This window comes from Lepidothrix coronata, unplaced genomic scaffold, assembly GCF_001604755.1.
Source record: "Lepidothrix coronata isolate B3197 unplaced genomic scaffold, Lepidothrix_coronata-1.0 Scaffold89, whole genome shotgun sequence".
NCBI lineage: Eukaryota > Metazoa > Chordata > Aves > Passeriformes > Pipridae > Lepidothrix > Lepidothrix coronata.
In genome coordinates this window covers 1184178-1255539 of record NW_016690269.1, presented here as the reverse complement: position 1 = coordinate 1255539, position 71362 = coordinate 1184178, and the positions used below count along the sequence as shown (strand labels likewise).

The window sequence follows — 71362 nt, the reverse complement described above, 5'->3', positions numbered from 1 at the left end:
AAAATTTCAGGGACAAAAAGCACAGTGAATCAGTGGGTTTAGATCTGTTCAGGTGTATTACTCCTGCTTAGTTCACAGATCCACAGATCTGTGTCTAGTCAGCTGCTACCTTGGCTCACTATAGTCCAGAGTTTTTAAGGCTCTTTTTTCTGCTGTGGGCCAGACACCAAACCAGAGAGTGGACTGTTGCCAGGCCAAAGTCTGGTCAGAGGAGAAATAGGAGTATCAGTTATGTTCAAACTATAACTTTGCATTGAAAAACTTAGTGATATTCAGTATGTTTTTTAACCACTTTAAGTGCCACCAAAAGTGTGAAAAATAGTATCTACCTACTTAGACTTTCAGAGCTATAAAGACTACAACCTTTCCCAAAAAGGCATGTTTCTTCTGTGAAAAGCTCTGTTTATACTGATTGCTACAGAGGGCAAAAACTGTTCCAGTGGTGCTGCTGAGTGAACAGTGAGAATCCCCGTTGCTTCCTAGGGGTTTTAAAAGGATGGTAGGATAGGACTGCATGCCCTGTTAACTTGTTTAGAATGCAATATAATTACCTTTGGGCAAAAACAATCACAAGCAGAATTGGCTACATTTTTTGAAATTATTACAGTCTCTACCTTTTTAAACAGCTTTTATCAGTGCACATCTTTCCTTCACCTTGAGGCTTTTTCCAGTAAGAAACACCCTTTTCTAGTGCAAAGTTGCCAACTTCCAGTGCTTCCATTACTCAACTATTAGTGAGGTACTTGCTTCTCCTCTTTGACTGATCCTGAACTCAGTGTTGTACCCTTTCCCACATAGTTATATACTTTCCTTCCTGTGATGTCTAGTTCCACACGTGCTGTTTTTATTAGACTGCAAGTTTCCAGTCTGAGAAATACTCATAAGAAGTCACAGTTCTGACACAATGTAGCATAAGGAGCTCAAAAATAGTTATGGTGCAGCCCAGGCAGCTTATTTTCTCTCTCCTCTCTGCTAATACATCCACTCTCATTTATTTTGTTGCTTCCACAATTTGGCTATTCATCACACTTCCTGCTAAGTTTTCCAGATTAAAGGTAAACCCACATTAAACATTATTTGCTGCAAATACTAACAGCTTGAAATACACCACCGATGTACACAGCTTGCTCCATCATTCTGAGTGTGCCATCCATCAAGCTATCTACCTGCAATGGTGAGTATATTAAATCACTTGAAGCTCCATTTGCATAATCATCTTTCCAAACACTCTTGCTGTGGTGCTGACTCAGGCTCTTTAAAAGACTCTCTCGAAATTACTGTTCAAAAAAAAAAAAAAAAAAAGCTAGCATTGTCTCACCGAGTGTGCAGGAAATTAAACGTGTTAGCACTTACCCATTTCAAATTAGATTCAGCACATAACTGTCTAACGTGAGAACACCTAGCTGCAGTTTACATTTGTCTCTTCAGTAAGCTCTTTAATCAAAAGTAATTTAGAGCTCAGCATATCGAAAAGCCTTTCATTAGCCATCGATGCAGCTCGATTTATTCATACGCTGTGCAACATATGTTGCTGATGCTGTCACCTACCTCATCTCCAGCTTTAAATAAATTCAGTTTGGGGTTGATACTTATACAAAGACCTCATCTGCAGTTTTGCATCATGCAAGGCAGGAATGTTTGGCATACTCAAGGTGTTTCGTTCGCATCAGTGGCTGAATTGCAGAACTAGTCACAGGATATCAGGGGGCAGTTTGGAGGGTTTTTTTCTGTTTTCATAGGTCATATTGGGTTTTGTTCTTCTGAAAGCAGTTTCAGGGCACAATTTTCACCTGCACAATTTTCACCTCCCTTCAGAACTCAGATGTAGCTCATAACTTTTCAAGCACGCAACAACCAAGGTCGTAAGGCCTTTATTTTGAATGAAGCATCTATCCTGATAACACATTTCATTGCACAATCCTGACCTACCCTAAGTGAAAGCAAAGCTCCGCTACTTTGCAGACATGACTGCAGAAAGTGATTCAATGCCTGCATCCACCAGTGTGTCATCAAATCACATCACATCAGAGATGTATACAAAGCACAGGGGGACCGCCAAGAATTCTGTTTAGTTTGGCATTATAAAATCACAGAATGGTTTGGATTGGAAGAGACCTTAGAGATCATCTAGTTCCAAGCCCCCTGCCACAGGCGGGGACACCTTCCACTAGACCAGGTTGTTCAAAGCCATGTTTCAACCTGGCCTTACACACTTCGGGAACGGAGCAGCCACGACTGCTCTGGGCAGCCTCTTCCAGCGCCTCACCACCTGCACAGTAAAAATTTCATCCTAATATCTAATTCAAACCTGCCCTTTTTTAGTTTAAAGCTGTTAAGGAAACATCTGACCATTCAGGAGGCAATCTGAAGTCACACTCCCACCACCAGAGACTTTAACTTGTAGGACTAAAGCCCCTTTGCCACAGGGGGCTCCCGTGACCCAAGGGGTGCCCAGTTGGACTCCCTGCACACCCCACTCTCGCACAGTCAGACCAGATTTCCTGGCCAGTCTGACTCCAGCCTTCCCATAGCAAGGTCTCAGGTGTCTCGTTCCATAAAGTCATTTGTTCAGGGCACAGCAGCACAGAAACAGCCCGAGCTGGTGCCTCCCAGGAGGGACCCTGAACAAAGGAACCCTGAGCTGTTATAACCTCACAGTCTGAGAGTGCGAAAGTCTCAGCTCTTTCTCTTGAGTTCAGGGCTCCAGCTGCGTCCATGAGTGTTGAGTCATCTGGCTGGGCCACAGGTCCCCCCTGCCCTTTGTTATACAAAGGGGCTGCATTTCATAGAATCACAGAATCAGCTGGGTTGGAAAGGACCTCCGAGATCAAGTCCAACCCTTGATCCAACCCCACTGTGGTTCCCAGCCCATGGCACTGATGCCACATCCAGTCTCACCTTAAAAACCTCCAGGGATGGAGAATCCACCACTTCCCTGGGCAGCCCATTCCAATGGCTGATTACCCTCTCTGGAAAGAATTTCTTCCTAATATCCAACCTAAACCTCCCCTGGCCCAGCTGAAGACCCAGCCCTCTTGTCTTGCTGAGAGTTGCCTGGGAAAAGAGACCAATCCCCCCCCCGGCTCCCCCCTCCTGTCAGGGAGTTGCAGAGAGTGAGGAGGTCTCCCCTGAGCCTCCTCTCTCCAGGCTGAACACCCTCAGCTCCCTCAGCCTCTCCTCAGAGGACTTGTGTTTGAGTCCCTTCCCCAGCCTTGTTGCTCTCCTCTGGACCTGCTCCAGGACCTCAATATCCTTCCTGAAGGATATTTCACACCCTTTACCTCAGCATCCACCCCCAGAGCTCAGCCTGTGACCTGCACTGCGGTGCACACCAGCTCCCTGTGCAGGTATGTACATCTGACTCCCAGGGAGTCATCCTCCCTTGTCCTGTCACTACATAGCCTTGGAGGAAGTCCCTCTCCAGCTTTCTTGCAGCCCTTATGTAGGTACAGGAAGGATGCTGGAAGGTCTCCTTGGAGCCTTCCCTTCTGCAGGCTGAACAACTCAGGCGCTCTCAGCCTGTCTACACAGTAGAGGTGCTTCAGTGCTCAAGTCATCTTTGTGAGCCTCCTCTGAATCCACTCCAGCAGGCTGATGTCCTTCCTGTGCTGGGGAACCCAGAACTGAACACAGCACTCCCAGTGGGGTCTCAGCAGAGAGGATCAGAGGGGTGGAATCACCTCCCTGGACCTGCTGGCCGTGCACATTCAGCCCAGGATCCAAGGGGCTTTCTGGGCTGCAAGAGCACATTGCTGGTTGTGTCCTGCCCCTCATCAACCAGCACTCCCAAGTCCTTCTCAGCAGGGCTTTCACAACACTTGGCCTTGCTGAACTTCATAAAGTTTGCACAGACCCACTCCCAAGCCTGTCAAGGTCCCTCTGGATGGCATCCCTTCCCTCCAGCAAGAGGAGACTGTACCACACAGCTTGGTGTTGTCAGCAAACCTGCTGAGGTTACACTCCACCCACTGTCCATGTGACTGGCAAAGGTGTTAAACAGGTGTTATACACAGGCATTTCTGACAGCTCCCAGGTAGCACTCCACGTCAGCTGTGTGCTTTTCAAAAGTCCCGCTTAGCTTCCTTGTATCTCAGTCACCCACCCTCAGATTTAAAAATACAAACAAAATATCCCAAACAAATGAAAGAAACCAAAAAAGCTGCAAACGAACAAACAGAAACAGCCCAGGCTTTCTCTCATGCCTCCTTTTGCACAATTAGGTTTAAGCCCTTCAGAACAAGTTTCTCATATATTGTGTCTGAAATCCTGGCCACTATTGAGGTAGGTAAGAATATTGTTGTAACTTCACTGAAATCAAAATTTCACTTCTGTTTATACAGCAAGAATCAAGAAGGGTCACTTCAGGCTTGCATGAGCTAAATCATGTAAGAAAATGAGAATCATATTGCCAGTCTCATATCAATACGCAAAACAGAAGCATTTTCCACTGGTGGCTCAGACAACTCAACAAGTCTACATGTTACCTTATACATTTATGTTACCAAAAGATATGTTTTTGAAACACTGCTGTGAAAGTGTTGAGTGTTTTAAGCAAACTGAAAATTGAGGTGTTCCAATACATTGTGAAATTCCTAGGTATTTCTAAAGACAGACTACAACAGTGTTGTGTGAGGAGATTCTTACCTCAGCAAATTAATTAAAAAAAAAAATCCAACAACATGCTAGAATGAAATCTTTAAAGATGCATGTTTACAGCTCACAGAAGCAAATATTTTGAATTTCGTCAGTAATGTGTATTTTTACAGAGTTGCCCTTACTATAGGAAAACAGGTCACCATGCCCGGTAAGAACTGTTCAGATGCTCCAGTGGTGAAAATTAGCAGGCTCTTGTCAATTCAGGAGAGCAGGAGGGTAAAAAGAGAGACAACCAGCCCACCAGCATACAACAGATAAACATCCATCTCCCCAAATGTTTACATCATTGCTAAAATACACATAATTTCATGCATGGTAGAAGATAGTTTGGCCTCATTTCCACAGTACTGAGTTTGTGTGTCCTCAAAAGTTTAGGGTGAGGAACAGAAACTGAATTTTTTTTACTCTACCACGAAGGTTGAAAACTGCTTTTACATATTTTTGCCGTGTGCCCATATCTCAGTCTGTTTCTGCCAGTCTCTTTCCCTTTGACAATATTTGAACTTTATGTTCCATTTCAGCCAAATGAGACAAAGGGTTCTCAAAGGAAGTTTCTTGGAAATAGGCAGGCAACAGAAGGAGAGAGACAGTATTAGTGGCCCAAAGATGGAGAGGGTAAAGCATGCTTTCTGTCATTATTAATCACCTAAGACACTCCCAGAAAGAGAAACTTGGCGTTTCTCAGCAGTCTTTGAATATTCCAGTTGCCAGCCAAGATTAGATTGGAGCTAATTATACCTGTTAGACCCCATAAGGCACAGTCATCCACTGGGAATCAGGTCTTAATAACGTTGTAGTTCCTGGAGGAACTGTTTTTCTCTCCCTCTTCCTTCACTGTTTCACGAATGAGCTTCATTTTTGTGTGTCTGCGATGAACTGTTAAAAATCTGCTAAAACAGCCTCTCCCTCAGCACCAGGGCTGGTTCCACTTTGCTGCAGCCTCTGAGCCCTCCTGCTCCCCCCTGCCACTGCACCAGCCCCTGGGACCAACATCCTCCACTTATCCACTGCTTCACCTAAAGAAGGAAGGCACCAGGGCCCAACAGTAACAAAGGAGCAAGGATGACCTTCTGTGCAGGCTGAAAAGGGAGCTAGTCCTGCCTTTCATCACCAGGAAAGTGTTCTCTGCCTATTTTTTGGGGCAGGAGAACTTCCTTTTGTGCTCACCCCTCTGCCCCACAGACATTCCTAATCTGTAGGGGACTGATTGGTGGTTTACAATTTATGTGTGGGAGTCAGGATGCTTTTAAAGGAATCTTCAACTAAGTGACAGCCAAGCAGAGAAAATGATACAAAGACAGGCACAATTAACTTGCAATCATTCCATCTCTGAAAAAGGGCACTATTTGAATTACGAATGGACATAATTACTTGCATTTGCTATATAGAGTCATCTTTCTCAATAAAATAATACTGTGTAAGCAAAGATAAATTTTATGGTATGGAATGGGTCAGGGAAAGAAAATATACATTTTACCAAAAAAAAAAAAATCCTATTTTTGCAGATTAATCTAGCAATACTAAAACAACGCACGGTGGTTTTTAATTTAAGCAAAATAATCAAGAGTATTTAATTAAATGGAGGTTTTGTCATACAGAACATTTGAATATTTTATTCCACCAGCAAAATCTGCTGATGCATTTGGGAGGTCTCCGTCTCTAAAGCAGACAGACACAGAGCCTGGGTACACATTGCCATCCTGTGGAGCCTCCCCGACAGCGCATGCTGCAGAGACCTGAAGGCTTGCTTTACTCTGGAACCCCTCTGCTTGGAGCTGCTATTGATGTTTAATATAAAAAAACTTTTCTAAGTCCCACAAGCAGCAGAGAGCCTCACACACAGGCTGTGCTGCTGACAGATATAATTTTACAGTCCAGGGCTGCCGAATCTCCTTTGGGATATCTTAGTAGCAAAGACAAAAAAACCTTTCACCCTTAAAGCGCTGCTTCAAATCAGAAGTAAAGCAAATAAATACACTTGTCTGTTCCATTTTACGAGAAGTACATAACTGCTAAAGTGCTCTATTTCACATTTAAGACCACGCTGGACAGGCAAGGTGACTGAACATTTATCGTGTATTTTTTAGGGTAGATTTGAAGAAAAGTGGGCCAATGGGGAAAAGTCTGAAGCTCTCCTGCTTAAGAATTGGCAATTTTTTACACACAGACATTGTGCAGTTTTGTCAGCTTGGCGAGCTTCCAAACGTGAAATTTCTTTCAGAAACTGAGATATTTATCAACAAGCTCAGATGAGTCACAGAGTTCTTTGTGGAGTGATTAATGAATACCAAATAAAGCAAGCCACAGAAGGATGAGTCATATCACCATAATACTGAGGAAATAAAAAATCTGGCCCTTCTGGTTTTCACTCCTTTTGTGGTCTTTTCTTTGCTTGGTCCCTGTTTATTCTCATCATTCAGAGAAATTTCCAGCCAGTGCACTTCAACTTTAGTTTCTTTAATTGATTGAAGATGAAGGAATTTTTGTCCACCTGATATGGGTATTAAACAACGTCCAAGCTGCAAACTCAGTATTTTTTTTTCTCCTGAGTCAACTAGTGTTAAAGGCTAAAGAGTTTTGCTATGAAGCAACAAAGTCCAGTACCCTTTCCAGCAATGTTACTACTCAAGAAGAATCAGAATCATAAACAGAGATGCCAGAAGTACATGCTAGTAAGTTACATGTACTTGATACATCAAATATATTTAAATTTCATCAAACTTCTAGACAAAACTACACCTACTGATTGCAATTCCATACAGAGCAACTACATCTTGCATCTCATACTTTTATCAATTTAATGACTTTCATTCAACTTTTTATTACAGTGTTTTTTCCTTAACCTTTGCCCCAAGGAGGGAGTCATATAATTTTTTTTCCTCGTGTACCTTCTTAAAGATAATCATTGCTACCAAGAAGGATGAGCCCAGTGAAATTAGGAAAAAAATGTTCAGAATTCCAGTCACAGGTTGAGTTAGCAGAGAGGGGAAAACAAACAATCAACAACCTATACCATGAACTGAGCGATTTTGTTACCAGCATCACTGAAAGAATAAATACACTGTCACATAATGTCAGTGATTCAGAATGAAGTGTTATAAATGTCAGTTCTTATAAACTGTGGTGGTAGAGGTTAGAAAAATATCTTGGGGTTTTTTTCTGATCACTGTATAAAGATGATTCAATATATTCCCCTAATTGCAAAAGTTGTATTTAAAAATAAAAAAATCTTTGTCATATTCCCAAAGCACCTCTTGCAAACACCATACATTATACTTACACAGTGAACTAGTTACTGGTGACAGCTGGCAGAGAAGTTTTCTCCATATATAAAGTCAGTTCAGAAATGTTCCTGTATGTCCAACATATGGGAACAAACAAAAATCATTTGTCCCAGTAACATTCTTGTGCATCTCAGTTCCCTTTGAATACAGTTCAACATAAAGTTAACCCCGAGACTTCCACATCTGCAGGAACAATCATATCGATGCTGTGTGACATAAACTAAGCAAATTAGAAAAGAGCAACCAGAACCACGTAAATTGGGATAAATAAAAGCCAAAATCAGTGTATCAGGCTGCCTGTCACATGCCTGTCTGCAGTGATGTGTTCTGCCACCTGAGAGCTGGGTTTGGTTTTAGCACTCACCAAGAAGCACAGCAGAACATGCACAGTGAGACATGATTTTGCAATTTCTAAGATGAAGTACATCGATACAAAACCATGCAAAATCTTTACCCAGACACTCATCACCACAGCCAAGAGAATCCAAGAGGATCTAAGGCTTGGACACAGAGAGTAAGAGAAGCTCTTGAAGGGAATAGGTGCACATAGAAGATAGGGACCAGGAGGCTCTGCAGAAAGATCCTGTTTGAAAGCAGAGCAGGCTGGCATTCACTTCCTTTATTCTTTTATTTCCTCCCAAAGACAGTCTCAGGTGTGTCTGTTTAAAAACAGCAAATTGAATTGAGACTGTGAGCCTGTAATATCATCAGGCACAGACCATCAACCGACCACAGAGGCCAAAAACAGTGGGCCCCTCATCTGCCTTCCACAACAGTGGTGTAAAGAGAGTACCTCTGTTTTTAAAAGAATGCAATTTACCCAGGTTTTGAACAGTGTAACCGAGGGCAGATTCAGCCCAGCTTGCTCAGTGGCCACCAGGGCTCACAATACACATGCAACAATGCCCAGATGTGCAGTGAAGTTTGAAAAAACCTGCTCTGCCTTTTTTACAAAGTGTGTACAGTGAATATTAAACAACCTCCTGAAGTTCACTCGCCCAGAATCAGCACTGAATCCCTATTATACACTGCACTATGTGGAATGCTAATGACTATTTAAACTAATTCAGAGTGGATGTGTAAAGAGCTAGGGCAGTGACAGGGATGCAGTGTATTATAAGTGCAAATTGTAATGTACCTTTATATATATTCCTTTTCTTTCCTCTTTATTTCAAGCAGATTTTTTTGTAAAAAAATTGGCTGTTTGTGACAGCCTTGGAGGACAGAAAATGAGGTTTTCTCATCAAAATAGTTAATATACCCGCAGCCTAATTTTGATTCAGGGAAAAGGAAAAGCTGCCATGTACTAGAGCTATGTCAAAGGCTGGGGAGATGGACTGAATCGTAAAGAAAATGGATAGGAAGTTTCATTAAAAGTGTGTTATATGGAAATTCCCTGTAAGCCACAATGCTTTGTAAACTCATACCTGCGTTCTAAATATATTTGCATCAGATTTCAAAGAACTACAGCACCAAAGTATTAGGAAGCCTTAGCCAGGCAACAGCAAGCAAGTGATGTGACAGCCAGTTATTTATGTAACTAGAAAGATTGTATACACAAAGACATACAATCCACATTAGCATATCTCACTTTTTCCTTCTATATTCTGAAAAATACCACAGCTAATACATCAATCAGCAGTAGAGTCTGAGGACTTCATTTTCCGCAGTTCACTACAGCTTCCACTTATTAACTCAAAAATGGGCGAGTGTCTTTTTTAATTGGTTTTTTTGTGAGGCTTTTTGGAGGGTTTTCTTTTTTTTTTCTCTGGCAGGGTTTCTTGTGGTTTGAAAGAACCAGCATTCAGATAATACTTGTCTCAGGCTGTGGCAAACCACAGTTAATAGGATCTACTCCATTCTGGTTTTGTGCCTCTCTTCTCTCAGAGGGGGTATTCCCCAAATCACCACTTCAGTAAATCCCAGTCTAAAATTAACTCCATTATTGGATAAATATATCTCCTGAGGAATGCTGCCTTGAAGAGGCAGTCATAACCTAAATTTTTTTGTTGTTGTTGCAGAGGGAACTTGCACAGAACTGAAATGAACTGTGAATTCTCTGACACATACACTGGTACAAAAACATGAGCACCTGACAACAACTGAGTATCCAGAAGAACCTACTTGGTTTCAAAGTAACTTCTGCTCTGTCTGAAGAAGCAGCAAGGAGTTCCAAGAAGCTGCAATACTTTCCAAGAAAAATGCAAAGTGCTAAACTTGAGGGTAGACCTAAATTTTGGATACTCTAAAATATCCTGACACCCTGTTATTACATATGACTCTGTGCTTTAATCTGAGATACATTAAATACAGCACACTGTGTTTCTACAGAGCAAGTCCTTGGCTAGAAATGTGTACAAATTTCTACATCACATTCTCTCTTGGTTGATCAGACCCATTCCTTACTTTCTTCTTCCCCCTTCCATGCTCTAAACAGCTCAGTGGCAGGTGAACTGTGCTTTTCCCAGGACAGAGGTAGCAAAATTGTTGCTGCTATGCCTTTGCAAGATGCTCAGAAAGTGGAAGGGCTGGAGAGGGGCTGAATCTTGCTGAATGAATATGCAGTAAGGGAGGGGGGGAGGGAGGGAGAGCCAATTCTTTTAAACCCTTTAAAAAAAAGCAGGTTGCTATCTAGCTGTCCTTGATGTTTACTCAGTTTATAGCATCCTTTGCCCTAGTTAAAACAATAGGGAGTTTGTTAACTTTTTTATCAAATGCATAACCTACTACTTTATCGCCCTGTATAAACAATTTTAAAAGCAGAAAGCTTATTTTAAAGATTCATTTTTTCAAGCTGCAATTCTGGGAACAAATTCTGAGCACAGAAAGTCAAGAAAAGCTCATGTTGCTTGCACACAAGTCCTGCCAAATACATTCCAGCAGGCCTTTATTTTACATCAGAATTGCATTTTAGCAAAACAATATGTGCCCACCTCTGCCTGGGTTAAAGGCCCTAAGGTGGTCTTTCATAAGAATGCCACCTAATGTCATCTCAACTTCATTTTTATTTCGCTCCAGCCCTTTACCTTTCAAGCAGAATTTCTTTCATCCATACCCAAAACAGTGTTCAATTCAGAAGTCAGATTAAGTATTTTAAAATATCCCATCTAAGAGTAACCACAGGCACATTCTGTGGAACAGAACACCAATATATTTTAAGCACAACATATTTTAAAAAGGAATTCACAAACAGAAAATAAAAGAGCCCCAACACAAGCTAAAACTAAGCCTGACATGGAACAGACTTGTCCCTCTCCCCTACAGAAACAAGCCAGAAAACAAAACATAACAGCCAAGAAGAACAGCAAAGCAAATGCCAGTGTGATCATCATTTTGTTGTGATCAATTTTTTCTCAAATTTAAGGATTTCCGAGACCCAGATGACTTCAGATTGTAAAAAAAATCCGCATGATCAGCATTCAGGAAAAATAATTTCCACTTTCCTTTTAATTTTTTATGTCTAATTAATAATTAATATGAGCACAATTATGTTTATTTCTGCTTCACGTAAGGAAGCCATCACCACAGTTCCTACACATTTTCAAATCTTTAAGTCATTCAATGAACACTTCACAGTGGACCCTGATCTCTTTATATCTCTGGTGGACACTTAAGCCAAGTATGTGCAAATTCTCATTTTCTTGCTGATTTCTTTCATTCCTGGACTTTCTATTAATATAATTCTGCCAGCAGTAATACACACACACAAAAAAAAATAATTCCTAGCATGCAAGCACTGCAAATTGCAGTATAAACCTCCTTCAAGAACCTTCCTCATCTGTCCAGAGCTGTTTAACCATGTGGCTCTTCAGAGCATAGCTTTCTCATCAAGCTCTAAATGGAAAAAAAAAAAAAAAAAGGATTAAGGGCTCTTGAATGGATACTAGAAGTCAAATAAGAAACTGTGGAGGATCATGGAAACTATAGCAACCTTATGGTAGTGTATCTGTTTATAAAAAGAAAATAAACTACAACATTTACACCAGATAAAGCTGGTGCCTACCACCAGCTTCAGATATAAATCATTACAGCAGCTTTGCTCAGGTGATCATAGGGAAGGTTTATTGTCAGTAGTTTCTTGTGATAAAGAAAAACAGTTCTTATCTAGTAAGACAGACATGAAAAAAACAGTTCCTCAGTCTTCATATTAACTCAGAGCTTTGCAAGACTCATCTTTGATAATTGAAGGCACTTCTTTTCTTCAAATAAAGTCAGTGTCATGAACAAATCATTATCACATATAATTTCTGAATAGTCTCGCTTCCAATTCCATTTATCTTAATTTTTTTCTCCTCTGTTTTCAACTGTTATGTCCAGTGGACACTCTAACACCCTTAAGGAGGAGCCATTTTCAAAGAGACATTTCTACTAACAAACAAGTAGTGCAATTGATTTCCATTTCAGTGTTAAGCATTTAATAGTTATCAAGAATAAGCAAACCAAAAGGCAGCCAAACAGATTTTGCTATTTAGGCAGACCCTGAACTACCCTGGGATGTCTTGGGAGCCCACTCAATAGAAGCTTGTCTTGCAAGGGCACAGCATGCTCTGCCAAGAGACTGCACACAGCTGGTTTGGGCCACAAATGTGGGGTTTTGGGTAGCCAGGGGCTGCAGGGGTGCCCTGAGGGGAGGAATCCATGAGCAGCTACAGCCACCTCAGCTGGCTCTGCGGCCAGTGTGCATCCCATGTGTGTGCTGGTTTAGAGGTAAACCAGCAGGGGAAATGAACCCAAGTCAAGAGAATAACAATTTAATAAAATAATACAATAAGTATGATTATACAGACAAACAATTGGTTTTAACCCACAAAACCCAAATGTATAACCCAGCACCCTGGGGCATGAACAGAGTGGTGTTCGTTGGGCCCCCTGAGTCCAAAGGAAAAGGAGAGGGGAAAACCTGTTGGCGAGAGAGGTGGTGCAGTCTGGTCAAGAGTGGTGGTCTCAGTCTGGTTGAGAGTGGTGGTCACAGTCCTTCTCTGGATTCCACAAGTGGTTCAAAAAGTCCCAAAACTCCAAGATTATATATCCTCCAGTTCAGGCAGGAATGCCCAGCACCTCCCTCAGGGCGGGGAGTTCCACAGTGGGTGTGAGGACAGGAGCACCCTCCTGTCTCATGGGCCTCTTAACACCCAGTTTATAGCCTGAGGAGTCAGGCTCTATGGGCAGAGGGTGTAAATGGTCCATTGATAACAGTTTCTGGGCAATGGCATGGAAGGCTATGGAATACACAGCTTTGGGTTACACCCATCCAGTGATGAACTGGTCCCAGCTGTTCTAACTAGGACAATGTCACACACCAAAACCTCCAGCAACCACGTGGTGCCTCTGCTCAACCATGTCTGAAAAAGAGTGGCAGCTGCTGAGAGAGGAGGACAGAGACACGTGGACAGGGACACTGTGGGGCACAGAGGGACATGTGCTGCTCATGGATGCTCTGTGCCAGAGGGAGTGCAGCCCACAGCCAGGATGCCCTGAAGGAACTGTGACTCACCAGTGGCACACACTAGGGTAGGGACACCCCTGGAGAGCCACAGGCCACAGATGATCATCAGCAGCACAAGGATATTTCCAAAGGGACTATGACTGAGAGAGAATATGTGCCAGGGCAAGAACTTCCCCAGAGGGACTGTTACTTGTACATAAACAGCACGGGAGGAAAGGAAAACAGAAAGAAAAGACTGGCAGAAAAAAAACCCCACTAGGTGTACCCTAGTCCCTCAAATTGTGGCTGCTTTGCTCACAGCTGGTCCCTGAATGCAGTCCCACCAGCTCAGGATGCTCTTACAAGAGAGCACGTGAGAGGTACATGAAAGGTGAACCCCACACCAGCTCTTTCTGCACTCTCAAAGATGATGGTTTAGTTTCAGTCCTGGAATTAAGAGTTTCACAAATATTTGTTTCCTCTAAGTGCTATTATATACATCAGTCTCCTGATGTATATAATATATACATTATATATATATATAATATATATATGTATACATATATATAATAGTCTTTCTCCTGAAAAACTATTGAATCTGTAAGTTTATGAAGTGTAAGTCATACAAAATACATGCTGTATGATTTCTTCTCTTTAAGGTAACAAGTAACTGTCGAATAGCACTTGTTTCTAGATAGATAGCAGGCATTAACACTAGTTACTACTTCATAAGTAGTATTCCTACCCCTAAGATGGTATTAAATAATATGCCAGCATGGTGTCAGGTTGAATTATTGGCTGCATTGTCTTTAAGAGACCGTATTAGACCTATATTTGAAGTATTTATTGTCCTCAGAGATCTTCACTGCACCGTGAACAAGGTTACCCCTGGAGTTCTGACTAAATCACATTTTCGCAGCTGCAAAAAAATACCAACAAACTACCACATTTTGCCAACCTAAATTTTCCAATGCATTTTTGTTCAAAATAGTCTACACTCCCCTGCCTCTCATCTGGAACTGCTGTGTAGCACCTGCAGACACTTTTAGAAGCCCACTTATCAAGAGGTGCTCGGCAAGGTCATGCCACAGCTTCAATGGGAAATGAGCTTTTATTTCACTCAGGCTTGGGAAAAGTGCTCCAACCACATTCCCCCCTAGAAGTACAAGTCATGCACTGCTACTTTGAAGTGGGACAGGCTAGACACAGCAGCATTTACAGAAAATATTAAAAAGATGTGGCCAGTGGTAACTTCAGTGTTGCCAGTTTTAAGTAAAGGTAGTTTAAGACACAGGATCTTTCAGAAGTTGTCACATGTAGAGCTCTTTTTAAGCTGAATTGGAATTTTTTACAAACATGATCATTATTTTCCAGTTTCTGTCTGTTAGAAGCAGAACTAGTAACTTTGTAGTGAAAGCTTATGATTTCAGGTTGACACATCACTGAAATAGTCAAGAGAACTAATAACAGAGGCTTCTGCACTCATAATATTTTCCCAGTCCCTCCATCTTTTACAAGCCTCTCAGTGCACTTGTGACATGCTTGCTTAGAAGGAGAGCACCATTCAGATCCCACAAATGCTTCAAAAATGCAGAAGAATGCCCAAAGAAAGGGATAGAACATCCCAGAAAATGGAATTTTTATACCCACAACAGATAGCTCTTCCACTTTATGTGGGACAACTCCTTCTAGGACTTCAAGTCTTTAGGGCCTGAGGAAGGCATGACCTCTTCTTTGGATTACAATACTTAAATTTGTGTGGAAAAAACTGCAGACAGATTATATCAACCCTCTCTGTGCAAAGACTGGTCTATCCATCACTTGGCACAGCAACCCAGCTGTTGACTCCCTGTTCTTAATGGTTTTTTTCTGGAACTGGAATCCAGTAAACAACTTACTTTGCAAGACTGCCATCAATTTTCATCAAAGAAAACAGAACCCTTAGTTAAACTTCAAATGAAATAGAAAGTCGCTTATCTAAGCAACATCAGAGATAAAAACAGACTTCAGATATTTTTGTTACCTGAAATTCCCCTAGAAAACTAAAATAGTGTCCCACCGAAACTTTTCTCAGCTTGTCCACAATATGAGGTATAGATATCTTGAACACCTTCATGTTTGTACGTCTTTTCCTGCAGAATCATCTCTTATTCTGATTAAGTCTCATTATTTGAAAGTTATTTGAGATAAGCAGAGCACAAATAAGCACAACCATGAGTGGAGTTATTTAACAATAGCTACAGAAATTAAATTTACATCTGCTTTAATCAGAATTACCTTTCAAGTGTGAACAAGCTCCTTATTACATTGTTAGAAACAGAGGCTGAATTACAATGATCTGTTTAGAATACAGCTACACAGATATACAAGGAAAAATAACTAAAATGTATTATTTTCAAAAGTACCTTATTAAAGCTTTTAGGTAAAAGTCACTGCCATAATGACACAGAGGACAGGCCACAGAAGAAGCATTTCAAAGCAGCTCCACACCCCTCTACCTGTGTGAAAAATGTATTATAAAGAAAAAGAATAATTACACACACACACCCCCAAGTGGACCATACTTCATGAAAAAGTCATTTTTAGAGTAGAATCAATATGTCTATAGACTAAGACAATAAAATATGATTATGTGAATTTGTTCAAATAAGTAGATACACACAAACATAACCCCTGTCTTAGCATTTAGCAGTCTTCTAAGCAGTAGGAAGGAATAAAAATGCTTCCATTCTGATTACTTTTTTTTTGTCTTAACGTCCTTTTCATGCAAGAAGAGCAACAACAGCTATAACTACTCAGAAGGAGACACACAAATTACATTAGTAAGAAGTGATTCCTGCTGGCATGGCAGTTCCAGAAGCTGCTGTATTGATCCCTTTTGGACTGTCAGCCAGATTTCTTCTCTCTTCTGATATTTTTGAACAACAACTATTGCTTCTTGAAATTATTTTCCTTTGTAGAATTAACGATAGCAGCAGCATAGAAACACATATGTTTTACAAATTAATTGTTACTGCACTTAGCTAACTCATTTGTGTGATCAGACTGGTATGGAAATCACTGGGGTTCTATGTTAGGACCTTGGAAACCATAACAGGGCCACAGCTTGAATGCTGAAGTGCCTAATGAGAATTTTTAAACAGTGGCTGTTGATCACTCCCTGGAGAGAGCAAGAGAACAAGTCAATTCAGTTTGAAAAAAAAAATCTGACTCATGGACTGTGCAGAAATGGGGCCACAAAACTGTTGATGCATAAAAATCAACAGCAAAGAAACTAAGTTAAAATTGTTACAAACATTTTATAGAGGAGCAATGAGGAAAATGAAAAAAAATAAAGAAATGGAATTTGAGGGAATGTAATCAGTCACTTTTCATTCCTTTTCCATTATTTTCTTTTTTTAAAAATTTATTTTGTGTATATTTTATCCTTCAGCTTTTATGTGTGAAATCTGCTGCTGTGGACAGAAGGACATTGCACATCCTCACTTACAACGTGAAAGATGATGGTGTAAAGAAATAATAGTGCATAAATTTGCAAATAAAGATAACACTCCTCTTACATTTACAGACGTGTCAGTTAAAGAACTTGTGTTTTAGATGATATATTAATATATTTTAATTTATTGGTTGACTATAACTAAAGTATATTTAATGTATTTATATTCCCCCTTTTATTCTGTTCTTCACTTTTGCTGATAGTTTTGTGCATAAAGAAATGACTGAAATAGAATCATATGTATAAAGATTACTGAAAATAACAATTGAAATATAAGGAAAGAATAAATAGTTTCATTAAGAAGAAAAAATATTCTGAAGCGGATTGACATCTTTGTTGAAGCAAATAACGTAACTATGATGCAAACAGCAGAAGGAAAAACGGCTTTCTTGTTTAAGATACAAAAGGGGCCATATTTTTGAGCCTTAAGCCAATGATCATCTCTCAGAGCACCAAGTGCAGGATTCGTGCCAACATCCACATGAACTCCAGATCCAAAAGGCTTTCAGGGCTGGGCCTTCCACCTCAGCTCTGGCATGAATTCCACTGGCTGTAGTAGAAGTTTTCATTGTTAACAAACCAAACACATTATTTCCACTGGAGAGGGTTTTAAAGGCCCTCATAGGAGAGCCAGCTGGAAAGCTGTAATCTCTGAAGTTCCTGGCAGAGAGCTCACATGGTGGCCATCAGACACTTTATCTTTAGACTCCTTTTTCTTATTTAAATAATTGCTTAAGGAAGTCTTCACTAAGTGAAAACCGTGGCTTGCTTCATCAGAGTTTGGCACATGCACCATCTCGGTCAGCCACACAATATTAGGAGATAATTAGGCAACACTTATTGTGACAGGAAGAATATTCACCACCTCAACTTCTCAGCCATTTTGAAAGACAGAAGGGTGGACATGGACCATGGATTTGTAGTCCTCAGGACACAAGTGGTCAGGCAAGCTGGTGAAAAAATCAAATATACCTCTTTTTGAGGAAAGGCCTGGGTTCCTAATGGATCCCTCTAGCAAAGAGGCTCAAGAGATGCCTGATATTACTGATGCTACTCTTAATTATACACCAGGAAATAAAAGAAATCTGTTTCAAATGTGTGCTAAAATCAACTCAAAGCTATTAGTCTCCAGCAAAAATATTATACCATCCACAGGTTTCAAGAAGGGAATCCTTAATTGTAGTTAAATGTCAGTGCTGCCATACATAAAAGAGCCATTTGAACTGAATCCATTGCAAAGTACACATCCAGCTCTTTATGAACACAGAAAATAGAAATAGTAGCTGGGAACTACTCTACTTTACTCTACTTACTGACTACTCTATTCTACTACACTTTCTCACAGTATGTTTTTCCTGCACAGGCAAAACCCAGCAGAATACTGAAGGGAGAGAAGAGGAAGGAAGTAAAAAAAGGAATACTATCTAAAGATTTCAAGAAAGTTTTTTTGTTTACCTTGCAAGACACCAGGGCAAGAATCTTAAATAATGAGGTTTAATTTGGCATAAACCACTCATGAGATCACCTCTGCTTTTCTTCACATTCTTCATTTCTTAATCCTCTGATCTGGTTTACACTAATGATAATTAGCTATACTTTCTAAGAGCCTTATCGCTAACAAGATACAAGACAATTCTGTTTGGTCTGTCTGGATTGCAGCATATCTTTGATTTGCTTTTTGACCGTGTCTCATCTATTTAAGTAGTAATTTGCTTCCTCCTAGTTCTTTTTAAGAAAGATTCAAACTAGTGGCACTCAAAGCAAATAAGCAGCATCTCCACATATAATTTACTATCGTGGACATGGAGATGGTCACCTCTGTTTTTCATTTGAAGCACACAGAGTAGGTACCTTCAAAACAGAAATAGATTAAATACAGAGAGTTCTTACTAAATTGGTTCTCTTTATGCCCACTAAAATGTGGGCATTTCAATTAACATTGTTATTTTGTTGTGGAGTAAGTTTGTAACAACTGCTCTCTGTGTAGGGTTGGCATTACAAAACTAAAATATGTCAAACAGAATGGGAGAAATATTTTTTCTCCATATGTCATTATAATCACTAAACTATTAGGGTAGATTTTTAATTACATTTCCATTATCTGTGCTGTGAAACAAAAGTTAAACAATATGCAACACATACTGATACTCAGATACTGCAGCCAGACTTATGAAGATCTCAGTCTGGTAAATAATCTCAAATAATTTTTAAAGGGAGTGAAAAAGCAAAAGTTAGGCAAGTTTTGAAATGGTAATATCTCCTCCCTCAGGGAAAAACAAATGAACAAACAAAACCCACAAAACCACCAATAAAGCAAACCAACCAAACAAAACCCACAAAACAACAATGAAAAAAACCCAAAATCTCAAACCAAACTAAAAACACACACATACAAAAAAAAAAAAAATAGGAAGCAAAAGTGAAGAGAAACAACATCAGGAGACAGAGAACACACACCAGATAGCAAAAATGGAGATGAACCCAGCATTTGCAAAATCGCTTTCGAGGTTATAAATTATTTCCCTTGGTGGTCAGAAGAATCACTCTCATGTTGCTATGACGAAGCACAGCATAAGAAATCCAGGATATTGTGACTCTCAGGAAAAAATGAAAGGGAGACATAAAGGAAAAAAGCTCTTACGGAATCATGGAATGGTTTGTGTTGAAGGGACCTTAAAGATCATCTTGTCCCAAACCTCCTGCCATGGGCAGAGATGCCTTTCACTAGCCCAGGTTGCTCAGAGCCCCATCCAACCTGGCCTTGGACACTGTCAGGGACAGGGAGTCCGCAAGTTCTCTCACTGCCCTCACAGAGAACAATCCATCTTATCTACAGGACAGTACACATTTTTACTCCTTCTTAATTAAGGTTTGAGATTTTTTTAAGTTTGAAAACTACTCATTATTAGCTAGCACTTAGCAGGATGTTTTTACCCTGGAATTGCAAACACTAATTTATTTTCAGCTATAAGTAATAACCACGTTATCTCTAGCAAAACAATACTTAAATAAACAAGAACAACAAATACCCTTGTGCTAAATAAACAGTATATTGTGCAGTAAATTGATAATAACGTGTTGCTTTACAAATAAACACCACATACTTTAGACAGCATTTATGGTTTTGACACAGGTCATACCTCTGTTGTCAGATACTTTGTTCACCTGCTGTAAATAAACGAATTAAGGTTGCATAATTACAGCTGGTATTTTGTTTCACTAGTCAATACAGAACAAATAAATTAACAGACATCCTCACGTAATTATTGCTTTCCCTCTTGAAATGGTAGGAATTTGAATTTCTTACTCACAGCACAAAGTAACCCAACTCTTGATTAATTAAATATTAACTAAGTTTCTCTCTTCAACTGTAAATTGCACTGCAGTGAAGAGAGTGCCTTCCATCCTGAATCATGATTAATAATGCAAATGCACTAATTGATTCTCCTTAAGATAATGAAAAATACATCACGCTGACAAGTGTGTTTTTTAGGTTAACCACATTTTTATATTTGTGAGCGACAAAAAAAAAAAGGAGAAAGATGAGGAAGCTTGCCTGTTCACAGCACACACTGAAGAATTATGTGGTTTTAGTAGCCTTCACTCTTAGTATATCAACAGATATGGATTCTTTCTTCCCACTAAGTTAGTGGAATTTGTATCTATATTTTTGTTAAGTATATATTAATGAAAGGCTTTAAGCTTCAGCTTTCAAAGGGTGACTGCTAATTTTGAGTGTCTCCTTTCAGAGAACACGTCAGTGTACAACTGCCTTTGCCTCTATTCTTTCTCTGTAAAACCAGGGGTGGCAGCAGCACTTGTATTCCAGCAACACTTAAGAATCGCCATCAAAAGCCAGAAACATGCTGTTTGAGGGTTTTAGAGAATGCTTTGGCAGATATCCCAAGCAGAAAGTTGCTGTTCCTCAGTCGTATACTGCTGAAACAAGGTGTTAAGGATATGCTGCTTCAGCCAGTTTAGGGAGGCTGAACAGAATAAATAAAGCAAGGTCTGCAGGCAGTCTCGACTGGCTTAGAAGGAAGGATTACCAGCTCTCCCAGAGAGGCTGGGCTCCTCAAGAGATTTCAGATCAAATTAAGAAAGAACAAGCTTTTTACATACTAGGCACAAGGTCAGCTACGTGCAGACTGACCCAGGGCAGTGTCAGCTGAGTTTGTGACCCCACACTGCCCAGTCCTTTCCATCAGCAGTCTTGTTCCCATCTGTGCTCCCTCTTGGAGGCTGTGGCAGCAGATCCCCTACAGTGGTGTGCCTGCCTCCCCTGCAGGCTCTGATTTCCAGCTGCAATGGCAAGGGCCCTGGTCCAAGCTCTGCTGATGATCAAGTGCTGAGCTGTGCCCCTGAACCCTGCCTAATGTTACTCAAAGGTTTTACTGTAGCTGTAACACAGTGAGGTCATGGCCTGGCCACTTCAGCTTGAAGATGAAGAGCAAAGCCTGTCAAAATTCGGCAGCTCTCTCTGCTTTGCTGTGTCCTGCAGTAGTCAAGGGTAGGCAGCACATTCCCATCAGTACTGCTGAGGGGCCTGCAGAATGCTGCTGCACAACCCACAGTTTTCTTTACGGACTGCTTGTAGAAGAAATGTGTTGGACAGTATAATACATAACTGTTAAGTGAACAAAGAAGCCTGATGAAAACAATAATGGGGAAGTAATACTGCCCAAATTGTTTCAGAATCAGAGAATCACCCAGGTTGGAAAAGACCTTTAAAATCGTTGGGTCCAACTGTGTCTAGCAGAATGTTGAGTTTTACAATTTTCAGAACTTCTTTACTAATTTTTACTAATTTGAATTCAACACCTTTTAAATCAAAGTCTTTGTGAGGACGTACTGAACTGCAAGACTCAACCTGCTTTCTCCTGGTAATATAAAAGCAGTGGGCTTAACGCACAGCATAGGGGATATAAATTTGAATAACATTAACATACAGACGCTGGGACAGTTTGCCAAGAAACTTTGGAGCTAACATAGTCGGAGAGTTTCACAAAGCAGAATAACTTCTGGAGGTCCCCTCAGTCCTGCTCTCTCTGACGAGTCTTTTTCTCTGCCCCCTAAGAAAAGCGCTCTTGTCCTTATAAACTTTCAGCTAACACAATAATCCAAGGGACCACGATACCCTTAAACGACCTACTGTTCTTATTTTAGGGAGAACATGATGCACTCACACGGGCATTTGCACCGCTCAGCGTCCTCTGCTGCTCAACTGCCAAAGCACCGGGAAATTCTACTTTTGCTTGAATAAGGAAACCGGGTCTGGTGTGTGTTTTGTGCGATACAGCAGCTGAGAGCTCCTCGAAAAGTTTTCTCTCTCGGGTACAGCCTTCTGCAGTGTGAGCCCTGATTCGAGGCGGCACGGCCACGTCCCCGCTGCTGCCCGCGCACCATTCCGGGCGAGTCGCGTGTGACTTTCCCGTGTTTTCCGGGCACAAGCCGCATGCTGGCAGCGGCAGAGAGGCGCGCAGCGGTTTCGGCCGCAGGTTTCTCGCTCTTTCCGTCCCAACTCCCTCTTCTCTCCTCGCCCGGAGCCGCTCCCAGGGACGGGGACGGGGACGAGGACGAGGACGGGGACAGGGACGGGGACAGGGACAGGGACGAGCCTCCGCGCTCCCTCCCGGCCCCGTCGCTTCCTCTCCGTCTCGCACCCCCTCCCTCCCGCGGCTTTCCGCGCCAGCTCCGCCTTCCCTTCCCTTCCCTCCCCTCTCCTCCCCGCCGGTGCCATGGCGGGGCCGCGGGCGCTGCCGGTCACGCAGCAGGTCGGGCGGGCGCGGGGCTGCGGGCGGGGGGAGCCGGCGGAGCTGCGGGAGGAGGCTGCCCGCTGCCCGGTGCTGGACCGGGACGGCCGGAGCGTCCCCTTCCAGGCCCTGTACGGGGATCGGAAGGCGATCGTGGTGTTCGTGCGGGTGAGCGGGGTCCGGGCTGGAGGGGAGGGCTGGAGGGGAGCGGGGGGAACGCACCGAGCGGGTCAGCGCTGCTCCCGCGGTCCATCCGCGCCTTGGTGGTAAAGTGATAACACTGTTTACCAGAAAGGAAACACTTCTTCAGCCGCGCTTTTAGGGAAACAAGTATCGCGTTCCCCTGATTTCCCAGCTGTTGAGCCAGCTATCGCATTGCTGCGATATCTAGAGATAAAAATATTAGCAAGGCCGCGGGCCCAGCGTCCTTGTTCGTGCTTGGATTAAACCAGTATCCTAATCCAAATGTGGTGACTTCAAAGAACTGGAATCTTTCTCATTCCTGGTTCCTGTTCACCTCCAAAGTGTCGTGTGCCCCAAATCAGTAATCTGCTGCTTCATTGCTATGCAATTACATCTGTTTCTGATACTTCCAATTGGCTGTGTTGCAGAATTTTTTGTGTTACACCTGTAAGGAATATGTAGAAGATCTGGCAAAAGTTCCCAAGGCATTTTTACAAGTAAGTATTCTACCCTTAATATGTATGTGGGGTTGCTGCAACCAAGCTGATTTGTTATGTCCAGCTACAGGCTTGCATGAGGCTTCTAGGAATAAAAAAGTGGGTCAGAAGAAGCACTTTCACTGTTTGCTACAACAGCAATAATGAATCTGCCTAGGAGACACAGGAAAGGATTTATGGCACTACACGCTCTGTTGCAGCAGCATTATTTCTCCCTGCCCTATTAGCTTGGTACTCTTTTTACTGCTGTGTTAGAACAGCTAGACAACATTTGACAGGCATTCCTTCTGGTATTAGTAGTGCCATGGACAGCTGTCTTCTCCTGACAACTAACTACTGCCCTTTCCATTATGCCGGCAGGGCTGACTGATGGTTGTGCGTGGAACAAGATCAGAAAATTGATCTGGATTAAAACCAGTATCTTTCCCTATGGTTATTTGTAAGCTGCATCAGTGGTGTGACCTGTTCTCTGGGCAGCTGCACAAACAGGAATGACACAATGACAGAAAGGAGGAGTGTGCAGGGGTTGCTGTGGACAGGTATTTGCTGGGTAGTGGGAGACACCGGAGAAGACAATGATCTCCTGCTAAATGTGGAAGGTCAATCTGTCTCTTCCAGACTGATGATTGAAATTCTGTCATATTTTACTCCCAACAGCAGCACAGTCAGTGACAGAGACTCAGGTCATTGCTGACAGCAAGTTCATCTAAATCCATCTGAGATGGACTAAGAACTTGAGGATAAAAAGGGGAAATGTCTTTGGCAGCTTCTCTTCTCAGGACAGATATTTCTGAACTGTTCGACCAGTGTTACTTGAAGTGACATTTTCTTAATTTGACTCCTCAAATAAATATAGATAGAGAATCAAAATCTGTCCATGCTTTTCTTAGTGTGAGTGTTTTGTTTTTAGGAGGGCTTCTTTTCATAACAACCAAAATGATTCTATATGGGAAAGGCAAGTATTACACGCTAATGAAACTACCTTATATTTTATTAACTGTTTTTACTGGCATCTAAATGAACTCAAGTTTTGGCCTCTATTTTAGGCTCAGGCCTAATGTTGCACCTGCAAGAGACAGCAGTATGTGTGAATGCAAGTTATATCTATTAATGTGTGTCTCTATATGTAAATCACAGATATTTGGGCACCAATATTTCCATGCTGCTTCTTTAGAGGTAGGTGCAACTGCGTGGAAATTTTGAATTTCCAAAATTATAGCATGTTGCAATCAATTGCAATCAATCAGAAATACAATGCTACCAATGCTACAGGAAACTCAAAGTTTACACATCTATAATTTAAAGGTTCTCTTTAGAAATAATTTATCACTTAATAAATTAATGTTGCTTCTGACTGTGGGTGATAGCCAGGGTGAAGTCTCCAAACATGTAAGTGATTTTAATTTCCAATAATTTTAACTCAGTGCACTGTGATTATTAACTCAGGACGCCAGATTCTGCTAATGCTTCGAAGTCATGCAGAAACACTTGAGCTCCTCTTTACAACTTCAATACCCTTGTTCTGTTCTAGGAAGCAAATGTGAGGCTTATAGTTATTGGGCAGTCATCTTATCACCACATCAAGGTAAATAAAATAGTCATTGAAGATAACCTCTCTTGTGTCTTAATGGTCTGTATTGAGGGATTTGCTCTGTTTGAAAAGATGGTCTTTTGCAACTACAGAAAAAAAGGATGGTATTCATGAGGCAATTCTAATTTACATGAGTAAAGCAAATAACTAAAACTTTCAATTTAAAAACCACCAGGTTTTTAAGAAACATCTTTTTCTTTCTAAGAAACATCTTTTCTTGATTTCACTGGATTTTTTTTTAATAAAAGCTGTTTTAATAAAGGCTGAAAATTTTTGGCCTTTAATTTAACATGACAAATACACAGCTTCCAAATAAGAGGGGGAAGGGTGGAGTTGGCATGGTATCCGTACTTTTTCTGTTGTCAGCAGACCCTAACCAGTTACTGCCTTAACCTTAAAAATATTTTGTGTGTGTGTGTATCCATATATTTTGCAGCCCTTTTGCAGTTTAACTGGGTATACACATGAAATGTATGTAGATCCACAAAGGGAAATTTATAAAACGCTTGGCATGAAAAGAGGTGAAGGTAATAACATATCAGGTAAGAATAATTTTCTCACCTTATTTGGACTTACACAAACAAAACATGAATGCTCTGATAAAATAGTATGATTGCAATGTAAATAGAAAGTGAGTTGCCCATTAGATTGTCTCTTGTGAAAATACTGGTAATCAGGAATCTCTAAACTATTCGTAGCAGCTGTTCAGTGCTCTTGTTCCTTACATACTTTTGTGTTTATAGATAATAATATTTGGTGGTTTTGTTTAGTGCGGAGCCCTCATGTGAAATCAAACACACTTCTGGGAAGCATCAGGAGTATATGGAGAGCAATGACTGGCCCGGCTTTTGATTTCCAAGGAGACCCTGCTCAGCAGGGAGGAGCTTTGATCATAGGCCCAGGTGAGCTGCTGTGTTTTGTGTGAGAGTTGCAGCTCTCTCCTTCATCTGTCTGCTGCCAGCTCGCCTGCTGTCCCTGTGGATTCAGAGGAGACAGCCTTGTGTGCAACTGTGTGATTTTTGTGGCATGAAGGAATCTGCAAAGTGTCATTGCCTAGTCCCAGCTCCCACAGAGGTGGCACAAAGCTCATCACAGTCCTGCAAAAATTGATTGGAGTGCTGATGGAACAACTGCCTCAAAATTTGGAGGGTTTTTTTGACATCATGGTGTTTACCTACAGTCTGTTTTCACATTTGATTCGAGGCATCTGATGTTGTTTAGTAGAGGAGTAGTGCATGAAGGGGGAGCTGCAACATGACAGTCATCACATTGGGAAGAATTCCTTTCCAGAGAGGGTAATTAGCCATTGGAATGGGCTGCCCAGGGAAGTGGTGGATTCTCCGTCCCTGGAGGTTTTTAAGATGAGACTGGATGTGGCATCAGTGCCATGGGCTGGGAACCACAGCGGGGTTGGATCAAGGGTTGGACTTGATGATCTCGGAGGTCCCTTCCAATCCAGCTGATTCAGTGATTCTATGATTCTGTGATTAGGAAACATCATGCTACAGCAGATTTAAACTAGTTAGGTGTCTCAATGTTCATTGCTTCTTTAACATAATTAAAAAAAATTTTTTTCATTGTTTAAAATACAGTATATTGTGCAATCTACAGATCTAGTACACATTTGTACAAGAACTAGTAGGAGGTCAGAATGTTGCTTTGATTTGCTTACATATTTGAATAAATAAATATTTTGTTTAGTAATTCACATGTTATTCTCATTCCTTTCCAGGCAATGAAGTTCATTTTTTGCACCTCGATAAAAACAGGCTGGATCATGTTCCCATTAATACAATTTTGCAGCTGGCAGGAGTTAAAACAGTGAATTTCTCAAACAAACCCCAGATCATTGACATATGACACTGACATAATATATACTTTTTTTTAAACTTATGCTCTACAGGAACAATTCTCCAGTGAATTCCAACAAGCATTGGTAATGTTATGTCTTTGTAGGACATCTGAAACCTTATCTAGAAAATCAGAGCACAGAATAAACTACCTGGCACTGAAGATGGACACAAAAGTGTTATTCCCATTGAGTACAAGATAATAAAAACTAAAACACAACTGAGGCTGATTGCAAAAAATCCTGGAGATTATTATTGTCTCATGAAACAATCTTGCTAATATATTTTAAAAATCATTGTTCCAGATGCGGTAAACTCAAAAATCTGATTTTGGTCAGGAAGAACATGCCTTCAGCAGATCAACACTGTCTTTCAATCCAATACTTCTCAGCACTGTTTTAAAGCTTCAAGCACCGTATGACAATCTTGTATTAAAATATACCCTGAAAAGTCACAGTGTTGAATACTGGGACTTAAGCTTATACCTACTTTTGCATCTGACACTGGCAGACACTATGAAATACATTTCATAATTTTAAATAAATATTTTAAATACATCATCCATTGTCTGCAATTCTTCTTTGTGTCATACAAAAATGTGGGTCTGTAAGACCAGGAAGAAGTGTGTCTTAAACATACATCTGATCAGGTTTTGGAGTAAGCTATAGTCAACTACGTGTTTTCCTAGGAATATTTACAGCAGAATGTTCTTCCTCTGGATGTATGTACTTTCTCTCAGAGTGAGAGGTCTCAGAATAAATTCTCCTTATTTATTTGTGTCTTAGACAACTGAACTAAGGACAACAGCAGTTTGGGTTGCAGTTCTGTCAGATTTCATATTATCCATTTTTCTAGAAATGTTTATGTTCAAAGTCTATTGCTTTCATTAAAGTAGATGTGCCCTCTTTCATCCACCAGCCACTTCTTTTTAGCAATTTGAAGACAAAAAACCGTCTGAGATTTATGGAGGAGCATATCCTCCTCTGCAGTTTCTGATCTTTGGCCTTCTGTAAAATGCTGCTATATAAACTTAACTGAAAATTCTCTCCCCTTTTAAGCTTTAATGCAATTTTAAAATGGCATTTTGTGAAGAGGTTTGTTCCTACATCCATTAAGGTCACTGGGAGGCCCAGAGCAGGCTCTGGAAAGAAAGCACGTGAAATTAAATGCAGAGTTCCTTGATGAATAAGAAAAAGCTTGCTTAAGAAACATACTGAGCAATGTAATTCTATTAAAGGTACTATGCCTTAGCAAGTTATTAATTACATCCACATTTTGATACAATGTGGTTCTGAAGAGAAAGATTGATGAATATTCAGTTTCTTTGTAGTGCTTCCACTCTGCTTCATTCACTTGATAATCACAGCCAGGGACACTGACTCTAGTTCCACTTTGGTTTTGCAATCATTTCACTCTCTTGGGTGCTTTTGATTTTAAAGGAAGTTTTTGGCTAGCTGTTTTCCTGCTTGTTTTTAGTAAAATTAACATACAATGGTGATAGTTCTATTGCTGCTAATAAATACATTTAACAATACTAGCTATAGCTAAAAGAATGGTGGACTATTAAAAGGGCATGGAATGAAGTTGTAGTTTGACAGCTCTGTAAGTTGAAGTCATCCACCCTCACCATTTCAACTGTGACAGGAACCACATCACAGCCTCTGTATTATCCCAGCAAAATCACTTCTTCAGAAAGACTCACAAAGTGCAGACAAATGAGAAGAGGCAAGAAGACAGAGAGGAGGATTCGGTAGAAGAGAATCATGGTATATACAGGCCCTGCATTTTGCATCTGTCTGGCCACAGCTTCACTAAGTTCACTGCAAGACAATGACTCCCATGTGCATAATGAATTGGAACAATGATGGTGACATGAATTGTTTTTCGATGTATCAGCAGAATTTTAGGTCTCTGGTGTTATTTAGCAAGAATATTTTAAGAAACGTAAGGCACTGGAAGGTGGAAGCCAATAGGTGATAAACACTGATCACACACTCAGCGGAACACTTCAGCAAGGGCTTTCTTCCACCAAGGCCAATTAGAGGGAGGAGGGAAGGGAGCAGTTTTCAGAAGTTCTTTTAACTACTAGCTTGATCTATTGCAACACCTATTTCAAATAACTGTGTGTTTTCAAGTATCACTGTGTCTTAAGAAGCAGATTTAAACCCAGCTATTTTAATCTTCCACTTCAGCCCAGAAGGCTGCATGTCCCAGACTGGCTTTACAGCATCATGTCCTTGGGGACTCTCTTTCGGTGCTCGGGGCACCTGGAAGGCTGCGAAGCCCCAGGACAGGCAGCGGGCCGCGCTATGGCCGCACCGGCGGGAGCGGACCCGCAGCGCAGGGGGGTCCCCGCTGTGCCGGTCCCGCCGTGACCCCGCACAGCAGCGCCCGGAGGGGCCGAGGTGGCGCTCGGGGGTCGGCCCGGGCCCCCCGGCCCACCTGTTACCGCGGCCCCGCCGCCAGCGCCGCGCGGACACAACGGGGGGCGGCCGGCGGGGCTGAGGCGGGCGGGGCCGAGCCGAGCCGGGCGGGCACGGAGCGGGCCGGGCGGGGCCGAGCCGAGCCGGGCGGGCACGGAGCGGGCCGGGCGGGGCCGAGCCGAGCCGGGCGGGCACGGAGCGGGCCGGGCGGGGCCGAGCCGAGCCGGGCGGGCACGGAGCGGGCCGGGCGGGGCCGAGCCGGGCGGGAGCGGGCGGTGCCCGCGGGCCGCGTCAGCCGCTCGGGGTCCCTGCGCTGCCTCGCTCCCCGCGGCATGAGGGGCCCCGCCGCGGCGCGGCCGCCGCCGCCATGAAGCGGAAGAGCTGGGCCGAGGCGCGGCGCCGCGCAGCCCCGGCGCCGCCCGCGCTCAAAAGGACCCGGGGCGCGGCACCGCGGGCGGCGGCGGCTGAGGGGCAGCGTCGGCAGCTGCTCCCGGGCGGGCCGGAGATCTGCGTGAGGATCGCGGGTGAGGGCGGGGTGCCGGGCGCGCGGGGCGGCGGAGGGGGGTGTCCCGTCCCGTCCCGTCCCGTCCCGTCCCGCCGGCCCCGGGGGTGTCCCGCCGTCCCGCTGTCCTGTCCCGCCGCAGCGGTTCTCGGGGACCCCCGGCAGCCTCAGCCCCGCGCGGGGGGCCGGGTGTCCCAGCCGGGTCTGTGCCGTGTCACACCGCGGGCGCTGCTCTCGAAAACTGCGCGGCTCGCCCGGCGGGATGAATGATCTGGCAGTGCCGAGCACCCATTGCCTGCCCTGCGCTGCCGTGTTCGGCTTGGCAGAGTGAACGGAAAACAACGATAAACACGTTTCTGTCCGTTCGACACGTTGTGGGGTGGGAAAAAAGTAACGCGTTTCTCCCTGTATTGGGATGTGTATATATATGTGTGTGTGTATATATATATATACACATACATATATATATATACATGTAGAAATCTTTCCCTGATGTCGTGCTTGCTGGCCAATGGGTAAAATAATGGGCAAAACGTCCCACCTCTTCTTGACACGGGAGTGCCAGCAGGTTTATCTGGAGAGTCAAAATAGCTGGGTTTAAATCAGTCAGGTTTGCTCAGTCCCTCCTTTTTGTAACCCAAGGCGCCGAGCCGTGCTTTGTTTTGGCACAGGGACCTGCCTGTTTTAAGGAGCCTGCTGGAGCGCGGCCGGAACAGTTCTGTATTCAGATTTGAGTCTCCCCGGCTAAAAGACGACCTTGAGTTTAGTTTGCCTGAAAGCAACAATAACAACAACAACAAAAAAGCAACAACAACAACAATAACAAATCGCTTTCTAAGTCGAGTCAGAATGTGAGAGCGGTAGTGTATTTACAACTTCTCATAAAAAGCAAGAGATAAACCTCTCAGCACATCTTTTGGAGGGACAGGGGAAATATCTGTGGACAGAGCAAGGAGAAATGTAAAGAGCAAACATGGAGAAAAGGCACCAGTGTACCTTTTCTTTCTGTGCCAAGAAACAGGGCTCCTTAAATTACCTAATGTGTCTTCTAGGTAACAGCACGTTTAGAAAACCATAAGATCTTGTTTTGAAAATTGGGTATAGTGATGTGGGAAGAATGTAAACTCCCAAAGCTTCCTAGAATCTTCTTTTTAAAAAGCTTTGATACTGTTAGGGAGTAAAATCCTAAATACTCCAGCCTAAAATACAGCAATTTAGGCCTAATCTTCCCAGAGAAACATGATGGTGTACTTATCTGCAGAACGCTAAGGCTACAATAACTCCAAATGTGTATTTTTTGCTATAACTGCAACCATTTATATAGGAAATGGTGATGGTACAGTTCTAAGGTTGAGTGTAGAAACCCCTCATTTGACAGATGATGATTTTTTGATATCAGGTAATTTCAGTACCTGGATTACCGTGCAGGCCTGGCCAGCTCACATCTCCAGCAAACAGGTCTCTAACCATTGTCATGCAGCAATTGCTTGCATCTGATAATGTGTGTCTGACATCAACAGGCCCATTAAATTACTATATTTTCTCCTTCAAAGAAATGCTCACCCTTTTAAATACAGTAGAGCAACTAGGTTTTGACTTGTGTTTTTTCAGTGGGATTTCACCATGTTTAGCAGCACCCAGTATAACAAATTTGATTAAAGTGCACTAGACTATTATATCTAATAATACTTCATTTTGTCTTGATCTTGCTGTGCACAGTGGCTACTCTTTACAAGCTTCTATCAATGAAAATATTGTCTAATTTTTAGTTCACTGCCATGTCGTGTGTTTTTTTTTAAATAGAAATCTTAAAAGAATAAGCTAACAGGCTTATCTTTTTATTCATCTGTTTTAAAGTTATGTCAAATTTTGAACTATCAGTTCTGCCTTTTTACAATGCAGTTCTGAGAAATTTGTAACTAGTTTTGGACTGGAGACAGATAAGGTCTTATTCTTAAAAGTGAACATTCTGGTAAATATTTGAACTACTGTAAAGATGCAGAGATCTGTGTTAGCTTATCTACTTACAGAAATAGTCCCAAACTTATTAAGAACACTGCAAGCTACCCTCATTTTCATCTTTGCAAAAGATAGAGGCAGAACATAAACCCAAATTGCTGTAAACTTTCCTTGTGTGATGTTACTTTCATAAACAGCAAAGTTTCTAATCCATTATTTGCATGAATTTTATACTGAAAATACTTACAGTAATTATTGCATTTCTTTATTTTTTAGTGAGTTGTATTAATCAGCCATTATTCGTCATAATAATTATTAATCAGAATCACCTAAATATTTTTGTTTACTAATTAGACTTCTTCAAGAAAGCTGTTCTTTTAAAAATTGTTTTTGTTTGGTCTGTTAAGCTGCATGGTAAGCTTTATCATTCTCTCTTTGCCAACTAATGTGTGAGACTTGCTGGTATTAATTACAATTGCTGGAAGTGAGTGCATTTCTTCTGTTTATTAGAAGTGTCTTCCCATGTCCTTCTGATCTCTGAGAGAAGTAATTTATATAATCTAAAGAAAATGTAACAGTCCTGTGTGAGATGCTTGAAAGCTATTAGTTTCCTTTCCTTGTCTGCTTTTCTTTGTCATTGCTCTGATTTTATAAGTAACACTGTAAAGAAGAGGTGGAATTATAATGTATAAACCTCAGGCAAAAGCTGTGTGTTTCTATTTCCCGTGGTTAATTCTAAAATGAAGTAACAACAATAATTATACATGGCATAAAATTTTACGTAATACAGCATTACAGGGCATTTCCTGACATTTGTTTGTCTTCCTGCTGAATATATACATCCAGTTTGTGTACAGTGAGAAACAAACAACTTAAAGGATCCTCTAAGCTGCACTGTACATGCCTATTTGTCTTTTCTCCACTGTGAATCATTTTGCTTACACTGTCACTTGGATCTGATAGTGAAATACTCAATTTAATATATTCATTGATTTTTTGGTTTTGTGTTGTTTTTTGGTTTGTTTTTTTTTTTTCAAACCATTGAGTTGTCTTTTTCCCCTATTGCTGACTTGTCATGATAAACTTAGTGTCTTATGTAGAAAACTATTTTTTTGAATGCTAAGGACTCTTCTAAAAAGTATCATTAAGCTTACAACATTTTGACTATCAACACTTCCAATTAGTTTTTATTATGCAACTATCTTAGTACAAAAGCTGTTTACTCTTTCATCAGTATGACCTCACTTTCCTGTTAGTCCTTCTCAAAATTGAGACTTTAAATACGTGTTTGAGGCTTTTAGTGTCTAATTCAGAACTGAAAGTGCATGGATACATAGTCTTGTGTGCCAATCAAGAGCAGCAGAGTGCCAGGACTCTATTTTAGTAAGGTAGCAGTGTTGTTGATCATTCATGACATAGCCCTTAAAGTAATTCTTTCATGGTTTTCTGTTAAATAAAAAGTTCCTTTAGCTTTTCAGTGTGCTTTCATTTTCTTTTTCAGAGTTCAGGCTGTTGTTCTAATTGCCAACTCTGTCATCACCTAAATTTGAAATATCATAGTGATGACTGAATTAATATTAGAAAAGACTAAAAAGAGAATCTTAAACAATTTTGCTTTTTGTCTTGACATTGCTACAAAATTTGTCTTTCATATTTTCTGATATATCTTTTATGTGTTGACTTTTAAGTGAAACACAACAAAATTCCATATACCAACTCTAGATCTAGAAATACACTTCTCTTCCTGTAGTAAATAACTCTTTGGTTACATTCCTGGTAGTTCAAAACAGACTAACATTGGGGTTTGTTGTACTGTTAGTCTCTGAATTTCTCATCTAAGGCATCTGTTTAACAACAGAGCTGTGGCACTTCTTTTTTTTTTAATGAAATAACCTTTGCTGATCATATGCAGACTTGTCCTGCCACTAGTGTCTGTTCAGTATTTAGTTGTCTCATCACAGAATTGTTTAGATTGGAAGAGACCCTTAAGGTCCTCAAGGTGACTCTTGAATTACTGACATTTCTTCCTTGAAGGCCTGTGCAGCAGAACCTGAGAAACATCAGGCTTATTGAGAGTAAAAGGAAGGAGATTATTTTTTCATCTCTAAATTCACATTAACCTGATTTTGAAGTAGCTCTCAGTTCTCTACACTGCAATCAGCTTGTGTAGACATGCCTGTGCTACCTTTAGTCTCACTAGTTGAGGTACCAGCAGTCACACAGCTGTCATAGCCTAGTCCTCTGTTAGGGGTGTGTTGGCTCATTTTGTTGTACATTAGACGCTTACTCAAATTAATTTATGTATTTTAACTGTTTTGTTATATAAGGCTAACAAAATTAAGTGTATTTGAAGTATATCTAACATGCTGCAGTCATATCTCCTAATTGCAGTGCCTGTAAGGCAGTGAGCCCCACTCTCGTTCTTCTGAGAGATGATTAGAAAGGTCTGCTCCAGTTTGATAGTTTTAGGATGATTTTTTATCAGAAATTTGCAGGAATTAGGAAGTGCTCAAGCGCAGTTTATGTAAATGAAATACCAAAAAGCTAAAATTAGCAAAGGAAACATAAAGATAATAAAAGGGAAGCCTTGCTTCTGGCAGTTCAAACCTTTGTGGGGTCCTAGTGAAATCAGTTCATCAGTGTTTGAGTGTATTTTATGTATACACCCTCAATCCTGCAATCAGATGCTTAATGAAGGAATTCTACTTTCTCTTAATTCCTGTTGAAAAAATCAACACACTAATCCTTGACTAAACAGAACTGGGAATATGTTGGTAAAAAAGCAGGTAAAAACAGCCAAGGTGAGTAATACAGCATTTGGACTGGTAAGTCAGCAGAGAGGTAAATAAAATACACTTACAGGAAATTACTCCTCTGTGTAGCTCATTTCTAAAATCTCCCCATAGGAAACATGTTAAAAAGATGGAGCCTGCTGTTTCCATGATAGGGAGCAATTGTTAGCAGTGCGCGGGAATGGACAGCTTGTCAAGATATGGGCATTTGGCACACACTGCTCTGGTTGTGAAGTACTTCTGTAAATTCATTAAATTCAGGTTTCTTTCATGTGTTTTTAGAGTAGCCACAATTAACTTGCTCCAGAGTTACCATTGCAGAAATTGTATGCCAACAATTCAAAATACACACTGCTTGCTCAAGACAGGAATTCTTATTTTTGTTGGACATTTTTGCAGAAGCTGTAGAAGAATTTCAGTGAAAGTAGGAGCCCTGAGGATGTGACTCTGTTATTCCAAATCCTGTTTAGGAGCAAAATGCTAACTTATTTTAAGTCTTTGACCTGTGCAAATTATATTTATTTTCATTTTGATCCTCCCTTTGTGTTTGAGGATTTTGGATTACTCTTTGTGTAGCGCTTTTGTATTTTCAAGTGATGTAAAGCTTCTAGGAAGAAGCTGAAGTGCAGGAAGGTAGCATGTCAGTTGGAGTACTACAGCCATTCTGCCCAGACTTTGATGCAGTTATTGTTTGTGTACAATAAAGAGGGAGAGCCCAGTCTAGTTGATAATTAGACTGGCACTAAAGGACAGATGCCATCGAGGGAGAAGTTTTGGCTGGGTATTCCTACTGTTAACACCCAGCAGGCTCGTTCAGTGAGCTAACTCAGAAGATTTTTCCTTGTAAGGAACCTGGTGGCAGCTAGCCATTAAATCAGTTTAGAAGTGGTGTGAAATTATAGCCTGGGGCTGTAGTGACATGTGTTTAATCTGGCAATGCAAGTTTAAACACAATCCCTAGATATCACATCCTCTCAGTTCTCCTTTCTGCTTCCTCCTTTGCCCTCGATTCTCCGCCTGCCCACATTAGCTCACATTCTCAGACCAGAGGCAAATAAATCAGCAAAGCAGCTTTTTTAATTTTTTTCTTTTTTTCTCTTTTCTTTTTTTTTTATTTGCTTTGTTCTTTTTTTCCCCCTTCCTTTTTCTATTTTTCTTCTCTTTTTTTCTTTTTTTTTTTTTTAAATATTGCACTTGGCTACCTGCTGCAGTTTCTAATTCATGCAAATCCACCTTGATGCTGCTCAACCATTAACACAGAGGCGGGGATAGATGCAGGGAAGCTGTGGAGAGCTGGGGCTCCCTCCATCCCCAAAGCCCACCCCCAGCATTACCTTTATGTGAAGCAGTTTTTGCCACAGCATATTTTGCATCCAGCTGGGATATCATTGCACTTGCTTCTCCACATGTATTTTACTTCATGGGCCAGTTTACTCACGTCTTAAAAATGCATGGCATTACTCTAAATTTTTTGGTCCTTTGGTTTGGTTTTAGAGAATGCTTTGGTAAATAAATGCTGGGAGGTACATTGCAGGTAATACACTTTCCATCCTGTCTTGCAGCTGCTGTGCTTACAAGATGGGACTATTAGGAGTTAAACAGTCAAGTCTGGGTGCCTTGCTTCTGCTGAGAGAGTAAGGAATGAGGTGCCTGACATGCCTTACTGTACATCCCACTGGTTGCACCTGACCTGTAAATGTTTAAGCCAAACAATTCACAACAGGCAACTGAAATGAGCATTTTGCAAATGTACACTTGTTGGTGGTCTTTTCTGCCTTCACCCCTTGAGATATTGCTGTACATAAGTAAGCACTGAGTACTGACTGTTGAAATACAGATATGCAAACTCCTTCCCATGGCATACTTATTTTGAAGATACAAGTAATGGTGTCTAACTGCTGGTCATGGAGGATGTTTTGAAGATTAAAGTGTTTTTTTTTTTCCTGCTGTCTCAAAAAGGAGATACAGTTTTTCTCCATCACAAATTCTGTTTTGAAATAATACGTTTACATGCAGGTGATCTGTTTTGATATTTAAGTAATACCTCTGTTCTAGGCACTTAGTTGGAAAAAAAAAAAAGGTTATCTGAATTTTAATCCAGATATGATATTTTTTCAACAGAAGGAAGACAAGTATTGCTGTGGTGCTGCAAGCCTCAGTTTTTATTGACCAATTACCTCAAGCACAGCAATTTATTAGCAGCAGCACAGTCGGTGTTTAAAGTTCACTGGGCCCTCAGCTTCCCCGGCCGTAACAGTAATTTATATCTGTGTGAATACCGCTGGTATTTTTTTCCCTGCAAAAAAACTTAACAAAGGAAGCCAGGGTAAGATGTCTCCTGCCTCCAGGAGGCACCTTTAGTTTAAGTAGCACCTTTAGTAGGTGCTCAGAGGTGCAGAGGGATTTGTGGTAATTCTGGGGGGGGGGTTGCTATTCGGAGTGCAGCCACCTGCCAGAGGAGGACTCTGCTGCTCCTGCTCTTTTGCAAAGTCGTCCAACGGGGAACACTTTGGAAAAGAACACAAAAGAGCTGTGGATTATGGGAACGCTGCTGAGCAAAAAGCCTCAGTCTTTGTGTGCCTTGTTTGTTCAATATTGGAGCAATAATAATACCTGGTTGGGTAATACTTAAAAGAAGATTTTCTTCATTTTAAACCATTTAAAGTTGTACCCTTGACAGGTAATACTTCAGGCTTTCAGCAGAAAAATGTGGTGCTTATAAAAGCTTCAAATTTTCTTGCGTTTCAGATCGCCTTTATTTTGCAATTCTCTGCCAAAAACCAAAGAGTGGAGCTGCAAATACCCATTATTTCTGCATAGATGATGAACTTGTGTATGAGAAGTAAGTATGGTCTTATTTTTTCTGGTTTTTTTTTCCAAAATAAGTTAGTCAGAACACCAGCAGTGAGGAAACAGCCTGATTGGCATTCTGTTTTTAAATTGAGCTGAGGGAAATATACCATTTCCATTATGGAATTAATTACATGAGTTTGGTCTTAGACTTATCTGCCATGATTATAGGCCTTAGAATGGTTTCTTGCCTTCCAATCAGGATTTCTTAAAAACATTTTCAAAGCATAAGCTTTCATTGTACCCATTGCTGTTAGAAGACATAGGAACATGATGCAGCCATATAGAGCCAGAAGTGCACGTTGAACTGCCAGGCTGAAGGGGGTGTCTGTGGTTGTTCATGTGTAAAGTGGAATGTCTGAACTTCCTACAGTAAGAGTAAAAACTGGCAAAATCAATTCAAGCTTTTATGAGCTGACAATGGATATATTATTTCCCCTGTAGTGAACAGTGTTTGCCTTTTACATTTATGTGGAATGCTGCTAATTCTTTAAATGTTTTTGACCAAGGGCATGCTTGCTGGTTTTTAAAGTACTAATCAGTCTTTATTCTCTGTGTTTACTTTTCTCTAGCACTATCAATTGCCTTCTTTTAAAGTAAAGCTTATGAGTTACTCTTAAAATAGAGTTTAAAAACTTCTGTCACAGAGTAACACAGTAGTGAGAAGTAAGTTCTTCAAACCTTGAGTTTGGTTTTGAATGGTGCTGTGTGAAAAACAAAGTTTTAGTCCATGTTTAAAGACGACAAACCTGTTTCCTCCAACAAAATAGTGTGTATGTATGTATCTAAGAAGGCATGCTTGTTTTTAGAATGGTGTACATGTCACTTGTATCTTATTACTCCTTGTTTTGTGCATCTTATTAACAAGAAAAGGTGTTCACAGGGGTCATATACAAATTTTCCCCTTTCTTCTACCAGCTTCTATGCAGACTTTGGACCACTCAATCTGGCAATGGTCTACAGGTACTGCTGCAAGCTAAATAAGAAACTGAAGGTAATGCTTGGGGTTTTTTTCAATATTACTGACTTCTTAAAGAACAAAAACAAATGGGCAAAAGATTTTGATTTGGTTTTTTTTTTGTTGTTGTTGTTGCTGAGGTGCCTTCCTAGAATCCTAACCTAGCTGAGTTTTGAATATGAATGCTGGAGTTTATCAAGGTAAATTTAGGGAGGAGGAGGATCAGAAGGGAAGACCCAGTTACTTTTAAGAACCAGAAGATGTATCACTGTGGCAGTAACTAATGTTAAGCTTCTGAAAGATCAGTTGCTAAATGACTACAGACTCTTTTAAATGAAAAGCTCCCCTCCTGGAATTCAGTCTTCTTGGCAATCTTGCCCATTTTGAGTGAGCTGGAGGGTGCAGTGCAACACGGTTTTATTTGAGATGTTTTTGGTTTGATTTGGTCTTTTCTGCTGCTGACATCTCTTTAGTAAGAAGTAACATTTGATCTTCAGTGGCATTGATGGTGTTGGCCTGAAGGAGGCTGCTGTGCTCCTTCTGCAGATTATTTTCTCTTAGGGATGCTCAGCAATTTTTGGGATTGGGCTCTTGATAGAGCACAGTGTCTTTAAAACAGGGATTGCCTACTTCCTATAATAATTAATACGAACGACTACAAGTTAGTTGACCTCTAATAGATGTTGGAGCACAAAACCTGTTAGGCAGATAAAAAAGCTTATTTGCATTAATGTGAATCACAGTTTGCCTCTTCAAAACTACTTAGATCTTTAAGCTGCCACTGAACTGTGAAAATTGGAAAATATACAGAACATTATAGATTAAGAGTGTATTTTTTTTTGTCATTCCTTGATGTCTGTCACTGATAATAGTTTGCATAATCCAGACTTGCTTTATGCCTGTGGTACTACAAACAGGTTTGCCAGAGATAAGGTTCTCTGATTTTTGTTTACAGGATGCTCTGAAGCAACACAAGTCTGTATTATAAACCTTTTTAATATCTTAGGTTTGATATTGGACAGACACGTTTGGATTGAGAACATATTTCTGCCAGTGATCTGGGGTTTATTTGTGTTCAGTGCATTGAATGGTATCTGAGCAAGTAACACTGCTATGTAAATACATAAAATGACATTTTATGATAGCTTAGCAGTTGATCAAAGCATGCGGTTTTAAGCACATCAGAATTTGTTTCAAGGGCCAGTTAGGGGATAACTGACACCACAGATATCAGTTTTCTGACATCCACAGATTTCTATGGAAAATGCCATTCCACCCAGTTTCTAAGATAATTAGAGAAACTATATGCCAAGCCAAGATGATATTTTAAAAAGCTATTTATGATAAAGTTTAGAAATACTTTCAAAGTATTTTAATCCAAGTATGTTTCTGATGCTTAGAAGCAAATACTAGTGGATTTATAGAGAGTCAGGTTTTCTTTAAGAATGAAAAAGTCTAAATTCTGGTTTTAAAAGTGTTGCAACTTTATTATGCCTGTGCTGTTTTTGAAAAGGCCATTTTCTATTTACTTCTGATAAATGGCTGTCTGTTACATAAGGGTTGAAGTTGGAAATATTAAATACATGTAAGAAGAAAAATAAAAGATTCCTGTAATTTGTACCGAAAATTATTTAGGCTGGATACTGGGAAACATACCAGAACAATCTAGGTGGGGCTGCAAAGTTTTCCAAAGCTTCTGAGGGACCAGTCTACAGTATGGCTGGTTCTCCAAATACAGGTGGCTGAAAGTAGATAAACAAACTCTTGCTTTCCTCTAATTTTATAAAAGAAGGGATAAAAGGTCTAAAATGCAAAATCATAATCTTGTTCATTTCTTGATACAGTCATTTTCATTGACAAGGAAGAAAATAATTCATTACACTGGCTTAGATCAGAAAAAACAAGCAAATGCTGCATTCCTCATAGGCTCCTACGCAGTAAGTATTTAAAGTTTTACATCAGCGGCTAACTGTGTTCATTTTTTCATACTCAGTTTTTAAAACAGCGAGATAAAGACAATTCTTTACTCTTGAAAATCATCCTACCATCATTATACTAATGTACAACATAATAAGAGTTTCTAAAGTCTAGCAGCTATGTGAGTGAAGTTGTATGATTTTAGGTTTTTTCCTCCTTACTGCAATCTGTATCCCTAGGAAGTAAGAGCATCACTGAAAAGAAAAATTAGTATTTCCATTTCATAAAAATGACTGCTTCTTGAAGTTTTACCTTTCCCCCAACCACACAAACCCTTTTTCTTTTTTCAATTACAGAAATAGTGTCTTGCACCGAGTACAGTGTATCATTTACCAGTACATGCATGTTTAAATAACCTTTTCCTTCCCCAGCTGTGTCTTTTTTACTATAAGATGATCTCTTCAGTTAACCCAGGAGAATTAGTGAGAATGTGTGATAGGCTTAGGGCCTGTATAAAGCCTGGGAGTATGAAAGGTGGCTGGAAAGGTGCTAAGCCAGGGGTATGACTGCAGAGGAGAAAAGGGCTGGCTTTACATCACAGCTGCATGTATTTGTACACAAAAGTGTAGTCAAGGAGTAAAATACTGAAAGCCTCAGAATGAAAGATGTGATGTACCATATTTATGTTCTGTTTGGACTTGTAACACGCCTTGATTGTAACCGTTTCTCTTGTTTGCTGAGTAATAAAATGAAATTAAAAACTCTGTGCTTTTTGATGTTGGAGGTTTGAGGGGTCAGAGTTCATGGAGCCTTAGGTCATTCCTATTTATTGGCTGCAAGGGTACCCAGTACTTTCTGTGATGCAGACAGTCTCCTTGCTGCCTCTCTGCATCATCCAGGATGTCCATTTTCTGCTCCCCTGGGGTTTCTCCGTTGTCTGTATTTTACAGCATTTATTCCAAATTGAGAACTAGATTTCAAAATGTGTCACTCTTGGTATTTGAAACTCAGGCACTTAGACATGTTGCTGTAGACCTTTGCTATTTTAAACCACATGGAAACTGGTAACATGAGTTACTAAGCTTGTTTGCATTTAGAGGGATTGTGCTGACAAAACAGCTGCAGCTTTTAGGAAAACTACTTTTTCCTAATTACTTGATCAAAAGGGAGGCCCTGAAAGCGAGAGAGGACTGGCTTCAGTTATCAATCATTATTAGAAAAGAAATGGGTTTTGTTTTTTCCCTACGCTTCTGAGTATGTGTCCTAGTATTGTGCAGCACAGCAGCTGACATTTAGAGCAGAATTTTCGTACAGAAAACTAGTTAATGGCAAGGCAATCTAAAGAAAATACTGTGGTTAACTATGCAAAAGTATACAGAGAAACTAATACGAATCTTATTTTTGTTCATCTGGTAGCCCTGTGTTCTGATCCACTTGGAGAGGGGAACCAGGTTCTAAAACATTCCGAGGTTAAGGCACAAACAAGGCCAGATGCTGGATCCCAAAATGATAGTTCAGCTTTATCTTTGTAAAGAGCAGAGAGAAAGAAGGAGGGTAGAAAAGCAGGAAAGGCTCAGGGTAGCTGTTAAAAGCACAGGACAGGAGTTACCACCCCAATGAAGTGCTGTTGGCTTGCAAGCTGATAGATCTCTGCTTCTTCCCTGGTTGCCTTGTATCCTCTGAGGCAGGCAGAGTAACAGGGTGGCAGCAGTCCCTGGGCATGGCCCTAAACTCCCTTGCTGTGGTAGCCCCTGGATGCCCACTGGCCAGTTCACCAGTATCCGAGTAAAGGTTGCCTGGTACCAAGATGAGCCCTGAGTGTCCACTGGCTGATCCCTGAGTATTCACGCCAGATCTGCCTGCCATGCCTTATTGGGGAGGGTCCTTGCTGTGTTCTTGATTGTAACAACTTCTTATCTTTTTTTTTTTTTTTTTTTTTTTTTTGCTAAGAATAGCTTGTCTACCTGCCTGCCATGGCTTGCTGGTTACCTCCTGGAGCTTTTGCAAGCAGCTCAGCTCCTGGAGCAGCCCAGCTGTTGCATCAAGACCTTTTAGCTCCATGCTCGAGGCAGTGGCTCAGCAGACTCCATCTTTTAATCAGTCCCTTACACTCTGCTATGTTGCAATAACAACATGCAGTTGAAGGGCAGTGCTTGAACAGACTTGAATAAAGCTCTAACATTAATATGTATGGATTATGACAGTCCAAAGCACAGTAATTAAACATGGAGGCTGTTGTACAGAGGAGTAGGTGATGGAGATTAGTAGCAGGAAGTGGGGGTTGCAGAGTAAAGGAAGGATGCTCATACAGATCCCGCTGAAGTAGAACAGGAGATCACGACTGACTAGCCCATGCATGTGGGAGTGCTGCTTGCAGACAGATGGCCTATGGCAGGAAGAGGCCAGTCAAAACCACCAGCTTAAGTTACTGCCTTGAATACATGGACTGTTCCAGCAGTTTCTCTTCAGGGCCCAGGGCAATGTGAAGTGCAGTGGGAGTACCAGTCACCTCTCTGAATGCGCGCATGTCTGTCCTGCATATCCACAGGTCTTAGATGGTGAGTTAGCTCCAGCTAGATGGATTTTTCTCTCCAGTGCAATTAACTTTGGCTTTGGTACTGCTTTTTCTTCCCAGAAAGATCAAGTTGCTTCCCAGTTTCATGTGGGAGGGATTCCACTGAAGAAAGCCTGTGCCCCCAAGACTTCCTTTTTTCCGTGGCACCCTTTGATGATCTTTCGTGAAGAGACAGGCTTAATTACAGCTCCCATTGGTCAAGTGTTCAAACATACTTGTGCCATATTTTTGCTTTCTGCGGAGAGAATTGGATTGTTCTTTCTGGAGTAAGCAATGATGTAGGATCTGTTCAGAATGCCTCGTAAACATGTATGTAAGTATATTTCCTTACTGAAAGGAAATATCGAAGCCTTCTTTATTTGAAACATATGTAGGCTTAAGTATCTACCTTCTTCAGTTCAGAATGCTTTGCTTGTTGATGAAGAAGGATCCATCCAGCTATTGGTCAAATCTTTCAGGAGCTTTTCCTTAATTGTATTGTCAGACTCTGTCATGTTGGTGATGCTTCATTGCTTGAGCTGGTTGTCATCATTTAATTTCTGATCTTACGGTGTAAGTGGTAGGTTGACACTGTGTTTTGTTTTCTGTGGATTTAATGTGTTTTCTTGTTGGATTCTGGTTTTTTGGCTTTATGGTAGGTTCCCATTTCAACAGTTTACCTTAGATTGAGGAACTGGGTGGTAGTGCATGAGGTTTTGATGCTCAAGGAAGAGCAAGGAGGTAGAAAGGGAGCACGGCCTTTGCAGAGTTAGTCATGAAAATAGTGCTTGTGTACATGTGTTATAAGGCATTTGAGAACTTAAGCACAGTTTTGGATGCAAAGTGCTCTGCAGATGCTTGTGCTGCAAGTTACGTGTTCCAAATAACAGGCTGCCACGTTTTCAGGAACAGCAAAGTGTGTGCGATTTCTGGTTTGGGATTTCGTAGGTTTCTGTTTCAAGCACAGTCACATTTAAGCTATAAAACTGTGATAAACTGTATATAACTAGTTCTCCTCTAAGACTTCTATGTCCTCCATTCAACTTCTGAACATGTAATTTTAAGGACTTGTTGACCTTAAATTTGTATTATTAAACAGAATATTATTTAACTTCTGCTTCAAGGAGTTGGGATATATTAGCATGGTTTATAATTCAACATCTTTTGTGTAAATGTGTATGTGTGTTTATATATATCATGTGGGGATATGCTCATTTGGACTACTAAGGCACTTATGAAAGTCTCTATTAACTGTGGTGTGGTAAGGGCAGCTGTTAGTGTTCTCATTTTCAAGCAAAGTCTGTTCTGAGTCTTTTCTTCACAGTTGGTGTGTTTTAATGTTTCCCCTTCCCCTTCATCTAACTTGTCTTTCTTCCCTCTTCAGTGGAGATAGTTTATGAACTCTCCAGACTTCATACTTCTTTCTCCCCCCTCCTGCATCTGCTACTTCCTTCCAGGTGTACTTTGATGTGACAGCACAGCCTAACTCAAGCTCTTCAGTATAACATGGCCTTGAAAATGAAGAACAGAATTTACAAATACATTGTTATATATGTAGTTTTAGAATGAAATATTATTTTTAGAGTAAATCTTAACAAATTAGACCTTAATCTCTTTATTGTTCATCTTTCATCTATTTTAATTCTGTATTTTGTTTCATTTTTACAGATGATATACTGCATAATGGGAATAATACTCTTCTGTGTAGATTAGCAAAAATTTGGCAGCCACACATTCAGCCACACAAAAGGGTAGCCAGAATTCAGTGTGTTGGGGTTGAATGTTTACACTTGATTTGGGTGGAGGGGGAAATGGGAAAGAAGGGCGGGGGTTGGGGGGGAAGCTTTTGTTCTTCACCTTTTAAAGAAAAATCTTTTCCTTGAAAGCTATCTGCACTGTTCAGGCCTTACCACACTACCAAAGCAGCAGTGATCTTCTGAGTTGGTATCTACAGTGGCTTCTCTTGATTTTCGCCAGGACTTGGCTGTGGGTGAGGAAAGTCTGCTTCTTCCATCATTGCTCCTTCTATATTAAGAAAGAAAATGTACCCTCTGTGTCCTGTCCACCCAATTCCCAAGCTCCCCCCTCTCCCCTTGGCTACATTGACTTAGTAACAGTGTTTTTTTTCTCAGGCCTGGCACTAATTATGTACTTGGAGGGTGACCCTCCCAGGGTACCGCCCCATGAACTGCTGTAATTCAGGTCACCTTCTCCAGGACTCATCTCTGTACTTTGTCTATTTTCTCATCTTCTTTCTTCAGGGTAAGCAGCGTTTCCTTCATCCCTTCTAATCCGTAGTGTTGGTTTTTTGCCTTTTCAATTTGTTAGTGTCCCTCCTAGCTGTGGGCCTCATGCTGGGTAGGAGGCTGGAGCAACAGTTGGCACCCATGGGTGTGATGTTGAACTGCTCTGTTCTTACTGTGGCAATTGCAGAATTATCTTTGGCTAAGCCTGAAATAAACCTGTTCAGTGGTCCAGTTTGGGTGGTGGTCAGTGGGTAGTTACGAGTGGGTAAACCATGTTTACCCTCAGCTGCATTTTGGTGAGAGGTGCTTGACGGGTGAGTGGCAGAGACAAGATGGACAAAGCACTGACCTTTTCATTTAAGCAGAAGTTGCCTGAAGTCTTGACTGCCTCTGTGTTTGTATCCTCTCAAAAGCTGCCTTCTCTGAATTGAAATTGGGAAATCATGGTTAGTCGTCATGGGGGCAGATTTTCCTGCAGTTTGTACTAGGGTCTTCTTCAGGATGTTCCTATCAACTACTTGTCCCCAGAAGAGAAGAAGGGTTGTTCTTCTGGGGTCCCTCACTGTGGTACTGGCTTGCTTTCTTAGCTGTTGTGAAGTACTGATGTGCCCAGCCCAGTTGGTTCAGAGCTAACAGGGCTTTCTGTACCTCCCCTCTGCTGTTTTGAAATGTAATTGGAGGTTTCTTGCTTTTGTTTATGAGGAACAAAGAGAGTTGCCAGAGACAGGCAGTTATTCCCTCTCTGCCACTTTTATCCACTTAATGACTGTGTCTCCTAATGAAGGCACCGTTGGACACATTCATCATGTGTACACGTACACCACAAATCCATACAGGAGGCTTTTTACTATAATATGTTTCTGTTTTAATTTTGCGTCATCTAACTTTTTTTCCTAAGGAATACTGCTAGGAATATAATGTATTAACTGACTAGTATATCCAGTGGAAGTTTTAATGTAAAAAAAGTATTTAGTAGGTTTAAGTTCTAACACCCCTGTAAGCTGGTGTTTGAGTCTCATCACACACAGCAGTTCCTTGCATTTGTTCAGAGTGGGTGGGTTGCAATTATTTGCTGTTTGCAGCAGTTCAGGCTGTCTTGGGTGAGTGACAGTTTTGGAACATAGTTGTGTCAAGTAAAATTTGCTTGTAAGCAGTTTAAAATGAATTTTCTCATTATTTTCTGGCTTTTATGTCAGCACGGTTGGTAAACTGTACAGTGGAGGTAGCAGCCTTAAGTAGATTTTGCAATTGAAGGTAAGCAGGTGGATAAACTTGATTATAGTGAGCACATCAGAGACACGAATTTAAAGTGCTATCTACAGACATGAGTTGAGATAGTTTTTAACAGTAAAGCATATTTCAATAGCCTATTTAACGTTCCTGAAAAAGCAACAAGTTACGTCATAGATTATTATTATCAAATATGTTTTATCTTGCATGCAGCATTACTATTTCGGTTGGCAATCCCATGTATTGAAAGTTAAGATGCCTTTTTCAACCAGAGGCTCCTTTCCTTTTCCAGCAGGAATAGTTTTTATGCTATTGTGAATACTGTTCTGATGATTCTAACTCTGTTGCAGTAAACAATTGCTTAAAAAAATCTGCCTGGTTTGAAAACACTGATATGAATCAGATAAAAACATGGCATTCTAAAAGCTCTCATTCTATGGTTGATTTGAAATACTCAGGAATAAAGAATGGGTTGCCTCATCCTTCAAACCCTTCTGTTTCATTCAGTGAACTTTAAAGTGGCTGTTTGACAGCACAGCAGTGTTGGCAGGAGCAGTGCTTGAGTGCACCTTTTCCAGTACTCAATGCTTGGATGATTCTTGACCATTCACAGAACTGCCTGTACTCCCTTAATTAGAAACAGATGTCCTAAATGAAAAGGGTGATTAGAGCAATGCTAGTGGTTCAGCTGCTAATATCAAATTTCTGGCTGTATTTTGAAGTTCAGTGGGATATTTCTTTGTATGCATAAAGAAAGCAAATTTCTAAGTCGGGTGTGGAGAAGTGATTACACATTGTGATAAAACAGTTGTTAGACTTAAAAGGCATCAATTCCTTATAGTAACAATTTTCCTGAAAGGTGTTTAAATAGAACATTTGTAGATTATTTTAAGAGTTTTTCTCTGTGTATTTGTGTGTATGTAGATATGTATGTACAGCCATCTACCGTGCATATGATTGTAGAAAAATTCTGAAAGCAACTGAACTTGTGGATTATGAATTTCGGGCCTGCTGCATTGTCTTAAGTTTTTTGGGTGGTTTTGTTTGTTTGTTTGTTTGTTTGTTTGTTTTTATTTATTTTATTTTATTGATCTGCAGGAAAGGAGGCTCTTGGGAAATCTGTAAAATTCTGATAGATTTTTCTTCATTTGCATGTACAAAAATGGACAAAAGCTATCCCAGAGAATGCCTACTTCTGCTGAATAACAGTTAATATGATTGCTTGCAATTTATTTCACTATTCTTAATCTTTCTAATAGTAGTTCTTGTTGGTTGCTTTTAATAGTAGCTCTTGTTGGTTGCTTTATTGGCATTAACTTAAGAAAACAGCTTTATTTGTGAAAGTTTTTGTCATCTTAGCACAGCAGAAACATAAATTGTAATCGGCATCCCGACAAACTAGATTCAACTGTTGTATATTTTGATTTCTGGAGTTTGTCTTTTCCCATTTCCCCTTTTTCCCCCAATACATACCTCATGAATTTACAAATATATCTTTGTCTTGCTATTCATCAGATCAACATTTCCATTCTCTTCTTTTCTGAAACTTCAGTTCTGCTTGCTGCCTTAGGAAGTCCTTCTCTCTTTCAACACTTCTGTCTGCTGCAGGTCTTTGATCACTGCTACTTTCTCTCTCCCGTTTACTGTCTTTCTTTAGTCTTTGTTCACCCACATCATTCCAATGAAATTATTCATCTTTAAGGCTTCAGTGAGTTTCTCCTGTTCAGAAACAGTACTAGATGTAGTTGAAGATAGATAGATAGATAGATAGATGTGTCAGAAATATTTTTTTAGGTGAATCTTTCCTTAAACCATGCCAAGTGCACTTTGGTTCACTTCATGGAGCAGTCTAGGAGCAATCCCAATGAGTAATGGACATTCAGTCCACAGGACCAGACTAAAACTAGCTGTAAAGCTTACAAGCTGCTGGAAGTATATAGTGCAAATGTCAGATCTTCAGTGCTGGCTCTCATTCTACAGATGCATTTATTCTGGTGCACAACATTTCCTAATGCAGATGTGGCCTCTGCTGCCTTGGCATCTGCTGCTGCTCTGGACTTTGCTGCCCCTTCCCTCCCTCCTCCAGTCTTACCTGTTTCCATATCTGGAATTTGGTTCACCTGCAGCCTGAACCTAGGCCCCACCTATGTTCAGCCTGCATCCAGCCCTGCTTACATCCAGGATTTCTAGCTGGGTGCTCCCTTAAGCTGTGACAGAAGCTGATCCTGTGTCCACTTTGACTCTCAGAGCTTCTTGTGTTGTGTTACTACCTGGATACTTTCCTTGTGAAGTAATTATCTGTTTATGGTCTATGTGCAGTGGCTGAATGTCATTCTTCCTCTTTGAAGCACTCCACACATTGCACCTGTCTAGCTATCTTCACACTAACCTCAATTTTTTTTTAAGCCACTTTTCACCAAGTACACCATCTGACCATTTCGTCAACTACTGTTTCATCTGTTGTGTGTAGTAGTGTCACAGCTGAAGGACAGCAGGATCTCTGCTTCAGAAAATTCTGAGAAATTTAAGAGTTTCCTTCTTCAGTAAATATACTGTATTTTCCTTCATTTGTATGGGAAGTACTATATATTTTTGGTTTTGCAAAACTACATTGGGTTTTTTAAGTGGCCTTGTATGCAGCAAGTGTTCATATCTAGCTGTGTTAAGGAAAGTCCATACACATGTGCATGTATGTTAAAATGGTGCTTCTAGCAGCTTCACTGGTAATATAATTTCAGAAGTGCTTAAGAACTAGCATATTTCATTATCCTGCCACATTATTTAGACTTATTTTAATACAACACCTAATGTAACGGAAAATAAACTTGTCTTGCAGCTTTTACACTTGTAAACAAATGCTTCTGTATTGAATCTTGTTTTCTTTAAGAAGGTGATAAAAACTCGGCTGAGATATGGGAGAAATCCTTGGCCTTTCTGACCTACAAGCACTTACAGAATTAGCTACTATTGGTTCCATTTCTATCTGCCTGTGGTACAACTCTCTGTATATTACCCAGCCTGACAGCACTGAAGTCCAGTTGGACCTTAGGAGGAATTTCTTCACAGAAGGGGTGATTAAACATTGGAATGGGCTGCCCAGGAAGGTGGTGGAGTCACCCTCCCTGGAGGTGCTTCAGGAAAGACTGGGTGTGGCACTCAGTGCCATGGTCTGGTTGACAGGGTTGTGTTTGGTCAAGGCTTGGACCAATCTCAGTGGTCTTTTCCAGCCTAATTGATTCTGTGATTCTGTAATCCCGAGTTTTTTCCAGGTGACTCATTTCTGGCCACAAACTCTCTTTCTGCTGTTTAATTACCATCTGTTTGCTAATGCCATTTCATGTCTGTGGTTTGTACGTTTTTCAGGGGCAGGGCTCTCTCCCTGGTAAACAAGAAGTGCCAGATTTATGTGGTTGCTAGCAGTATGTGTTCACTGTGCTGCAGGGGGCAAATTAGGACTGTATCAAAGCACACAATTTGAAATTTCTGGGAAGATAACCTTTTATCTAAATCAGGCAATGAATATGCCTGCAGAATAGGAAAAGGACTCTGGTGTCTGAGGATAAGCTATTTAATTATATTGGGGGGGCTTTCTAAGTATATTTCTATTTTGGGTGTATGCTTGCAAATATATAAATGCAAGAGTCTCCTCTCCCCAGTGAAAGCACACACACACACAAAACATGCAGTGTTCATTACTTAACTACTTATCAAGGAAGATTTTTTGTTTGTTTGTTTTCCTAATGTAACCGGAAGAATGCTCCAAAAATACTTAACACAGTAATTGAATCAGAGGAAAATCAAAGGGATCATCTGTTACTGTGTCTGTTTTAGCTCTCTGTTTAGGATATGTTTCAAGATGGGTTTGTTTGTTGGGTGTTTTAGCAACATCTGTTCCAACTCTTGTTCTCTCTGTGTGTATTTATGTGTGTGTGGAGGGAGGATGTTTAAGGTCTGTTAAGCCATTTGTTCAAACTGGCTTTGCAGCAGCATCAAAGAAATTTAAAAGGCTACAGCAACTTTTAAGGGGGAAAAATGTCCAAAGAAATAGAAAGCAAATATGCCACACTTACATTTTTGAGAGATGTTTAATTAATGCTCATGAGGATTTTTACTTTAAAATAACCTCTAAGGAAAAAGGTCATTAATATAAAAGAAGTAAATAATTTTACTGAAGGTTATTGAAAAAATCCCAACTTTCTGTAGTGTGCTAAAGCTTAGTTAATGCAATTTTAAAGAAAAAGTATTAACTTGAAATTACTGAATATTGACCTGTTAATGACAGCTTGTTATTAACAGTTGTTACTTCCTGGCCATGCTGGGATGGTGTTTGATGGTATTTGAAGAAGAGATATGCAAAAAAGAGGAGTTTTAGGTATTCTTTAAGGAGACCTTAGTGTTAAAGGTTATCCAAGAGGGATCAGACATGTTGTGATGGAAGACCATGTGGATATTTCTCGTAAGTTGGTCTTTTGTGAATTCTTTTCTGAGTGTTTTTGACAATAGAAAGTTTGATACATCTTGCCTCAAGTATGTTACTTCATTGAGTTCTTAGTATTTTGCTTCTGAAGCTACGGATTTCTTTTTTATTTACTTTTTTTTTTTTTTTTGTGGCATCTGGATTTAATTACTGGATGCTGCCTCACCAGTGCAAAGGAGGAAGTACAGAATTTGGACTAATCTAAATGTTCTGCTGTAGGAAGATCAAAATATACATGAATTACTGTTTTAGTCTTGTCTGCTGAGTGTACAGACTGTTTGTGTAGCAGATGATTCATAGCTTTGCTGATACCTCTGTGGGGTTTTGTGTTTTGATTTGCATCTTAAAAGCTTAATTAAAAAAAAAAGCCTACAAACTGGTCCAGCAGAGTTGCATAGAAATATTTAAGAATACAGATGGACAGAAGCTTTTTCACTGCAGCCTATAGATGAACAACTTCTGCACAAATCTATAAACTTAATTTAAAATATATATTCCTCTAGATTGACAGGATTTTATATTATTTATGTTAGTTTTATTGTTGCAGACTTGCGAACATTTGTTCTTGATGCCACTCTTTTCCAGTACTTTTGAAGTCTGTGATAATTAATTATGCCTTCTGTAATAGATGAGTGACTTGAAGTTATTGATACTAGTCTTAAAATAATCTTTTTTCCTTTTCTGTCTTTTTCCAAAATTAGATAATATACCTGAGAGAATCCCCAGAAGATGTGTACAGGCTTATATTGGCAGGAAGTGTTTCATATCTTCCTTTCAGGTAAATAACAAGCTGATAGAGCCCTCTGTACCTTGATATTTTGAAGAAGAAAGTAGCATTTTTCAGTACTACTCTGTGTTGGGGTTTCTTTGTGCTGAAGTTTTTTCATGGGACACGTTCCCTTTCTGGACTTTAAGTACTCAAAGACTAGGGGTGTCAGGAGCTGGTGCTGAAGTGTGCTGGCATGAGATGGAGCCACACTGCTTTGTGTGCGCTTTCCTTGAGCTTTTTGATCTGCGTTGCTTCTCATTTAGCAGTCTGATTTTGTGCCAGTAGTTGACAGTTTATCAAAATATCTGTCATTCCCCACAAATGGCTTGTAACACTAAATAGCACCATCATGGCCAGGCTTCGCGAATGAAGATTTGGGAAGGGCTCTGCCCACGTTTGTTACAAACACACTGGTGGCTAAAAAGGCCAATACGAGACAGACACGTCCTGTTGCAAAAGGCACAGCAGAAAGACTCCTTAGGTGGTAAATTCTGCAAGGCACGATTCTTTCTGGGTTGTCTTTTCTCCTCAAGGGTGATCCTGCTGCGTTCTCAAAAAGCATCAGCAGCGTTACAGATGGTGTGTCTGCAGAGCTCCTGATTGGAGGCCAGAGTAGACCAGTTATGATGATCAATATGGCCAAGGCTGAGATGTTGTTTCAGGCAGTCCTTGTATCTCCTCTTTGGGGCTCCTCTCTTGCAGCAGCCGGTGACAAGTTCACCATAAAGCAGGATCTTAGGGAGGGGGTGGTTGGTCCTTCATCCTGGAGCCGTGCCCTGCCCAGCACAGCTGTGTTCTCAGCAACATGGCCTCAATGCTTGTGACTGCTGCTTGTTCTAGAACAGATGGATTGGTCACATCATCTGACCAGTGGATGTTTAGGATTGTTCGGAGGCAGCGTTGGTGGAAGCGTTCGAGGAGTCGCAGGTGGTGGCGGTAGATGACCCAGGATTCAGATCCCTATAAGAGAGTAGACAGCACTATGGCTCTGTAAACACTGACCTTGGTACTTTTCTTCAGGTGTTTATTTCGCCAAACTCTTTTATGAAGCTTTCTGAAGGCACTGTATGCCTTTGCTAACCTGTTGTCTGTCTCCCCGTCAATCTCACCATCCGAGGAGATGAGGCTGCCTAGGGAATTAAACTGCTGCACTGATTTGAGCTCTGATTGCCAATGGTGGTGTGGGGATGATGGGGGACTTCCTGAGGTGCAGGTTGATGGAGAACTTCTGTCTTCTTTAAGCTGACTTCCAGCCCAAAGAGCTCAGCAGCGTCTGCAAAGCAGGATGTTAAACGCTGCAGGATCCAGGGGCAGCTCTGGGCAACCTGTGACAGGGCCTCCCCACCCTCACAGACTAAATAGCATCCTTTCTGCACCAAGCAGTCTCTGCAGGTTGCTGGGCTCCCCACAAGTGGGGAGTTGTAATCAGTGCATTCAAGGAACCTCTTGAATTGCCTGTGCCCTGCTGTGCTATCCCTTCAACAGATACCAGAGTGGTTGAAATTCCTCGTAAGGACCAGGGCCTGTGGATGTGAGGCTGCTCCTGTCTGTCCGTCTGTCTGTGCAGGGCTTTGTCCATTTGTTCTTCCTCGTCAGGTGGGCTGACAGACACCCACTACAATGTCACCTTTGTGTGTCTTTTCTTCTGCCTGAATGGGATTCTGCTGTTTCCTTTTCCTGCTGATTTCTGCCCCACTCACCTTTCACACTGATTCAGAAGGAAGGAAAGGGTAGAAAAAAATTTTAGAGGCAACCATCCAGGTACTTCAAAAGTTCTTCCTCCTGTCAGTTAAAATTGAACATAATACATTTTTTACTTATTAGAAACATTAGCAATTCTCTGTTGATAAGGGCTGCATGGTCTCAAAAGATGATGTTCTGCCAAGACATAATATTCTCTGATGTAGATTCAGTTTAATTTATTTATTTACTTGACTAAAGTGTTCCTGTAGAATGCTTACTCTGCAGTGCTTATGGAATCTAATAAAGGTCACTTAATAAGAATATGCCATTCCTGGATCAACAGAATTTAAAACGTTGTTGAAAGAAGGGATTTTAATGAAACTGGTTTCTCCTTTTGTTTAAACATAAACTATTTATGCATCTTAAGGGAAGTATTTTATTGTATCTACACCAATGTTTATCTTGACAGTTTCAGTAAGAAGATGCTGTTCACATATACAAAGAGTGCATGTGCACAATCTCTTTCTTCTTTTAAATGGAGCAGATTATTAAAATCCTACTTTTTTGAAAGTATGCTTCAGAGGAAAATATTCAAAGAATGTGTGTTAGAATATGATACTTATTTAGGAATTAGCTTTTGCCATAAGGAGTTTGTGCTGTCTGTTGTTTGTTGATTAATACCAAAATATGCCAGCTTTCCTATTCATGTCAGAAATAGAATGTCAGCTTTACCAAAACTGTAACTGGAGTAATCTTACTGTTGTATCTGTTAAAATAACTTATTTTATATTTTGTTATTGTTGTAAGATGCAAGGTGGGTAATGAAGTAATCATTTGACATAATTACTTCACTGTAATAGTAATTACCTTGAAGCAATTTTTTAAAGGTGTTTTAGAGAAGTATCTTCAACTGGTTTCACTTGGATTAAAATGGAATAATTACTGGTTTGGTCATCATATCTTATAGGGATGCTTCCTTTGGTACTTGCAGTTTTCATCTGACATTGCTGGACTGTTTTCATGCAATAAACAAGGTCAGTGAACTAATATTTTTCATATTGCAAAAAGTTAGCTAAGTATTGCCCATTAGAAAAAGAATGTTTAGGAATCTGGTATCCAATCAGAGCTGTGAAGTAGCAGGTTTCCTGATTGTTACCTAGCTTATTAGGCACTGTAACAAAACTGGATACAGCATCCATGGAAGTCAACAGATACCTTATATAATCAACTAGTGAAGATTTCAAAGTGGGAATTTTGAGATTTATTTTTGTAATAAAATAAAGGACAGTAATTCACACCTCTAATCCCTCAGAGTTGCCTGTTAGGTTTATTATATGCCCATGCTCCCCTGGTGTTAAGTTTTAGGCTGAATATAGCCTTTGGAAGTGGTTTTGAATTGGTTAGTCAGACACTTCAGGCATTTGCAGCACATGCTAATGATTTCAAGTTATGCTTTAGTAATACAAATAGAACAAATGTCAGGAGGTAGGTGCTTATTTTATCTACAAATTATCATAATCTAATGTTTTATAGCAATACAGTGGTGCAGTAACATATTGAAGGACAGGAGAATTTAAACAACTTCTTTTTAGTCTGTATGAGTAGTGAAATGGGGAATTCTGCAGCTCTCCACCCTACTACTGTCTTTTGTGTTATGGATATCTCTGCCAAATTCTAGTGTTTTCACTGGTTAAATCAGCTCTTCTTGCAGATTTGTGATTTTCAGCTTTTTTGGATGTTTTGAAGGCTGCTTATATGTCAAGAGTGGTGCATTGCTGTTCTTGCTGGAACAGCAAGGAAAACTACAGAAGATCACACAATGGAAGAGAAAACTAGACTGTATGATTTCAAATACCTGGAGTTTTGGCATTATCTGTATTTGTGCCTCCTGATTTAACAAGTGGATAAACTATCAATTACCCAAATGATTACATTTTTTTTTACTTTAGAATGTACTCCTGACTTCAACAGATACTTTTGCCAGTTATTTCCCTTTTTTTTTTTTTACTTTTGTGCACCTAGCAGTAATAAAAAGGCTGAATGCTTCAGTAATCTGGGATTTTGTAGTGATTCATTGAAAAAAGAAAAAAAATTGATTTATTCATCTTCACTTGTATTGAAATTTGCAAATCTGTTTTGAGCCAAGACTGAGTTGACCTGTATTTCTTCAGTCACATGAAGAAAGCTCTTTGAAAGAATAGTATGAGTATTAAGGGACTTTCAGTAACCAAAAAATGTGATAAACTGTCCTCTTTGAAGAGGCATCTTTGTTAAAAGCTGTGTTCTGAATTTTAGGCTTTGCAGTATGGTTTCCTGGATTTTAGTACGTTTGATGTAAATGAATATGAGCATTATGAAGTAAGTGTTCAGTATGAGTCTTTTGATTTGTTTGCTGTTACTAATGCTAAAGTGATTGTTTATAATTTGTGCTATTTTTTGTAGTATTAAGTTCCAGTTCTGTTTTATCACTTTAAACTATGATGCCAATTCTGCTAGTTAAATAAAAGTGCATGGTCAGAGAGAATATTAAAATTCAGATTTAAGCATAATTGGGCTCAATCATGGAGGAAAGCAGAAACCAAAATGGAAGTAAATACTTTTTTCTGTTATTAAACCCTAGAAGTTTGTCAGGTGTGTGAATTTGGACACCTTTTAGAGGTCACACATATTCTTGAGCAGTCTTGATGAAAAACTGGAGGGCACACAAGCCTGAGTCTAACTGAATGCTGGAGAACAATCAAAGTATCTATCTGTGAACACAGGGCAATAGTAACATTCTTTGAGGTAAAGAAGGAAACAGGGCTGGAAAACCCCAAGTGCATAAAGTTCACTTTGGGGCCTAGGAAATGATTGTGACAATGAAAGACTGCAACTCTTGACTACATACGGTTTCAGAAATGCAAAGCTGCCAGTTACCTGTAAAGAGGAAATCTGAGTGTTCTTACGACCTAAAAAATTATTATTTAAATTGTGAACAGAGGTGAGATGAGACCAATAATTTAGAAACCTATACAAAATTAAAAATTGGAAGTTGCCCTTCGTCTGAAGGGCATGAGTTGTACTGTTATAAAACCCATTCAGAAAGATGAGAACACAGGCAGGAAAAGTGAGGTTGAGAGCATCTGCCATCCTCAGGATGAAAAAGAAAGCAGGCAACTAACATAACTTCCTTTGACAAAAATTGTGCATCAATTCTATCTAGCATGTATTTTGAAACAATAAGGAAAAGCCTGAAAATACAGGGATAATGATAAACCAAGCATTTTCTCTTGACAGAGAGCAGAAAATGGAGATTTTAACTGGATAATACCAAACAAATTCATTGCCTTCAGTGGACCTCATTCAAGGAGTAAAATTGAAAATGGTATGCTTAAAAAAGAAGGTGGGGGACACGAGCCCACTGCTTTCTTAGTTGATTGTTATCAGTAAGAACAAGCTTTGAAAATTGTTCCTCAAACAGTGTGTTTTTTCCTTGGCTCTTTTCCTTTTATAAGAACTCTGGCAGTAACATTGTAATGCTTGGTTTAATTGTATCTGACCTAGGCGATTCTGTTAGAATTCCATTTTCGGTTAGTCCGTTTCTTTGTGTTCAACATGAGTTCTCTTTTGAGAGTGTTTTCATCTCTTGTTTTTTTAGTCTTTGTTTATTTCTGCAGTTTGAGCCTCACTCACTTCCTTTTCTTTTTTTTCCCCCCCCTTCTTTTTTCAAACAGGCTATCCCCACCATGCTCCAGAGGCTTATTTCCCATACTTCAGGCAACACAAGGTCACCACTATAATACGCCTCAACAAAAAACTCTACGATGCCAAACGATTCACAGATGCTGGATTTGAGCATTTTGACCTCTTCTTTGCTGATGGAAGCACCCCTAGTGATACTATAGTTAAAACATTTCTAAACATTTGTGAAAATGCTGAAGGTGTTATAGCTGTTCACTGCAAAGGTACAGTGTGAAAACCAATTTGTATTACAAGTGATGCCTATTAGTTACTGTTCCTGAGGTATTTTGCACTGTAATTCTATTTTATCTCGTTAATAACATCTCTGCCAAATTGCAACTATTCCATACCAATTATTTCCATACAAATTATTTTCCATTTGAATTGTTTCTATATGGTTCTGTTTGATACTCCATCTTCTAATTTTTTTTGGAGTTCCAGAAAAATCTTCCCAGCCATTCCTAAAAATGAGGATGGAGAAAGCGAGCTTTCCAACATTAACAGCTCTTTCTGCTAGAAGGTGTTAGCACTTTCCAAGGATGCTTTTGAGCAGGAATTTGAACTCCTGGCAAGGTTGTTAGGTCTTTCTAAAAATACATGATTAAGTAGACAAATCATAAACTTTTGAAAATATCAGCGCAGCTTTTGGAGGAGATTCCTCAAAAAATATGAGGAAAAACTGTCATCCCTCATAAACTCTGTGTACTATTGGAGATACTCTGAATATCTGTTCCTCCAGAGCTGGACTCACAGTTTTTCCAGAGCATGCCCAGTGTAGGTGGTGTAATGATGCAGTTTTCTGTGATTATAAAGGCAGTATGTTTCCCTTCCCACACCATCTTTAATAGTCTTACCAAACATTTCTTCTCCACAACTTTGCCTCAGTAGCATACCTGATAATGCTGTTATTAAAGGAGAAGGGCCTTTTCTTAACCTGTCTGCTTTGGACTTGTAAAGACTACATTTTTGCTCCTGGATCAGCCATCCATTTGCTGCATTTAACAGAGTTATACTGGGGAGTGAAAGACTTGTTAAAACCAGCATTTTGACTATTGGCATAAAAGTGCATACTCTTATTCCTCATTGAGGTGATAAATTCAGGTATATCACTTAATTGGTTATGCCAGAATATTGAGTATCAGTGGTACAAGTGCTTTGTTTTCGTTCAAATTAAGATATTCTTTGATATATGTCTTACTGATGGTGTCTGGGCTAGCTTTATGGTCCTCAGCCTGCTCTTGAGAAAGAGTAGAATGCTGCAGCCTGTTCTTGAAGCTGCACAAGTCATGGAAAGTGCTGTGTGGTTGTCTTGGCTGTTGGGTTATACAAAAAATTTTCCAGTGCTGTTGGTCAGTCAGTGAGGTGTTAAATGAGAGAAGGTTGTGGGTGATTTGACATTTAGAGCAAGTGATTGAGGAGAGGCACCACTTAGCTGGAGCTGTCCTCCTTTCCTTCTCATGTTTCCCAAGGTAAACAAAACTGGTTTGAGGGCCATTGCAAAGGTTTCTCATTCTGAAGTACTTTTTGCCTGTACCAGCTAGCACCCCAGACTTGCTTATTGCAAAATTTTTCTTTTTCCTGGGAGCTAAGGAGATTAATTAGAGGAGGGACTGGAAGAGCAGCTGGTTTCAGTGCATGATCTGTTCGCAAGAAGGTGCTGTGAGAATTCTGAAAAAAAAAACAAAAACAAAAACAAACAAGCCAGCTGTTTTATTCCATGCGTAAAAACATTTCATACCTACACACATACATATTCATAGATAGGTAAATAAAGATCAACTTATGGATATTTGTAAAGTTCCTGGCTTTGGAATGTTACCTCCCTTAAAAAACATGAATAGTGTGTTGCTAGCCTTGTATATGAAAAAAGTATCAAAAGGTGAGTTGCACTTAACCGAGTTTGATCAGTAAGGGTTTGTTTAATAAACTGGGCAAGGAACAAGTAACAATGTCTGCAGTTACACAGGTTCCAGATGAAGAGGGTGTATAAGAGAAGCCTTTCTTTTATTTTACACAGCTGGTCTTGGCCGAACTGGCACGCTTATTGCCTGTTATATCATGAAGCATTATCGGATGACAGCTGCTGAAACCATTGCCTGGATTAGAATAAACAGACCTGGTTCTGTGATTGGACCACAACAACATTTCCTGATGGAGTAAGTCAATTAACTGGAAATTATTTCCAAAAATAAATCTAGATGTCTTCTTCTGCTGTGCACTTAATAATCTTCAGTGTTAATTTGTTTTGTTTTGGGCCTTTTTTTCCATGTTATGATAGCAAACAGGCAGAGCTTTGGACAGAAGGGGATATTTTCCGTGCAAAGTTGAAAGGAAACCATAAAATTGCTGTAACAAGAATTCTGTCAGGAGTAGATGATATTTCAATTAATAACACGAGAAACAGGAGAAGCATCCAAAAGGACATTGAACTGGTAACCATCCAAATATTGTGCTCTTGTAAAAGCTGGAACTTGTTTAGAATCTCTCAGGTTCTGAACAAACCTGTGGGTACACAATGAAACAATGTTAATGAGATTCTATTTGTGTTTGCCCTTTTTGTATAAAGGGATATGGGGGGGGGAAGTGTGGACAGCAACTATGAAAAATGAAGTTCAGAACACAGGTGAATTAGGAGCATCATTATCATGCTTTAGTAATTAGATAAATAACAGACCAAAAAAGTTCTCACAATCTGCAATTTGTGATTTCATTTTGGATTGTCTGGTGCTTCATTCTGTGTGTTTAAAGGAAAGGGATGAAAGGTTTTTTTACTCTTTTTAGTTTCCAAGTAATCGAAACTTCTGTAATACCTTTTATAATACCTTTTGAAAAAGACTGTACTGCTGTTTTAAAAAGGCAAGTGAAGGAGGATAATGCTGTATTGTTCTGTACCTAAGCAAAGATTTGACAGTATATTATTTCCACTGTTTAAAAGTAGACAATATTCTGATGCATGTAATTCATGACACCACTTAATGGTTTACAGCTTCAAAAGCAGCAAACAGGAAACTAGAAGGAACAGAACTGTATTTATGCAAGTGAATTTCCTTTGCCTTTTTTTCCTGTTGGGATAATTCTAATTCTAAGAGTTAAGATAAGGTTAATTCTTAAATATCAGGGTGCCTGTGTTTTAATCTTGGTTTATCCCTTCCCCCCCATCCATTATCCAGTACAGTGATGACGATGAAACAAACTGTTTAACACAAGGGGATAAACTTCGTGCTCTGAAAAGCAGTAGGCAAGCAAAAGCTCCAGCTGCATCTCCATTATCGTAAGTCAGTTTAAATCTTTAAATATTTAAAATGCCAGAAACACTTTGATCCTCTTCTTTATGCATATGTTTGTTGCCAGGGCTGCTTTTACTCCCTTAGAACAAACCTGGGGTTCACCGTTTCTCCCAAGGCTTGGTGCTGAGGAGAGCTTGATTAAAGAACTGCATGACTGAATTCCTGGTTCTCTGCGTGCTTTTGGATTCTGGTTGTCTGCACTTTACAAGCTCCCACAGTATTTCTGAATGCTTTACTTCGAGTTTAGTCACAAACATTCTCTTGTCTTTGCTGTAGTAGTGTAAAAACGGAAGGCTATGACTGTGTGGCGTTGATTGGATCAAATAAGGTACGTGCTGGTGTTTGAAGTAAAGTCAGCCACCCAAAAAGGAGTTGAAAGAAGGATTTTTACCTTCCCTTAAGTTTTCTCTTCCTTGGAGAGGAACTTTCCCTAAATCCTATGGGCCTCTGGAAGACAGAGTAGCACTGTTCCAGTAAACAAATTCAAAAGAAGTGCATTTCTGTCAGGGAACCTGGTATGGTAGTCTCTTTATTGTAGACAAGACCTGGAACACCACCTGTAAAAGAAAGTTTGCATCTGTTGTATCTTGTAGCAACTGTAGGTAGAAAAACTTTTAAATAAACTGCAAGAGAATGCAAGGCTTGCAAAACATAGCTGGATCTCATTTGATTGCTAGGAAAGGAATGGTGACCTCTGTCTGTCAGATTTTTACAACTGACACAGCACCAGAGTCACAGACCACAGTCAGCTTGGTTTGTGTTGTGCTGTCCTTCTGTAGGGGATGATGGTGCTACCTGCTGGCATTTTTTTCCTTCTTTCTTGTTCTTTTTGAAGATCACCAGTGTCATCAGTCTTTTAGAAAAAGTGAGAGGTACGTAGTAAAATGTGCTGAAGCCAAAGGAATATTTCCTTGGAAACTTTCACACGTTGCTATGTGTGATTCCTGCTTTTGTTTTAAAATACTCTCTTTTGTTCATGCTCATCATTTACACAGGTGATCACATAAGAAATAACTCATTTGGAACAAAACCTGTACCCAGCTGACACTTTAAAAAACCACAAAACTCATCACCTCAGTTACCTCAAATAACACAGGAAAAAACAGCTACCTTTGCACATTGGTTTCTAAGGCACATAAGTGCCTTAGTTGCCACTTCATAATATTTTTTTCATAAAAGGTACTTTAAGTTATATCATTAAGGTTGTGAAATATCTTATTTATCATATGTTCCATAGAGTGAATGTAGGCTGTGTGATAACCTGTTCAGAGCTGTTGTCTTAAGATGCAGAAAACCCATCAACTATTAAAATATTATTCCATTCATGACACGTTCTGCAACATGGCTGCTCTAATTAAATTAAAACTAGTTAGCTTGTACTTGTGTAGAATGACAATAATTGCCCTAGAGCTTACAGCTGGTTTTTATAGTATGCATCGGGGCTTAGGGGAGTTTGAATTTACCTCATCCTCTTCCCCCTAAGTTATTTGTATGGTTTGCAACTTGTACTCAAATAATTTGGTGAAAAATGCATGTGTAACTTCATACCTTCTTTGTGATGCTATTATTTTATCTCTAGGAATATTTTCTGCCTTACATGGGTCCAAGGTTTTTCCTACTAGAAGAGGTGTCAGTCTCTTCCCTTTATAGTTCAGACTGTTAAAAATAACTAGCCTTGCAGTGAATTTGATTACTTTTATGTAAACAAAGAAACAGAAGCTTCTAGATCTCCTATGTAGTTTTGTTTCAGAGAAGAAAAAAAAAAACCAACCACAAAAACAGAGGAGGGCAAAATAGGAGTACCAGAAGCTGGGACAGTTACAGTCTTTGAAAATTAGAGGCATTACTTACACTTAAGTCACAGGGGATTTATGTGGAATGTTTACTGAAGTTGGTTGTATAAACTCTTTCTGCTTTGATGAATGGATACTCTGTGTATGTTGTGATTGGCAATATTCTGCACCTTTTGGCAAAGGCTTATGAGTTGGCTTTTGCTTCTTTGGACACAAGAAGGTGATACATGCCATCATCTGGATGTTTACATAAATTGTTTGTTTCTGCAAACTTATCTGGCTCTGATCTTACGTTTTAGTATTAAAATGTATGATTGTGAAGTAGGATATATGAATATATGAATACAGGATATCAGATGGCAGCAAGTGATCAGAGATGTATTGCTCCTGCATGCAGTTATGTTCAAGAGTGATACAGACTCCCTTTGGAATAAATGACTATAGTGAGGATTTCAGAAAATTTACTTTGATTCCAGCAAAATATCAGATATTACATTTGGCAAATTATGGCTGCAGGAATTGTTAGTAAGTAAGAAAATGCTTGGCAGAGGTTGTGGAGCAGTATGCATTTGAAGAACCTGAAACAAGCTAAAATGCACCAACAGCTTTTGCTTTTGAATTTTTGTTCATCTTTTCCTCCCCCCTCCAACCCCTTTTATAGATGGTTCCTAGCTATGCTGGTGTCTACACTGTGTAGCATTGTCATCTGGTGGATTATTTGTGGCTCCCTCCTGCCCAGCCTGCTATTCTGTCTAGATGGTTTAAGAACGTAGTAACCATCAGGACCCCCTGAGAGAGAGCCACTGTGTAAGTGTCCCATTCCATTTCTCTACAATAGCTCACACTTTCTGTCTACTGTGTCTCATAAATGCATGTTTCCATGTTCATGTTTCTTACTGGCTTTGTTGCAAGGGAAAATTTCACTGCTCTGGCTTTGTTATATTTTTGTATATATTACTTGGAATAACTGAGTGACTTTTATGGCTGCCTTGCAATAAAAAAGGTGCAGAGCTCTTATAATTAGAATAATCTATAATTTTGAAGGCTTTCTTCTCTGCATGCTCCTGCAAATATGCAAAACTACATAAGCAAAACTAGCTGTAGAAAGGAAAAAATACTGCTTTAAAATATATCCTATCCTTTGAATATTGCAGATGAAGGTGTTAGCTTCAGTTTTACTTTGAAATTCATGAACTTGCAAAGGAGGTTAGTTTCCCAAAGGATGGTTTTATTTCCACGAAATGCCAGGAATTAGAATTTGTTAGAAATGTCAGTAGGTCTTTATTTTTATAAAGAGATTAAACATTATATGCCATGGCATAAAACACGACTTCTTTTTTCCTTTTTAACATAAGAGAAAATGGGGCAGGTTGCCGTGTTAGGTCAAGGCTCACTGGTTTACCCAGCCAGTCTGGTTTCATCCTCTTTTGTTCTCAATTATTTTTTTATAGAGCTTTATGAGACTACTTAAATCCCTTTATTCTGTTACTTGTATTCAGGAGCTAAGAAAAGCATTAATAACATAGCAGTTCCTTGTGTACAGTTTTCACTCTTTATCCACTCTGATTCTGTCAGAGTGGCTGCAGTGATTGCTGTGCCTTGCTTCCACTTTAAAGGTGCAATGTTTTCATCAAATGACAACTTACATCTTTTGGCTAAACAGAAACTTCCTCAGCGTGCAGAACTGCCAGGAAATCCAAATGAACTCTTTGCTGGCTTCTGAGTCTCTCTGGAGCTCTTCTGTCACCACTACCCTCAGAGTGGGATGGTTATTTAGGGTGACTGCTTGAAATCTTGGTGCTCTCGAAGAATAAAAATGGTCAGAAGGTGTTTTACGTGAGTAAGTAAGAATAGGCATTCTCTCCTGGCAGAACATGAAGATTAAGGGTTTCTCTCATCCTTACCTTTGGCCTTGCAACTTTTTGTCTGCACTTTTAAAATGCATGGGACTCTTTCTGCTGAAGTAAGTGACTAATAACTGAAGAATGAGAACTGGGGGACTTGTGGACAGCTTAGTTATTCTGTTAGCCTTGGCTGAGGTCATCTTAACCTGTTCTTTTCGGAGAAAAAAAAAGATCAAGAAGTAAAGGTCACTTAAGCTTTGTTTATTTTTCCCCCTAACTCTGTCAAATAACATACTTAGATGAGAGGCTTGTTTTCAAAGTTTTGCACCAAATGTGCATTATTTCTTGTCTCAGTGATCTCCAAAAGTCAGACTTCAGATTTGTGAACTCATACTGAAAAGCTGAAGTTACAACACAGATTAAGAGATGAAACAATCTGTGCTTTGTTTTTCTGTACTGTAAGATCAACTTCACTCAACTCTCCTTTCTTTCTTTTGCTGTTTCTGTGTTCAACTAAACAATCCCATGCTCAGAGGGAAAGAGGGAAGATTGAGGTTGGTAAATGTGATGCAAGCAACTGGGTTACTGGTGCTACTACTTCATATTTAGGATTAAGAGTCATACAATGTTTGTTTAAATCGAGGAAGAGAAAACACTTGAGGTTTTCTTAAAATCTAACTCTCTTTCTATTATCCAGCTAGTGTTCCCTGTGTTTTGAGGGATCAGATTATTAACCAGGATCATGAATCTCTCTGGACTAGCCTGACAGTCCTGTTGGCTGGAGCCCTGTAGGCTGAAGAGTATCAGTCACTTGTTGCCTGTCAGTGACTTGGAAAAGTGGTCAATGTCTCAGGTCTATTTTCTTAAAACTCATGAGGTGATGAAGGAGAAAGCAGTATTGGACTTGACAGACTTGTCAAGACTAAAATGCCCATTGCAAGACAGAGAAGACATACAGCTGTATAACCTGTCTTTCCCTCATCCCTTCTTAGGATACTGTAATCACTTTTAAAATATGTTGTGTGGATTGATTTCTCTCCAATATGTATTTATTACCTTGCTGACTTTGTCTTGGGTTATGTGGTTTGGGCTTTTGTGTCCTGGTGATGTACCTGTGTACCACCCTTGCTCTGAGTTAAGTGGTGAAAAAAAGCTGTGAATTATTTCAAAGATGCTGCCACTGATCCAAACACTGTTCCATTGAAACAGGTTTTGCTTTGTTTAAAAATCAATGTACTAGCTTGATTAATAAAGCAGCACATAAAGCAGTCTGCTATTTGGGGCATGTACTTAGGATCAGAACTACCAAGTGATGTTTCCATTACAGATTAACTGGAGGTGACAAATTCTTCCAGTGTGTGTTCAGTAGATATTAGTGGATATTACAGCATCCCACTAATCCCAGGATACCATTGGCCTTCTTGGCCACAAGGGCACACTGCTGCCTCATATTTCAGTTCATGTTAGATAAGTACACGGGTTTAAGCCATTGTGCATTGACTTGTTTTCTGAATTTCTGATATCTAGAAAAAATGGGCAGATGCCCATACTTATCTAACATGAACTGAAATATGAGAGCAAGATTATACACATTAGGTTATGTTCCAGTAATTTTTGTTTTCTTGTATGTGTACATTACATGCATTTTATACAGAGAGACGCCAAATGGATATATTTAAGGAGGAAACATAATTTTTCCCTATTTCTGTCTGCATGAGCACTAGTAAACCAGTATGTGCCATGATTTGGTCATGCATATATTTCAGTGACTAAATATTATGAGGGTAAGCTCTCTCTGTACTTTTCCCTTCAGTCCTAGAAGCTGTGAGCAGCACAGATGAAAGGTACAATGCAGGTCTTCTTTCACCACTGGTGTCATTTCCAGGGCTTGGTTGAAAGTGTGGTAGACCAAATATGTTCATACTGTAGGACAACTGTGGCACTGAAAACAGAATTTTAATATTGGAACTTGTAGGAACTGTTCTGCACTCACAACAGAAACTACAAAGTGAACTTTTGGGATTTGAATGTTTTCACCTTGGGCATGCAAGGAAAACATATTTTCCTTAGAAGAATTTGTGTTGTCTACAGAAGCACGATATGATGTTGAAGGTATCTGGGTTGCAGTTTTTTCTGCCTCTTATGTAAGTCCTTCAACTTTGAATGTGCTGTGTTTACAGCAGAATTTGCTTTGTATTTTAGTAGTACGTCTCATTACAGTCTTATCTCAGAGGAACTCACGGTTTTGTTTGAACTTTCGCAAATCAAGTTACAATCTTTTGCTAGGCTGAAGTAATAAGACAGACTTATTCAAGCAGAATTTTAAAATACTTGAACTTTGTGGTTATGTAGTAATTTGTTTGCTAAACAATCAAGAAGTGTGTGGTAAAAGTTAGGTTGCCAATCAGTTTTGCTGCATAAAGAGTATATTTTAGATGAAATTGTATTATCTCCAATGCACATTCTGATTCTGGAATGAAACCCATATAAAACAATGAAAACATAGAGGTTTTTTTCCATTTCTGTTTTTGGTGAGTATGTTACATGAGTATATAAAAGTATATTTTCTCCCATTTCTTCCACTTTTGCTCCAGAAGTTAACATTCTCTATTCACATTTAGGATTCCTTGAAAATAGTTTCTTCAGGGTATTAACCAACCAAACTGTAATTTATCCAACTTAAATGAAGTTTTTGATTTCCAGTCTAATATAGTCTGCTGACACAACTGGACTCAGTGAAGGCACTAAAAATTAGAGTCTAAGAACAGCAGGGGAATAAATACTAATAGCTAAGTTACTCTTAGCTCTGAATCTCTAAAAAGATGCATACTTTTATATTTGGAACCTTGCACAAGTAGAATGACTAGAGAATAGATGTATGAAATGGTGCACTAAGTGGATTCTCGTGGACTCCATTAACCAGTTGTCACTTTTTGTTCTCATAGTATCTGGGAATACAGGAGACATGGTTTCCTTGTGAACCAGTTGTCTGGTGGATAAAAACAGTTGTTTGCATTCCACAGCCTGGAATTCTTTTCTCATTAATGTAAGCAACACTAGAATTTATCTGCCTGTTTAAGAAATAGTCAATATATTGCTCAAAATCTTCTAGAGAAGCATTTGAGCACAATCAGCATGTAAAGCTGAGTTTTGAGTAGGGTGCAGTAATTCCCTCTAAGAGCAAAATGCCAACATATGCAATGATTTTCCTATTTGAAGGGAGCATTTCATGGTAAATTGCAGGAGATTTAGACTTTGATCTTCATAAATTGAATTACTTGGGTTTTTTTCTGAATTCTGTGTCAGTCTGAAAAGCAATGTTTGGGTTTTTTGCATACTTCAGATTTTATAATTTTTTTTATTCGTTGCAGTAATCTAAAATGCAATTTCTTTTTTTTTGTCTTTCCAAAACCTAACAGGAAATTAAAAACCAATAATTTAATCCATGCCTTGAAAGCAAAAAAACCTCAACAAAACCAACGAACAGAGGAAGCTGCTATGCTCCTAATAAAAACAAGTTGCATTACCACAATTGTAACAAGGATGTTATAAAAGAGAAGGATGTGTTTCAGGCAGAAGAGTTTGCTTTTCAGAATGATTTGTGAAAAGCCAGCTGCTACTTGTTAACTCTATTGCAACTGTTACACCCTCTTTTCAGTGTCTTCTAGAAACTTCCTGGTTATATAATCTTTCTTTTTTCCTACTCTTTACAGAGTAATTCTGCAGTCCCGTGTTCAGAAAAATAAAACCTCTGAACCTAGCATTTCTGACAGTACAGGCATTACTAAAAGAACTACCAGGTCTGCTGCGAGAAAAAACAATTTGAAAAGGTGAGAGTTAACCTCTTTACAGATCCAGTAACTGTTCTCTAGGCAAATACTTTTGAGCTGCTGTACCTGTTGCTGGCAGGAGCTTTGCCACAGTCCAGCCTTTCTCCTGGCAGTGGGAAGTGAGAAACAATTGTATGGTTTATGTCATGTACCGAGAATACCTGGAAATGTATTTCTTAAGACATTTGTTTATGTTGCTCAGTCTTTCAACTTTGAGAATTTTATGTTGTAATTCCTAATGTGAGTCAGAATTACTGAGGATGAGGGATTTTGGTAACATGAAAACCCCTCTGCCTGGAGTAAGAGATGGAAAAGTAGTTCACAGCATTAAGTCCATTATTAGTGCAATAAGTCAAAACTACGAGAAATTTGATGGACAACTGAAATGCAGCAGGAGTGGCAAAGCCAAGTGTACAAAATGCTTGTCTATACTGGCATGAGATTCTTTTTTTATGGAGAGCATGGCTGATAATCTGAACTGAACCTGTTTAGTGAAGCTTAATGAAATTTTAAACTCCAAGGGACTTATGCAAGACTGAAAGTGCCTTTGGGCACAGAAGCAGGTGGGCACACTACTGCTGGGTTTCCTTGTGTTTGCATGTGATCCTGCCCCTCTGTGCCAACTCTCCAGCTGATTATCAGAGATGAGCCTGAGACTGCAGCTTAAAACAATATCCAAACAACTTCCAGTGATTACAGTTGACTGGAATTTGTATTGACTGGAATTTGTCTTGTGGCTCATAGTGAAAAACTTTTGAATGGGTTTGTCAGATGCTGAAGAGACTTACTTTTGTTGGGAAACATTTTATGTTATGTGCATTGATTTATAAATATTGCTGAAAATTCCAAGTTCTTGGGGAGTTTTTTCCCCATGAGCTCTTCTTTCTCCTTCTTCATCCTGTTACCTTGAAGGTAACAGAAGTTAGGAAAAATTCACTCTGTCAGACAATGGAAATAGTCATTAATAGTAGACTGCAGTAAAATTATATTCAGAGAATTTTTAGCTGTGACTTTCTTTTAATTTATTTTAAAATATGTTAAAAAATAATCTCTTTTTCATGAAAGGTATGTTTTATTTAAAACCAGGAGTATTTTTCAGGGTTTCCTTTTGGCTGCTTGTGTTTTTTCTCAATTTTGCCTCATTTTCACCATGTCAGTTTTGGTCCACACAGAATAGATGGGGTTCTACCTGCTGTTTTTATTCTTGATGCCTCTCCCAGTTTTAATCTGCTTGCAAGGCTTTGAAGCTGTATACATGCAGATGTGTAATTTGGACAGAGATTTTCCTGGAAAACACTTTTCCAAGTTGACCTGCATGTTGTGTGAGATGAGAATACCCATCCTAGGAGGAAACAGCATCCCTAAAATAGAGTTCACAGAAGATTTCATTTAATTTGAAACAACTCCTGTATGTGTATTGGCAGATTTATGACTCTGGAAGCAAGGATGAGGTTGATCTCAAAGTTCATAAACTACTTCCTTCATATGTTAATGGATTTTCTAAAACTTCCATCCAAAATATTTCATTCCATACACTGTTTCTTTTCTTCTAACTCTTGAGCTCAGAGAATTCCAGTCACTTTATACTTCCATCCAGTAATCAAATTTGTCCTAGTTATGTCACAGTTCTAGAGTTCTTAATTGTCTTGTAATCTGAGAGGGCTGATTGGGTCTGGTCCCTCCAAAGGGTATGACTGTACAATTTAATAGACTTTGAATGCAGTGCCTTGTTATTAATTTCAGAGATGTCCCTTTATTTTTCCTGTAGCATTTGGAAAAATCTCACTCATTTTTTTAAGCATGCCTCTTTTTTCATCGAAATTTATTTTCATTTCTTGAAGTGTGTGCTGTTTGCATTAACTCACAGTGCTCAGATTCATTGACCTATTCTTGATTAAGTGGATTGCAGGGTAGAGAATAATTATTATTATTACACAAAATTGACATCATGCCCTAACCAACATCTGTGTTTGTCAAGACCTTGTTTGCTTCACTGAACTTCTGACATTGCTGTGTATCATCATTCTTTCATTTTCTTCTCTGATATTTTCCAGTGGATTCTCTGATATATTCCATGTTTGTGTTCTAACAAGGTGCATCCTTCACCTCTGAACCAGCTGAATCACAGGAACACACAAATCAAACCATCTTTTCCATCTTACCACAGAATTAGGTTATATTTAGAATTAGAACAGAATTAGGTTATTTTTATAGTAAATTTATAGTAGTATTTTTATATTTTTAGTAAATAGTTGATTAGAAATGAACTCTTGAGTGGTAAAGGCATTTTGGTGGGTAGAGGTGTCAAGTCATTACAAAAAAAAATAAGAGGGAGTAGGGAGAGAAATGTGTGAAAACTGGATTGTATAGGTTTCTTTACTTGTTTTAACCAGACAGGAATATCACAAAAGCTAACAAAGAGGCATACACTTTAAAAATCTCATATGCTTTTGCTTTGCTGGGTTATCACAAAGCAGCTTTTCTGCACCCTTGTTCAAATACTGAAAACTACCTGCAGCATTTCAGAGCTTTCCTATATGTAATCTAAATCTAGCTTTAAAAAAATGTTAATGTTTCTTTACTATGCTGTCTACTTTTTCTACGGTTGATACCTCAGAGGGACAGAAAGAAAACTGAAATTATGATGCTGTGAAACCTCTGTTGCATTTCCATGTGGAACAGAACTGTCTGCACAGTGTCTGTGATCAAACCAGTCTGTGCTTTCTTGACAACCAGTATTGCTGTATTTTTAAATGCAGTGACTTTTACCTTCTGTTTCTTTCTTCCAAGTATCATTTGCTCATTTTACCCTGCCAGAAATGTTTGCATGAAATACGTGCTGAGTAATGTTTAACTTTTTCCCCTCAAACATGCTTTATTTCAGCAGCCAGCCCGTCACAAGGACTAGACCAGTCTGGCGTTGAATTTCAAATAAGCCACGAGTGTTGAAGAGGATATTCAGGAGTGAAGGGGATATGACTAGAGGGAACTTGTTGCAATTCAAGGAAGATGACTTTGGCTTCATTTTTCAGCAAAAAAAAATGAAATAGAAGAATCTCTTCCGTACCTGTAGAATAAAATGAACTGTGAACGTGCTTGGTAGACATTTTCCTACCGTGCTAACACTTCCTCAAGCAAACCCAACAAAATCTGTGTACATTCAGACTCAGGTGTAAATACTTAAGCTCTCTATTATAAAGAGGGCTTGCTAATACGTATGAAGCATGTGTATAAATTGTGATGGCAATCACTCAGCTGCTGACCAGCAGAAACAAAAAGATGGTGGGAGCTTTTAAATCTATAAAATCGTGTTGTCTATTCAGAGTGGGCTGAAGTCTTCACTTGAGACTGAAAATCAACAACAAAAGCTTTATTTCTTATTCTAGTATTGGTACTCTCCTGTGTTCATTGGCTGTTTTCTTATTTTGTATGAAGTTTTTTATGAAGCTGCAGTATTGAGTACACTAAGTAACTATTGTCCACCAAAGAGTGCTTTATTTTCAGAGGTTGTGTGGTTTGTTTGTTTAGGAAAAGCTAATTATAAGTGATTAATTTGTTTTTAATAGTGACAGATTTTTAGTTGTTCACAACCAATGGCTCTTTTAACCACTTACAATTGCTTTAAATCTGGTATGATTTTAAAGGGGAGGAAAAACAGTTTACCATTTAAAGCAGTGCTGTGGTATTGAAATATCATTACTGTTCCCTTTCCTACCATCAAGTCTATTAGGTGAAACTTTAGGTTACCATATACAAAAGGTAAGAACTTCCCCCAGATTTTATTGGTATACTT

General features: G+C 39.8%; 2 protein-coding genes and 1 long non-coding RNA gene across 10 annotated transcripts; 2 read left to right on the top strand and 1 right to left on the bottom strand.

Annotated features, from left to right (window-relative positions):
* Positions 1 to 11450: 11450 nt before the first annotated feature.
* Positions 11451 to 22246, bottom strand: LOC108500344. 2 transcript variants are annotated; one of them, XR_001875837.1, is made up of 6 exons: positions 22048 to 22246; positions 19966 to 20029; positions 19319 to 19457; positions 18654 to 18712; positions 15771 to 15863; positions 11451 to 11774 (listed from the first exon to the last, which is right to left on the bottom strand). It is a non-coding gene; the product is annotated as an uncharacterized LOC108500344 (long non-coding RNA). The 2 variants fall into 2 exon arrangements; XR_001875838.1 differs by lacking the exon at positions 19966 to 20029.
* A 353-nt stretch (positions 22247 to 22599) lies between these two features.
* Positions 22600 to 27295, top strand: AAED1 (AhpC/TSA antioxidant enzyme domain containing 1). The gene is made up of 6 exons (XM_017821122.1): positions 22600 to 22782; positions 23226 to 23294; positions 24826 to 24879; positions 25322 to 25427; positions 25656 to 25787; positions 26618 to 27295. Exons 1-6 carry the CDS (start codon positions 22600 to 22602, stop codon positions 26743 to 26745), a joined length of 672 nt encoding a protein of 223 aa, XP_017676611.1. The 3' UTR covers positions 26746 to 27295.
* Positions 27296 to 29525: 2230 nt separating this feature from the next.
* CDC14B (cell division cycle 14B) lies at positions 29526 to 70611 on the top strand. 7 transcript variants are annotated; one of them, XM_017821133.1, is made up of 14 exons: positions 29526 to 29682; positions 37160 to 37253; positions 38180 to 38255; positions 40064 to 40156; positions 51345 to 51421; positions 54063 to 54129; positions 55391 to 55453; positions 56372 to 56459; positions 56809 to 57039; positions 58833 to 58971; positions 59094 to 59247; positions 59986 to 60086; positions 67453 to 67569; positions 70457 to 70611. In XM_017821133.1, the coding sequence occupies exons 1-14, from the start codon at positions 29526 to 29528 to the stop codon at positions 70491 to 70493; spliced, it is 1494 nt and encodes a 497-aa protein (XP_017676622.1). In that variant the 3' UTR covers positions 70494 to 70611. The 7 variants fall into 7 exon arrangements, with proteins under 7 accessions (XP_017676622.1, XP_017676621.1, XP_017676624.1 ...); XM_017821132.1 differs by having other exon boundaries at positions 70454 to 70611; XM_017821135.1 differs by lacking the exon at positions 67453 to 67569 and adding an exon at positions 62557 to 62702.
* Positions 70612 to 71362: the final 751 nt, after the last annotated feature.

What these genes read in the sequence shown, in the direction of transcription:
- AAED1 (XM_017821122.1), top strand. Translation starts at nt 22,600, where the DNA reads ATGGCGGGGCCGCGGGCGCTGCCGGTCACGCAGCAGGTCGGGCGGGCG. An exon ending in CATCTTATCACCACATCAAG is followed by an intron (nt 24,880 to 25,321) that starts GTAAATAAAATA and finishes TATATTTTGCAG; the next exon opens with CCCTTTTGCAGTTTAACTGG. An exon ending in TGAAGGTAATAACATATCAG is followed by an intron (nt 25,428 to 25,655) that starts GTAAGAATAATT and finishes GGTTTTGTTTAG; the next exon opens with TGCGGAGCCCTCATGTGAAA.
- CDC14B (XM_017821132.1), top strand. Translation starts at nt 29,526, where the DNA reads ATGAAGCGGAAGAGCTGGGCCGAGGCGCGGCGCCGCGCAGCCCCGGCG. An exon ending in GTTTTCATGCAATAAACAAG is followed by an intron (nt 54,130 to 55,390) that starts GTCAGTGAACTA and finishes TCTGAATTTTAG; the next exon opens with GCTTTGCAGTATGGTTTCCT. An exon ending in AGAAAAAACAATTTGAAAAG is followed by an intron (nt 67,570 to 70,453) that starts GTGAGAGTTAAC and finishes GCTTTATTTCAG; the next exon opens with CAGCCAGCCCGTCACAAGGA.